General features: G+C 35.9%; 1 long non-coding RNA gene across 5 annotated transcripts; it reads left to right on the plus strand.

Moving 5' to 3' along the window:
* The first annotated feature begins 5,350 nt into the window (after positions 1-5,350).
* LOC125172794 (uncharacterized) lies at positions 5,351-55,971 on the plus strand. 5 transcript variants are annotated; one of them, XR_007154841.1, is made up of 8 exons: positions 5,351-5,560; positions 17,390-17,476; positions 22,956-23,007; positions 27,845-27,938; positions 31,247-31,353; positions 34,041-34,135; positions 41,354-41,473; positions 55,102-55,971. It is a non-coding gene; the product is annotated as an uncharacterized LOC125172794 (long non-coding RNA). The 5 variants fall into 5 exon arrangements; XR_007154839.1 differs by lacking the exon at positions 22,956-23,007 and having other exon boundaries at positions 27,811-27,938; XR_007154837.1 differs by lacking the exon at positions 22,956-23,007 and having other exon boundaries at positions 31,136-31,353.
* The last annotated feature ends 16,118 nt before the right edge of the window (positions 55,972-72,089 follow it).

A 72,089-nucleotide genomic window follows, 5' to 3' on the forward strand; every position in this document is an offset into this window, starting at 1 on the left:
ATGAAAATAAACATACATACAAGTTTTCATCTGTGAGGAAATAATTCCAATCTAGTATGTGCTTATGATGAGATGTAAGTGTGATGTTACCCTTCGGGTAGTAGATGTGGGATGATATTTTAAGCGAAAGATATCTAGAATGACTCTTCAGCCACCCTGGTAATGGAAACCTGCCTGCATTCCCTGGCCACATAATGAATTACCTACTTTATATTGAATAAACTTTTGTTGAATGGATGAATCAAGGAATGGGACTCATTCATTAAAAACTCTGTTATTATCAGCCCCTAGTACATTACTCTAGTTAGTTTCTTTTTAAATTATCAAGTTTAGGGGCGCTTGGGTGGCTCAGTTAGTTAAGTGTCCGACTTTGACTCAGGTGATGATCTCACAGTAGTGGGATTGAGCCCAGAGTTGGGCTGTGTGCTGATCGCCTGGAGCCTGCTTGGGATTCTCTCTCTGTCTTCCTCTCTCTCCGCCCCTCCCCCATTCACACTTTTTCTTTCTCACTCAAAATAAATAAATAATCTTTAAAAAATTATGTTTAGGTGACATTTCAATATTATTTCTTATAAAACTCAAGAAAGTAGATTCTTAGTGATTTTTAATCAACAGAAATTAAAATCTTAATAAATTTTTATTAAAATACCAATATAACTATGTTAATTTCTTAATGGGAGAGTATACACTGCTATTATAACTTAAAACCACAATAACTGCCTGGTGAAAAACATTTCTCCAAAATGTTCAGGGACGCTGTACAGTAGTAAACAATGTGAATGGGCCAGACAAGAATTACATAGAAGGCAGGAAAGGATTAGAATACCAAAATGAAACAATGTTTACTTCTAAATTGTGAGTGATGTAGAGGAAATTGAAAAAGGAGTAGGCTACTGGATGACTTTTTAACATCCTGTTAACACTAAGTTCCTGCATTTCTTTTGAAAGAAATTAATTGGGAATATCAGTGAACTCTCACTTAGAACAAATAGGGTGTTAAAGCTAAAGAGAACATGGTAAGGAAGTGCAAGTTTTTGGTCTTAAAATATGTCAGGTACATTGTAATAAAGATGCATGACTATAAGCATTTATCAAATGGCATAATCAAGATAATTATCATTAAACATGTGTATAATAACTTCTTAGAGACACTAAAAATTAATTTAATTTAATTATTGTAGAGAACTCTGGGGAAGATGAAGCAAATGGATTTTTTTTATTTCTAGATATCTCCTTTTATTTATTAGTATCCCCTCTCATTTCTTCTTAACATAAGCTAGAAAGGAAAATTATATAAAGATATGATATTCTTGAATTATATTAAATCATAAATAATAAGTAAAAGAAGACAGAACACATTAGATTAATTTTTAGTCTTTTTATAAAGCCAAGATAATTATTCTGGTGGTCATTGAACTAGCCCCATCTCTCTATCATCTATGCATCTACATATGTATCTGTCTATCTATTGGTAATCCATTGTGCTTTAATCATGATCTAAGAACTTTGAAATATATATATATACACACACACTTACATATACATCTATATCTCTGTATATATATACATATACATATATATCTTGTATAAAATGATATGTAAAATCAGATATAATTATATATATATACATATATGTGTGTGTGTGTGTGTGTATATATATATACATATATATATATATATATATACATATATATATAATCATAATCACTCTGATAAAGTCCTACCTAACTATTGTTCCAAATAAGAATAAGTCTCAGGACAATCAAGTTGTGCCATTGAATGAATGTGGCATACATGTCCAAGGTAGCCTAAAACCTTCTGCTAGGAAACAAAAAGAATATCAGTGTTGAGGATATCCAATTTACAGGAGATAGTGACAGAAGTTAGGCTTCAAAAATAATGTAATAATCTATGAACAAATGCAGCAACCTTATCAGAGGTCCAGTGTACAAGGCAACACACTGGGTGACCTGTCTCCATTTTACCCCCAAAAGTATTACTCCACTTCCTGCAAAGGAAAAGAATGGATTGCAGACCAAGTGTTTGAACTTCTTTGGCCCAATGATGTAGTTAGGGAGACAGAACCATTTTACATTTTATCTTTGATCATGGTAGACTTTCTCTTGCCCTCAAGGTCTTACTTTCCACTTCCAAATACCTCCAAGGAATTTGTACACAGTATCCTAATTAATAGAAATTCTGCAAAAATTGTTGAGATAATATACCTTATCCCTCACTACACCCGCATCACTATTTACTGAATTTCTAAACATGAAGGTGAATATGGCTAGACTGGGCACCCTCGCATGGTTTCTCATTGCCAGCTCACCCCAGCTCTGCCAAGATGGTGGGTTTGCCAAGGCACTTATTTCTTAATCACAAGAAATCTGAAGCACAATCTGAAGAAGTGATATTTCCTCTTACAATTATGAGAACTTCTATCACTAGTGGTAATAGGCATGTTGTAAACTATCACTTTTAATTTAACTGTCCAGCCAACAATTTAATTCAACTTCCTATACAGCATAGACAGAAGACACCATGGGTGACAATGTCATTTATACTTACTTGCCCTGGGAAATGTTATCTATGGACAATTCTGTGAAAATGTGTCATCTTTGACACTGTCCTGTATCAACTAACTCACCCTTTCAAAACTGGAGTGCAGATATTTCTGAGTTCATTTATCAGATCTCTGAAGAGATGACACAATATTATTTTTTTCTCATATATAAACCTGTCCCTACTCCTATTTTTCTTTCAAGAGAGTTCTGAAATTATCATGGAGTATTTTTATTTTATTGTTTATATTTCTAAATTGTCACCAGAGCCTTACTTATGATATTCATAAATTGTTGCTTCTTCTTAGTGAAAGAGGGTGAGTTTTCCAGAAGTAATACCTACCTTGATGGAATATATTACATATTAAAAGTTATTAAAGTAAGGGCACCTGGGTGGCTCAGTTGGTTAAGTGTCTGACTTCGGCTCAGGTCATGATCTCACCGTTTTTGAGTTTGAGCCCCACGTCAGTCTCTGTGCTGACAGCTCAGAGCCTGGAGCCTGCTTCAGATTCAGTCTCTCTCTCTCTCTCTCTCTCTCTCTCTCTCTCTCTGTCCCTCCCCTGTTCACACTGTCTCTCTCTCTCTCTTAAAAATAAACATTTAAGAATTATTCAAGTAATTTTTAATTAGCACAAAACAATTTGCTTTTCCTTTAAGTTGTTTTCTTAGAAAAGTTTGCATCTTGCTTTTATAGTAGTAAGCTATATAGTTTTTTTAAATAAACAAACTTTTCTCCCTTTTTTCCTTTGTCCTTGTTATGAAACGCATTCTGTGCCTATCCAGCTGTGCTGGCTGTGTGTCAGTAATGTGAATCACTGCCTGATGTTCTCTGTACACGAACAGGAACTAACGCAAAGAAAAATAAAAGTTATTGCTTTTGGATTTTGTTTACAGCCAAATATTAGGGATGGAAGGCAACCGTGTGATTTTCGATGAGGTTTAACTATAACTGTTTTTTTTTCAATTTGTCAACGACATTGATAGTTTTGGTTAGTTGTAGAAGATCAAAGAGATGGAATTGGGACAAGAAAAGAAATGGTCTTCAGAGACATCTCTTGATTATATTTTAGCTAGGAAATCCCTTGACAATAGTATCAAACATTTTTATTAAAATGTCATGAAATCAAAACATTACTGATAAGGTGTTAACTAAATTTGGGTTTTTCAAATCCATAAAATCTTGCAATAACCAGTCCACTGGTAACATAAGAGTATATCTCTTTCTGTCCTTCAATCTCTTTTTATGAATTGATTAGAATCACAGTATTTGAGACCTGGGGAGAAGGTTATAAATTATGCAGTGAAATACTTGAGAAATATTACTGCTTATTTTTACAGATAAGACAATCAAATTCCAGTAACCTTAAGGGATATACTCAGACTCATACAGACAAATTTTGTCAGGATCAAGGTTAGCATTTAATTTCCTGACCAAGTCTACTCTGATTTCCAGTATACCCCTTCCATTACTTGCCTGTCCTCTGCTCTAATATCAACAAAGAAAATAACTCAGTGGTGTTTACTGAACCCTACAATGTCTCTGACAATTAAATGAAACTGTCATTTGACCCATGTCATCAACTGGCACTTGGATTGAGATGGGTTAAACACCTGGGTTAGGGGCGCCTGGGTGGCGCAGTCGGTTAAGCGTCCGACTTCAGCCAGGTCACGATCTCGCGGTCCGGGAGTTCGAGCCCCGCGTCAGGCTCTGGGCTGATGGCTCAGAGCCTGGAGCCTGTTTCCGATTCTGTGTCTCCCTCTCTCTCTGCCCCTCCCCCGTTCATGCTCTGTCTCTCTCTGTCCCAAAAATAAATAAACGTTGAAAAAAAAAAAAAATTTAAACACCTGGGTTAAACCATACGCTGGGACTCACAAGGTTCTAATTAAAGAGCAATTGTACTTCTCACTGCCAATCAGAAAAGAAGCAGATCTACAAACATATTCTCATGCCTCATGGATGAGAAAGCTTTAATAAAGCCAGTTGGCTAAAACAGTACTTTTTTTTCCTCCCTCTCTCTCTCTCCCTAAGGAGGGGAAGGGTGAGAAAGAGTCCAAGGGCAAAAGTGAATCTGTGGATGAAGATATGCCACGTAGCTCTCATGAAAAAAAAAAACAGTTCATATCTTTCAGGAACAAAAAGGCCTAAATCCCACATTCCAGAAGTTAAAAAAAATTGAGTTATCTCTGCAATGATCTCCAAACTATAAGTCAGGCTTATTCAGTTCACTTTTATTACTTTATTAACTTCTTCCTTTAAAAAAAGGGGGAAAGGGAGCTTGTAATTCTGCCTTTTATAATGTGGCCATGTGAAGAATGGGGGCGTGGGTACACTATGGGGAGTATGTAGTTATGTAATTATTTACATGATGCATACTTTGTGTGTCAATAAGTTAAACTCAATATAGAGTTCTTCTTTGAGAACTCTGCATTTCTGCAAGTGGCAAGAACCAAAAAGCTTGTTACAAGCCCCGTTCTCCTCATCCTGTTATGAATAGTTAAAAGTCTGTCCTTTATCTTGTGGGCCCAGACGGTTAAGTATTGTATAAATATTGTTGACCGAGTAACTACTGTTATTTTTGTCTCTGACTCTTTGCAGGGCCCAAATGCTAACTCCATTTACCGAAACCTCCTTGGTTAAGGGTTCTGGAAAGTTTCAAGAACATAAAATAAGAAAACAGTGATAAGCTGCCTTAGAAATGCAATTTTACAAAGTTGTCAAGTAAACCTATTAGAGCCAGGAAAATGTTGTTAAGTATGGTAAAAATCTCCATCTTAGGGAGAAAAGGACAGTGAGCATTGCTGCCTTCCCTCCTGTTCTCCTTTACCCACAGGTTTCCTCCCCCAACTTAAGAGTATGCATTAGGAAACAGAGGAGGACAGTTTTCATGGGAGAAATGGGAAGAAGGAAGACTAGAAGAATGTGTGCACATACGGGGATAGGAGAAAGAATTTTGGAGCCCAGAGTAGCTTCTATTGATTGTAGCTCTTTGACCTGGATGGTAAGTATTGCCTTTTGGTCTGGAGATCATTTTGGCTTAGAAATGATGGGAGATGAAGTTGGCACGCAGAGATTGGAGCAGATAGATCATTGCCAAGGACTTATTTTCAATCGTGGCTCAAAGGCAAAAGATTAATGAGCCTGTAGATAATTCGTGTATTTGTTAGCTTAGTTTAGAAAATTCAAGTGCTCAAAACTCTCAATCCAATATGAAGCTTGAGTTTCCCTGGTGTCATGTTTTAACACTTTCTTCCAATCGGGAGAAATGACTCTTCCAAGTGACTCACTTTTATTTCAGATGGTTTGCTTGCTACTGTCCTTTCCCAGAGAACAGGATTACCATTCCTTAGAAATATTATTTGGAGGGTATATTTCTCCTGGGTAGAAAGTGAGACAGAGATTTTGCAATAGAGAAATGCAGCATCATGTGAAAGGAGGAGGAAAAAATGTTTAAGAAATCTCAGCGTTGCCTGTGTAATTCCTTACATCTTATGTAGTGACAAAACTCGTTTCTGAGAAAGCTTTTAAGTGGGCATTTCAGTTCTAGGAAGTGAAGCATCTATAGGGAGAAGTTAAGAAAATACATAAATTCCCCGTGTAGTGAAGTAACTGGTGTTAATCTTAGAGAGAAGACTGTCTGTTTGTTTTGTTTATTTGTTTGTTTGATTTGTTGCATGTGGGTTTATTCTGTATGTTGTTGGTTAGTAGGATGGGAAGGAAAAATGGTAAGCAGTGAGCCTCTTTCAATTCAGACAAACAGGTCGGTGCTTAAGGAGAGTGACAGACACAAAAGAGAGTTATTTTATGCAAATGGATGAAAAACTTAAGAAACATGATATCTATGTTCTGTGTTGTGATTCTCCTCCATCATCTTCAAGTTTTCCATATAGTCTCATGCACACACTAGCCGTGTGTTAATGGAGTCTTACAGAGTGATTTATGTCCACACTTGGGACTAGCTGGTGCAGGGAAAGAATGGTGCCCACCATGAACAGTGAGCAATGAGGTAGTGGTGATTAAAGCAAGCCAGGAGTTCAGAAGGGGAGATAGGAGTGACCAAGAAAAAAGATATGCGTTCTGTCATCTTCAGAATTATGGCAGATGGCTCTGGGCTCAATACAGTTACATTAGGTGAAAAAGGATTTGGAGACTTTTGGATTACCTAAAGAAAAAAAAACACCTGTTATCAAATTACTTCAGAATGTTGAGAAACCAAAATTAGAACTTCCAAATATCTGTAAATTATGTCTATAAATAACATTCTTCCAGTGGTTTAAAAAGCAACTCATTGCAATCAGAGAGTATCTGGAGGCTGAAAGAAAGAGGGTGACCGAAAAAGAGAAGAAAGGCTGTTGCCTACTTGGGGTAGCCTTGGTACAGATCCTGCTGCTGCTCAAGGGAAGTGGAAGGTCTGGTTTATGTCAGCCTCTATTCTGGGCATGTGTGTAGTCATCTAAGGGTGAAAGGTCTGTACTGTCCTCAAGAGCATAATTACAGGATGAAACATTTTTGAAATTCATTTCCACATCTTTTCACAGTTAGTGGACAAACATACTTGGAGACAGGGGAAAGATTGGAAATATGAATCTTTGACCTTTAGGAAAGAGCAACAATCAGCAAGTAGACTTTACAAAGTTTTATCTGTTAAGAACAAAGAATAAAATATTATGTTATTTCTCTATATCTAGTTTAAATGAGTAATTTTTAAAAAATATTTATTTTTGAGAGAGGGAGAGAGAGAAGAGCGCACGCAGGGGAGAGGGAGACACAGAATCCGAGGCAGGCTCCACGCTCTGAGCTGTCAGCACAGAGCCTGACAAGGGCTCAAACTCACAAACCACAAGATCATGACCTGAGCTGAAGTCAGATGCTTAACCGTCTGAGTCACCCAGGTGCCCCTAAATGAGTAATTACTTTAATACAATTTCATATAAGTTATTTGAATAGGCTACACATTCCTTGAAGGTGGTCATATATTTATTTTCCTGGCATTCTACAGTGCCTTATGTCTAATGGACCCTCAAGTTTATTAAGTGAAATAATTCAAGAAGAAATGTTAATACTTTAAATACTCAGAATCTTTAAAATATTATAAAATATTCAAAAATATTTTTGGATTACTGTAATTTGATTAGTACAAATAGTATAAATTCTTAGGTATATATTTACATTTAATGTATTAAATAACAGGTTTCAGTAACATACACGCCTAAGAACTATCTTTAAAAGATTAGAAAATAAATTTTTCTCTTCTTTATTCTGCACTAAAATCTACCATATAAAAAAAAGTTCCAAATTCTTTGGGGGACAGAATTATGAGTCTTCTGAAGTATATACAACATTGCTATCTTTAGTAACCTCTAGGGTTATTCTAAGGTGTCAAAGAATATTTTTACATCAGACTTTTATTCTCTGATGATTTTAATCCCAACAAAAGTGAAGCTCTCCAGAATTAGAGCCTGAGTTCACGGGGTCCCGTTTTCATGTTGGCTTTTTTGGTCAGAACCTGAAGGAGAGCACATCATATCACAGAACTATATATTTCATTGTCCATAACAGTGTATGCCTGAAGGCTACTCTTTGTACACCAGGATACTTCACGGGTAAAATGAGGCTCTCAGTCCTCTTTTATTGTAGTTACTTGGTCAGATTGCAAGTTTGACTGAGACAGATATTACATTGTTAGGAAAAAGAGTACCTTTTGCTTTCAGTTACAGATTTCCCTAAAAACCCAGTTTCCCCACTTAGCTCTATTTGCATCTATAGATGATCTTTGGATGTTCTTAGCTAGAACTGTGGGCCACAAAAACTAAAAAAAAATCATGTGAGATGCTGACTTTTGGACTGAATGCAGAACATTATTATGTGACACAAAGATCACAGTAATAGTGGGGTGCCTGGGTGGCTCAATCAGTTAAGCGTCTGACTTCAACTCAGGTCATGCTCTCACAGCTCGTGAGTTCGAGCCACTTGTCAGACTCTGTGCTGGAGTCTGTTTCAGATTCTGTGTCTCCCTCTCTCTCTGCCCCTTCCCTGCTTGCTTTCTGTCTATCTCTCGCTCTCTCTCAAAAATAAATAAACATTTAAAAAATTTTTTAAATGACAGTAGTAAGATCAAATTGGAATTCTTTTTTTTTTTTAATTTTTTTTAACGTTTATTTATTTTTGAGACAGGGAGAGACAGAGCATGAACGGGGGAGGGTCAGAGAGAGGGAGACACAGAATCCAAAGCAGGCCCCAGGCTCCGAGCTGTCAGTACAGAGCCTGATGCGGGGCTAGAACTCACGGACCACGAGATCATGACCTGAGCCCAAGTCGGCCGCTCAACCGACTGAGCCACCCAGGTGCCCCAAATTGGAATTCTTTATACCAGTGGTTGCATTTCATCCGTAGTTGCTAAAACATAACTGTAATTCATATATATTTTAAAATTTTTCTATCATATCATATATATTATATATCATACCATATATATTATATATTTTATATATAGTATATAAAATACATATTTTTTCAAATATTATGTGAGTGAATAAGAAAGATGATGTTCACCAGAAGATTGATCTGTGGATGGGAAGTATCATTTTGAGAAGTATAAAGTATAATGGATAGAGAAAAATACTTTAAATAGGTCTGGATTATAGTATTATATACTTAAATAACTATAATTTAATTACATATTATGTATTTATATAACATACATATTTATAAACACATACACCACCAAAATAACTAAATAATGCTTCTGACACCAGTGTCTCATGATAAGGAAAAATTAAACAGAATCTTATAAGCAATCTGCTATAGATGCTTTAAGAAAATCATTTTGATATTTGGTGAGTCACATTTTGTTAATGAAAAAGTTTTTTGACAGAAAATGAAATATTACCCATGATAAGATTTACAAATTATTGAGTAGTAGAAAATGTATTTTTTTTCATTCATCTCAGAATGAGACGGAATTTAGTTTGAATTGAAGTCAATATAATTTGGAGTATAAAACTGAAGAAAGTTGTTAAACATTGAGGAGTATAATAAGAACACACTATAACGTAACTTTGCTCTGATAGGGGTGCTTGGCAGACTCAGTCAGTAGAGCATGCAATTCTTGATCTGAAGTGTTGTGTTTAGCTCTGCATTGGGTGTGAATGTTGCTTAAAAATAAAATCTTTAAAACAGAACAGAACAAAACAAAATCTGCTCTGGTAAAGCAAATTGATTATGGAGGTAAGCATTGGGGAGTAATTTAAAGGAGAGATGGGGATGGTGCCTGGGTGGCTCAGTCCATTAAGTGTCTGACTCTTGATTTCAGGTCAGGTCATGATTTCACAGTTGGTGGGATTAAGCCAGGCATCAGGCTCTGTGCTGACAGCATGGAGCCTGCTTGGGATTTTTTTCTCCCTCTCTCTGCCCCTACCCTGGTCACACAATTTCTTTCTCTCTCAAAATAAAGAAATAAACATTTAAAGAAATGAAGGAGAGTTGGGAATGGCAAAGAGTGTCTGATGGGGAAGGGAAGAACAGAATTCCTGGAGGAAGGTTGTATAATCAGATCTAGGACTGAGTGTTGCTGAATTATATAGACTTTATCTGCAATCCACAAGGCATATTATTCCTTGCCACTGTTAGAGTGGCTATAAAAGCATCTGGAATATTCATTTTCATTATGTCTACTGATTTAAGAACAAAGATTTTAATGGACTCCCTTCTTACTATTTCCAAAGTTTGGCCCCAAACTCAAATTCCTTGTATTTATGCTACATGCTAAAAGTCGAGATAGGAAAACAAATATATTCTATACAAATCCAGGAAATGATGAGGTGCAGTACAGCCATCATTTTACTTTCCACAAAAAAACAAAAAAATGAAAAATATTTTGGATATTAATTTAATAAATTCAAGGGTCATTCTGGGACTAAGGTGTAACTCTCCAACTTTTGTGTGCTAGTGTAAACTGAAAAGCTTTGTTGCTAGTTAAAAAAAATTAGGCAGGAGAATATAGGTAGAATGAGTGGAGCTGGGGGTGGTACCAAAGGGATGAGAGAATCCAAGGAAAGCTTTTTGTTGCTGAAATGTATAAAGATAACAGCTTCAGGGTTTGTTGTTATTGTTGTTGTTGTTTTAAAGAGGGTGAAAGGAGATGAACCTCAACTCCTGTTCCTCTTCCCCAAGATTTCTGGGTTCTAGGAATCTATCTTATTTTCATGGTGCTTTTTCAATTTTCCTGTTCCCTTGATGCTAGCCTAGGTCTTGGCCCATGTTTCTTGTATTACGCTGTTATTAGGCAATATACTGTGGCCTCAGGTTTTGGCCTCTCAGCTGCTGCAGGAATGCAGGAAGCAAAGAAGTATGTGGAACAAACTAGGTAGGAAAGCAAAAGCTTAGAACTCAGATCAAACTGAGTTTGAATTTCTTTTCACTCATTTAATCATGTTACAAGGGCAAATTAATTCATATGCCTGAGCTTCCTTTTATATTTTGGCTGGTAAATGAGAAAAGCTATATAAAACACTTAGCATAGAGTCTGGCATATAACGAGGGCTCATCAGTTGTTGTGGGAGGCAACATATGAATAAAATTATCGCTGCTATTACATTATTATAATTATTATTTGGATATTACTCGATCTAATCTTTCATCCAATTAAGCAATCTCCTCTACAACTTAACTTCTAGATGACTATCCAATCCTTTTATTTTTTATTTTTGAAAATTTACAGTACAATTTATCCATACAACTTACACTCTTTGATTCTGCCCACTATTGCTCAAAGGATATTCATACCTGTCCATATATATCCATATCATTCCATATGTATTCATGTATATCCATATCCATATACGGATATATATTCATCATTTATCTTAAAATGCATACACATTCACATTTATTTAGCACTGTGAGTGTGCTGGGGAATGAGCTGGATTCTAGGGTTATAAGAAATGAGATAGACATGACGGCTTGCAAAATAGCAGTCAGAAAAACATCTGTAAGTATTATAAACCCTAGGACAGGGTATAACAGAAAGACAAATACCGTATGATTCCACATATAGGAGGTATCTAAAATAGTCAAACTCACAGTAGAGGATACAATAGTAGTTGCCAGGGCTTTGGGGGGTGTGGGAAGTGAGGAGTTGCTGTTCAGTGGGTGTGAAGTTTTAGTCATTCTAAATGAATAAGTTCCAGAGATCTACTGTACAATAGAGTGCCTATACTTAACAATATGGTATTGTGCACTGTAAAATTTGTTAAGAGGGTAAATCTCATGATAAGTGTTCTTACCACAGAAAAATAAAAATAAATAACATTTCCCCTTAAAAAAATAAACATAAGAGAGCTCACTTAACCCAAAGTAGTTCTTAAAGCACATTGATGATTAAATTGCATCTTGAGGGGCTCCTGGGTGGCTCAGTCGGTTAAGCGTCCGACTTCGGCTCAGGTCACGATCTCACGGTCCGTGAGTTCCAGCTCCGCGTCGTGCTCTGGGCTGATGGCTCAGAGCCTGGAGCCTGCTTCCGATTCTGTGTCTCCCTCTCTCTCTGCCCCTCCCCCGTTCATGCTCTGTCTCTGTCTCAAAAATAAATAAATGTTAAAAAATTTTTTTTAAATTGCATCTTGAAAGATAATAAGGATTACTCCAAGGATACTGAGTCAAGTGTGAAGATTGGAACAGGGTGAGGAGAAATCCAGGCAGAGGATCCACTAGTGGGTAAGGACATGAGGAACTGAGACACCCTGGTGTGACAAGATAGTTTGTTTCAGTTTGTGTCTCCAGGGTGAGAGGAACAGAGAGAGTGGGCACAGATGAGGCCAGGAGATTAACAGCAGTCTTACCCCAGGGGAATGTATGTCATGCTGATGAATTTGTACACTTTTGCCTAAAGCAATAGACAGCCACAGACTGATTTTAAGATGGAAAGTGTCGTGTTAAAATTTCAAAATATCCTTTTGTGCTGGTGTGAAAGAAATTGGAAAGTGGGTGCTATTAAAGGCAGGGAAACATCTAATCACTTAAAAGTTTGCTGCAGTGATTCTGGCAACATCTCAGTTCTTCAGATAATGATTTCTGCTGTTTTCAATATGACCACCAATGCAACATGAGCTTTCATGATTTTTTAAGCAATGAAATCACGCTTTTCACTTATAGGGATGCAGTTGTCAACTAAAACCCCAAGTATGTTTCATATAATCAGCTAATTGAAGACTCAGTATTCTCTACGATAGCAACTGAGTTCAATATACAGCAATATTATCTCTTAATTTTAGCCCATTGTTCCACCATAAAGATCTATTTTTCTTTAATTCCCGCTAGAGTTTAGGGTGCTTAAAATTTCCAGAATGACATCATCGTAATATGCCCTTTTAAATCACTATCATGCTACTGTTACTTTAGCATTTATTAATCTTTTACAGAGAAGGAAATTGAGTGAAGAGGCTGTTATCATGCAAATTAATGTAGCTAAATGTGGCAGAAAAAGACTGGAATTCAGATCCTCTGACCCAGGTCCTAGATGTCATCAACTACATAATAGCTATTACTCAGTGTGCATTCCTGCCCAGATAAATTATGTAACACAAATAGCCAGTTTTCACATTGCAAGCCAAAAGGAATTGGGTTTTGAAAGTACATGAATATACACTATGGAGATTTAAAATCTCACACATTTTCCCATGGAAATATTTTTTTGATTGTAAAATGCAATGAACCTATCTTTCTGATTCAATGGGAAAATAATTAGGTTCATTAGTAAATTTGAATAGGGTCAAATTTGTCAGAAAAGAAGAAATTTAAGACCAAAAACTAGTAAGGAAAGAGCATTAGAAATGCAATACTGACCAAATTCAGTCTAAGAGGGCTCTTACTGCATTATCTATTCATAATAAAACATGTTCTAGACCTGATACATGTAGAGAACACATGAATTTGAATTTTAATATCCAATGGACATAGGTTTTTTGAAAATGTTTATGTAATTATTTTGAGAGAAAGAGAGAAAGGAGCAGGGAAGGGGCAAGAGAGAGAGGGAGGGAGAGAATCCCAGCCGGGTCCCACTGAGCACAGAGCTCTGACACTGAACTCCATCTCATGACTGTAAGATCATGACCTGAGCCAAAATCAAGAATCAGAGCCTTAAACCACTGAGCCACCCAGGTGCCCCTGACTACAGGTTTTTAAATTATATTACCCATGCTTATAAGCATATTTGAAAAAAAAGTTCTGAAAAAAAAAAGAATTGACATCTTTTACAGATTTCTAGCATTTACAATGTGGCGAGCTGTAAAATGAGACGTGTCAACTTAATGGGTGACGAAATTGATGTGTGGCTAGTTTTCATCTGGATGAGTAGCATCTAATGGTTCTCATTAGAAGTATAATAGCAGCAACAAAGGGAGGGTTATAAGGTTGTTATTTTTCTCCTAGCTCCCCATTCTTACTACTCTCATAACCACATGTGCCCATTCTCCCAACAAAATAAAAAATATTATATTGGGACTTTAAGGACCATCAGACCAATTGGCAAAACATCTCCTGGCATGACCATTAGTCTTACCCACAGGGAGACCAACTGCATGCAGCAATGTAGGGCATTGGCAATATTTTTGAAATAATTTGATTTTTGATATTTCAAAAATTGTGAAGTAGCTTTCAGGGCAAAAATCAGAACATTTTGTAATTTACAATTACTTTATAATTTAAGCTTGTTTTCCTTTTTGATTTTAAACCAAAGCAAGAAACCATAATCTTTTCAGTGCTTAGAGCTGAAAAAAAACAAAACAAAACAAAACAAAAACAAAAACAAAAAAACCCACTTTGGCTCTCTTTCTTTTCCCTGTGATGCTATTTAAATTACAAAAATAACTAAATTCTATTGCCATTTAAAATTACAAAGGGGTAATTCCAAAATTATTTTCATAACCTGTTAAGAATAATGCTTATAAGCTGAACTAAATATTCTTTCTGTGTTGTGATTTTATGACCACCTATGAAGAAAACTTGTCTTTTTCCTTTGTTTAATCCTGATTGACCTAATTATGACTTAATAGAGGTGCTTTTTGTCTTTGACTTAGCCCTTTATTCATTTTTGTAGGTGGATTGACTAAAATGGGCAGATTAACTTCTCCTTGGAAACAGCAGCATTTACTATCTATCTGCAGACCTCTGTGATAATAAAGTCAAATTCTCAAGATTGATATTATTGATTCCATGGAGGTACACACCATATAAACCTCCATTTCTTGCATTTGGTTCTGTGTTCCAGTAGTGTGGATTATTGAATTAAAATCAGAATTTAGTATAAAAAAATATTTTTCTTGCATATAGTGGCATCTTACAGGCAAAGCTCTTGTCAGACTAGAAAATTCATAAATAGATGTTAAAATGATGGTTACATATGTAACTGTGTTCCTAGATCAATATGATTTCCTAAGGATTCAAAGCAATATCTGAGAGATGAAAAGAACAGAACCCAAGTCATAACAACATTTAAGGGCAGGGTTGCAAAGTTGTTCCACAGATTGTAGTTCATATGTATTCAGATGCAGCTATATTTGGAACACCAGTGCATCTACTGCTATTTTAATAACTCAATCCTCAACTTCCAGCTACTGAGTTATAACATCCAAAAAGAAATATCAGAAATAGTGTTTCACCTTTAAAAGATCATTAAATAGATCTTCTAAATCTCAAATGAATCCCAAAACCTTGTTAATGTACATTTAAATTATTCTTCCACTTTGATGTTTCTGCTTTTTTTAAGAAAATCATATTGTGCTAGAAAATTTATTTGGAAATGATAACATATGGAGAAAGCATCTAAATAAAAATTCTTGGGAAGATTAACTTTTTGGAATACCAATGTTATCTCAGAACTTAGCTGTAAAACTACACTTTCAGCTTATAGAAGAAATATAAAAATATTCAATATTATAGATTAGTAACAAATATGTAGACTTCACATGCTACTCTTTATAACATATTTATCAAACTAAATGCTCCATATTTCTGTTCAACCAAACTGAGTTCTAGGAGGTTGAGTGAAAGAAATCAAATGTATTCTGTGAGATGTATTCTCTCACAGAATGAGCTGCCAAAAGGTAGGAGCCAGAGATGGAAATCAGCAGTGGACATTTTTCCGACACTGATAAATCAAATTTAATTTTACCGTCCATATATATGGGATACGTTTTCTTTTAGGAACACTTCAATTGTGAATCTTTTTACCATAGCTCGGAATTAAGTTCTTCCACATTGCTGTCAAGTGTTTTTCATCTTGGTAAGGAAATGAACATTTGTTCTACAGTTTAAAAATGGCCCACTGCTTTTTTAAAACTTAGAAAAAATATTTCCATAGTCTTTACCCCGTTCAAGATTTCCCCATGCTCTACCCACAACTTATGCTCTCAGTCATCTTGCTCCTAAAAAGTAGAGTCAAAAGTAAATGTCCTCTGATATTTATGTAAATCTCATAACTTTTCATCTCTTCACCTAATGATGGTCACTCTGATCTTTCCCTGAATTTCAAGAGCACAGCATCCATCCAAGAACAGAAGATACACATTCTTTTCAAGTGTCCTTGGGCATTTTCCATGACATACCATATGATAAGCCATAAAACAGCCTCAGTAAATGCATTTAAAAGGATTGAAATCATACAAAATATGTTCTCTAATCACAATGGAATAAAACTAGAAATCAATACCAAAAGGAAACTTTGAAAATTCACAAATATGTGAAAAGTAAAAAAAACAAAAAACAAAAAACAAAACACAATCCTAAAAGAACAATAGGGCAAAGAAGAAATTGAGAGAAAATTACAACATACTTTGAGATGAATGAAAATGAAGACAGAACATACTAAAACTATGGAACAGAGCTCTGCATTACTTAGAGGGAATTTTATAGCTGTGAAGCCCTATATTAAATGTATATATAGCGTTCTATTGCTACTGTAAAAAATTAATGCAAACTTAGTGGATTAAATCAACACAAATTATTTTACAGTTCTGCAGGTTGGAAGTCTTATTAAGCTAAAATCAAGGTGTCTGTGGACTATGTTCCTTTCTGAATTCTCTGTAGGAGAGAATTTCTTTTTCTTTTCCAGCCACAGAAGGAACCACATTCCATGGCTCATGACCCTCTTTCTTCATCTTTAAAACCAGCAAGCTGGATCTAGCCCTTTTCACATCTCATCACTCTGACCTCCTCTTCTGCCCCCATCTTCCATTTTTAAGGACTTTTGTGGTTTTATTAGGCTCACTCCACAATCCAGGATAATTTCTCTATTTAAGGTAACTCATTGGCAACCTTAATTTAATCTGCAACTTTAATTCCTCTTTGCTGTGTTACCTGACATATTTACAGGTGTCAGGGTTTGCATGTGGACATCTTTGGGGGCAGAATAATGGTCGCCCAAGGAATATACCTTGAAAACATCATAATAATTGAAGGAAGCCAATCACAAAGAATAATATGGTGTATGTTTCCATTTCTATGAAATATCCAGAATAGAAAATTCTATAGAAACAGAAAGTATATTTAGGCAGTTGCCTAAGCTGGGTGGGAGGTAGAGGAGTGGGGGTAGGGGATATTGGAAGAGTGACTGCTAATGGGTAAGAAGTTTCTTTTTGGAGTGATGAAAATACTCTAAAATTGATTGTAGTGATAGTTACACAACTCTGAATATACAAATATATAAAAGCCACTGATTTGTACAGTATAAATAGATGAACTGTTTATTATTTTTGTATATCAATAAAAATTATATTTGTGTATAAATAACTAATAAAATTACATCTAAAAGTATACATACATATCTTATTTTCCTTAGTTTAAAAAGGAATGAAGAGCAATTACAGTACCAGAGTCACCTGATAACCCACAGAGATGTAAAGTTTCCGTGAGGGTACAGTAGTATGTAAGTACATGTTTTTATTTTTTTATTTTTTATTTTTTATATTGAGATTAACACATTTTCTAAGTTACTTATTTATTTTGGAAGAGAGAGTGGTGGAGGGGCAGAGAGAGAGGGAGAGAGAATCCCCAGCAGGCTCTGCACTGTCAGCACAGAGCCTGACTTGGGGCTCAGTCCCACAAACCATGAAATCATAACCTGAGCTGAAACCAAGAATTGGTCGCTTAACTGACTGAGGCACCCAGGTGCTACAAGAAAAACATATTTTTAATATTTTTATTAAATCCTTAAATTTAATTTTCTTAATCAGGATTTTGACATTAATACACTCAAGGTATAATCAAAGTTTTTATAGTATGCCCTTATTATCCTATTGATTTCTACAGGGTCTGAGTGATATTTCCTGTTTCATTCCTGAAATGGTTAATTTGTGTCTTTTCTCATTCCTTTTCAGCCTTGCTGAATTTTATTAATATTTTTGAAGAATAGGCCTTTAATTTCACTGATTTTTCCTTCTTTTTTTGTTTTTAATTGCATTGATATCTACTCTTTTTCTTTTTAAGTAATCTCTATGCCCAAGTGGGGCTTGAACCCACGACCCTAAGATCTAGAGTTGCATACTTTTCCAACTGACCCAGACAGGTGCCACAATGTATACTTTTATTTTTTATTAATTCTTTCTTTCTATTTTCTTTGGGCTTATATTGCTCTTCATTTTCTGGATTCTTGAGGATGGATGATTGTGACTTTACCTCTTTTCCACTATCTTTTTAGTGTTATAATTTTTTCTCTCAGCACTGCTTTAACTGTGTCCCAAAATTTTTGGTGTCTCATATTTTCATTTTCATTCTTTTTGATGTATTTCCTGACTTCCCTGGAGACTTCCTCTTTGAGCTAAGAATTATTCAATGGTGTATTGCTTAGTTTCCAAGTGTTCTAGGATTTTCCTATTCTCTTTTTATTAATACATTCTATCTGGATTAATTGTGGTTGAGGATACTCCATGTAATTTTGTTTTTAGAAAATGTGTTGAGGTTTGTTTCATAGCCCAGGATATGATTCATCTTGGTATATGTTCCACAAGTACTTGAAAAAAATGTGTATTCTGTTGTTGTTGAATGAAGTGTTCTATAAATTTTGATTAGAGCCTGTTTGTTAATGACATTGCATTAAACTATATCCTTCTTGATTCTCCAATTGCTTTATCAATTGTGAGAGGGATGTTGAAGCCTCCAACTCTAATAGTTATGGGTTTGTCTATTTCTCCTTTCACTTCTTTCAGTTTTGCTTTACTCTTTTGCTGTTCTATTGTATAGGATCATTACATCTTTTGGGTGTAAAAGATCCTTTTATTATGTAATGTCCCTCTATCTCTGTTTTCTTTACTCTAAATTCTACTTTATGTACTATTAGGATAGTCACTCTTATTTTCTCTTATGTTTGCTTGATAGACCCTTTTCCAGAGTTTTTCTTCAAACTGACTTTATTGTTTTATTTGAAATGAGTATCTTGTAGGAAACATATATTTGGATTATATTTCCTTTTGATCTTCCCTGCCAATCTCTGTCATTTAATTGGTTCAATAAGACACTTTATATTTAATATAACAATACTTAAGAGTCTGTCTATTACTTTAGTTTTCTGCATATTCTGATATTTATTTCTCTTTTTCCTGCCTTCCTATGTTCTACTTGAAATTATTTAGAACTCTATTTTGATTCATATTGTTTTTTAGCATGTCTTTTCACATAGCTTTTTAGTGGTTACTTCATTACATTTTGTATCCATAAAATCACAGTTTACTGGTATTGTCATTTTAGCAGTTAGAATAAAAAAGAATAGAATAGAATAGAATAGAATAGAATAGAATAGAATAGAATAGAAACCTTATGTTACTTTACACACCTCTGTTTATAATATGATTATCTTAAACATTTCCTCTACATACATTTAGACCCACATTAGACAGTGTTATAATTTTGGTTTCTGTTGTCAAATATAATTTAGAAAACTCAAGAGAAGTGGGAAAGTTTATTGTACTTAATCATATTTTACTTTTAAGAATCAAATAGTTCTTTGCAAGAGAAAGCAGTGTTTTGCTCCAAAATCCCAGGGAGTTGTGCTATGACACTGCTTCTGTCTTTTTTTATCATTAAGTTTATAATTTTAATTCTAGTTAACAAACAATGTTATGTTAGTTTCAGGTGTACAACACAGTGATTCAACAGTTCCATATATTACTCAGTGCTCATCATGAAAAGTGCACACTTAATCCCCTTCACCTATTTCATCCATCCCCACACCCACCTCTCCTCTGGTAACTATCTGTTTGTTCTCTATACTTAAGAGTCTGGTTTTTGTTTTGTGTATTTTCCCCCCTTTATTTGTTTGTTTTGTTTCTTAAAAACCACCTATGAGTAAAATTATATGATATTTGTCTTTCTCTGACTGACCTATTTCACTTAGCATTATACTCTCTAGATTCATCCATGTTGTTGCAAATGGCAAAATTTTATTCTTTTTGTGGCTGAACAATATTCCACTGTATATATACACCACATCTTCTTTATTTATTCATCTGTTGATGGACACTTGGGCTGCTTTCATAATTTGGCTATTATAAATAATGCTGCAATAAACTTAGGGATGCATGTATCCTTTAAATTAGCATTCTCATATTCTTTGGGGAAATACCCAGTAGTGTGATTACTGGATCATATGATAGTCCTATTTTTAATTTTTTGAGGAAGCTTCATATAGGTTAATGGAACAGAATAGAAAGCCTAGAAATGAACCCACAATTATATGGCCAATTAATCTTCGCCAAAGGAGGTAAGAATATGCAATGGGAAAAAGTCTTTTCAACAAATGATGTTGGAAAAACAGCACAGGTACATGCAAAAGAATGAAATTGGACCACTTTCTTCCATAATATGCAAAAGTAAACTCAAAATGGATTAAGGGTCTGACTAAGAGTGAGACCAGAAACCATAAAAATCCTAGAAGAGAGCATGACAAGAATTACTCTGACATCAAGTGTAACAACATATTTCTAGATACATCTCCTGAGGTTAGGGAAACAAAAGCAAAATAAACTATTGAGACTACATCAAAATAAAAAGCTTCTGCACAGCAAAGGAAACAGTCAACAAAACTAAAAGACGACCTACTGGATGGGAGAAGATATTTGCAAATGACATATCTGGTAGAGGGTTAGTATCCAAAATATATAAAGATTGTCAGTTTTTTAAAAATTATATTGGATGCTTTTGTACTAATGTGCGGTTAGATGAAAGCCAATGTTTCTCTTTCACCAAACAGCTTCCTCCTCTTTAGCCTCTGCTTTCCCTTCTTTGTTCCTATAGAAAGGAGAAAATATCTAAATGCATATTCAGGGATTGACAGAGACATGGAGCATCCCCAGCAAAGTTGATCATTTGGTAGGGCAAGCAAGCTAATAGTTTTTTGTCCCACCAAACTGTTATTATTAAAGACATAATGATGAATGCAGGATTGATGAATGTAAAGAGGGTTCTATTTAGTTAGTTTTAATTTCTTGTCAAGATTCTACCTTCTTTGGGAGATATCATTTCAATGTATATTTTAGCAGTTATAAGGAAACACTTTAGCTAATTAGCAGCCACTACAATTTGGCCCTGTTCGTGTCATGTTTTGGTAGCCCCTAGTAGAGGGGTGGCCTGAGTGCCCTGCTCTCTGTCCCCTTAATCTGGCTATGGAAACATAGAAAGCAGCAAGAACATGATGCCCATCTCTTCCCCCTCCCCCTTTACCTGTTACCTCTTTCCTGCTTTTTCTCCTATGACATTATTCCACCTTACTTTCCACCCTTAAAGCTCTCCTTGATGCTTCACCCCCTTTTCTCTGTTGCATTCCTTTTTCTTTTCTTTTTTCTCTTCTGAGATAAAAAATAAAGACAGTACGATTACAGTAATGCCTCTTCTCTCTCTTACTCCAATGCATCTTTAGCGTTACAAAGCCATCTTCCCCACTTTTCACATGATCATTTAACTTCCCAAGTTAAAATCATTCTGTAACTCTGCATTTCTTAAAAACACCGTCCAAAATCTTACTGTTGTGTACCAGGCTCTGCATGTATTGAAATAATATGGTTGTGCGCCTATATTCCTGACTAAACTGAGAGTCTCACAGGACAGAAACTGAGTGGGGAGGGTGTATGTGTGCACGTATTTATGTGCTTATGTTCCCCTGTGTTCTCAGCATTTAATTTAGTGCCAAGTACCAAGAAGATTTATAATAAATGATTGTTGAGTAAAGCAATTTATAGCAGTTGTGTCTCATTTTTAGCAATATGTTCTCTGGTCTGTGAAGATGGAAAGCTCTTAGTTCACTAGCATGCTGAAGTTTAACAAAGAATAAAATAGGCCTCTCTTTGGCCTCTGCCCCAAAGTAATACTTACAAAATTTATACCACTGGAGAAAAAGATCTGTCTTTGTTGTATAATTATGAGAACTAATTCTAATGGCAAAAATGTTCTTAAAAGCAAGAAACAAAGCCAGCAGTCTTGCAGAGTTGTGTAGACATAGATGCTCAAGTGGGTGGATTTTGATTCATTTTAAATTGAGGGTCAGCTGGGGTGCCTGGGAGGCTCAGTAGGTTAAGTGTCTAACTCTTGGTTTTAGCTCAGGTCATTAAGTCACGGTTCATGGGATCGAGCCCCACGTCAGGCTCTATGCTGACAGCGTGATGCCTGCTTGGGATACTCTCCCTCTGTTTCTGCCCTTCCCCTGCTTGTTCTCTCTCTCTCTCTTTCTCTCTCTCTGTCTCAAAATAAATAAACATTTTAAAATAAATAAATAAAGTGAGGGTCAGCTGCTTGTTTGTGTCTCATTAGGTCTTTTCACCTAGAAAAGGCTTTATACATAATAAAATCCATATTTTGTTGTTTTAAATCATTTTACAATATTGTTAAACAAGACTTAATATGCTTATGTTGAGGGTATTTTTCACATAATGTATGGTGAATATTTTCTAAAATTCTCTTATATTTTAAGCTTCACAAATTTTACACTAGTGAGCATTCACAACCTTGGCACGTGACGTTTTCTTTTTTGCAAACATGTAAAACTTGTTTGGGAGGAGAAATTGAGAGGCAACCACCACACCAAGTCTGAGTCTCCACTCATGCATAGGTTCTACAGGCCACCACGAAATTCTGTGTACCTAGTGCTTACTCTCAGTTGTGTAAAAGGATGTTAGATGGTCAAAGATAAATATTGATCAATATGTGTGGTTGTTCCATTCACAAACAAGAGGGAGAAGGCAGGATTTAATGTTAAATTAATTATGTCAAGGGAAACTTTTGCATGCTGACAGAAAAGAGCATATGAAATTCAAGGAACAATTATAAGTTATTTTTGTGACTTCAACGTACACTAGCAAAAATCTAGGAAGCACATCTGTAAACTATCTGTTCGTGATTCTTTCCCTTCTCTTCTTCAGTTCACAGTTCAAAGTCTTCCTCTGCCAAACCCTATCAAGTAATGGAGAACAGGTTTGTCTTAATTATGCGGTTTGATAAAGGAACCCTTGTTTGAAGCCAATTTTTGCCCTCGAATAATTAATGTTATGATAATTATTGTTTCTATATTTCTCTTGTAAAACCACACCGAGTATTATTCTGGGTACATTTATATCAGAAAGTCTTCTAAAAGTTGGTGGAAATACAAAGAATAATACATGAAGATTAGAAAGGTTCTGTTAAAAATATGGTATTGATTTATTCAAACAGATGAAAAGAACTAAATCTTTTCAGTGAGGCCAACCGATGAGTAAGAGGGAAGAGGGCTAAAAGAATTTGAAGGGTGTGAACAAAAGACATGGACAACAAATGTTTAGCATTATGCAAATATTCACTGGGTAAAACAGCAACAGCAGAGTAAATTCTGGTTCTAATAAAATGATAGTTAGACCAAAACAATTGTCATTGGATGGAAAACTCATCGCTTGGATTATTTAAACTTAGCAAATAAGAAATGTCAAATGTTTGAGCAGCTAATAGGCTATATAAAAAGGTCATATATGGAGATTTAACAAATTATGCAAATCAAACCATAATTTTTCAAACATCACCTTTCACCACCTCATGAACTTCTGACGCAAAAATGCTGAAAATTGCATTATATCTGGTTTTATATTTCATTCAGGCTAGACTGTTCAGGGTTATTCACCCTGAGATCCAGCCCAAAAGCAGTGGATTGAAAAGCGTCTACACCATACGTGAAGGAGTTTCATTGATTACACTTACAGCACCTGCCAGGGAGACAAGGGTCTGTCGGAATTCTCTCCAGGGCTGAAGGCATCAGCAGGGAATATTTTTGCACTTTCCCTGTACCTTTTTAGCACCACTGGCTCCACCCTTGCACTCTCCTGTTGCCGGGATCCTGCCCTCATGGTCAGGCCAAAGGCACAGGAAAAGAACATGTTCAACATCCCTAATCATTAGGAGATGCAAATCAGAACCACAATGAGATACCACCTCACACCAGTCACAATGGTTATTATCAAAAAGATAGGAAATAACAAGTATTGTCAAGGCTGTGGAGAAAAGAGAAACCCTGTGCACTGTTGCTGGGAATGTAGACTCGTATACCTGCTATGGAAAACAGTATGGAATTTTCTCATGAAACTAAAAATAGAGCTGCCATATGATTCATCAATTCCACTTTGGGTATTTATCCGAAGGAAACAGAACCACTCATTTGAAAAGATGTATGTGTCCCTATGTTCATTGCAGCATTATTCACAATAGCCAAATATAGAAACAACCAAAGTGTCCACTGATGAATGAATGGCTAAAGAAGATGTGGTGTGTATATACACAATGGAACACTACCCAGATGGAAAAAATAATGAACTCTTGCTGTCTGTGACAACATGGATGAAACCTGAAGGTATCATGCTAGGTGCAAGAAGTCAGACAGAGAAAGACAAATACCTTATAATTTCACTTGTATGTTGAATCTAAAAAAACACAGCAAACATACAAAAAAAAGATCCCATCGATGCAGAGAACAGATTTGGTGGTTGCCAGCAGGAAAGGGATTGGGAGTGGGCTAAATGGGATATGGGGGTCAAGAGATACAAACTTCCAGTCATAAAGTAAATAAGTCACAGGGCTGTAACAGTACAGCACGGTGATAGAGCCAACAATACTGCACTGCATATCATGTAAGTTTATATGGTGATACTAGGACACTAGACTTACTATGGTGGCCATTTTGCAGTGTAGACAAATCATTATGTTGCACACATGCAATTCATATTATGTGTCAGTTATATCTCAATAAAAACAATTCAGATATTTTAAAGATCATCTCAATTGCAGAGCACTGAATATTCAGTTCTGAGGTGAATATTCTTTCCTGAAAATCAGGAAAGAGGAAAATACGGCACACTGACATATCAGTTCAGCGATTTTAGTTTAATATTTAATGAGTGTGTTGTGAGAAGGGCACAGTGCTGAGCAGAGAGGGGGTTGTAATGAAAACAAAGTAGCCCTTGCTAAATAGTTTACCAAAAAGCAGTCATAAAACATATTCACAAAACTATGATGAAGTGATTAAAGCAGTGTGTGTGACAGAAATACCAGTTCTCAGTAGGGATGGTATTTAGTTCATAGCTGAGGCTGAATATTTCAAACATATGGAAATACAAATGGAAGGAGAGGCATTCTAGATGGAGAGAATGGGGTCAAATATTCACAGATCATGAGCAGTTTCACAATAGTTCATGGGACAGTATGGCTACAACCCAGCCGGTGCTAAAGCTAGATCATGGTCAGATTGTGGGACACTCGGTGAGCATAGAAGTGTGGGTTTTATTCCGTAGGAAAGCCAATGGAGTTTCTTAATAGGAGGGTGACACATGAAGTAAATGCTTTGGAACCATTAATTTCTCAGAAACACACAGGAACAGTTAAACTGGGTAAAAATGTAGGCATGAAGGTCACTTCATAATCTTAAACTGCATAATCTTGAAATAATCAGAAACTGAAGTATGGGACTGGCAGCAGAAATGGAAAAGAAAGAAGGAAAGAAGGAACTCTTTGAGTGTACTACAATATAGTCCTAAAATTTTACGCTGGCGATGCGTTTTAGTACTAGTTTGCTTAAATTGGGGATATACCAGTAAATTTCACTACTTTAAATTAGTGATAATATTTGGAAGTAAAATATATTCACGCATAATGTTACACAAATGTCTTAGATGTAATCTTTTTAAAATTTTTTTTTAATGTTTTATTTACTTTTGAGACAGAGACAGAGCATATGAGCAGGGGAGGGGCAGAGAGAGAGGGAGACACAGAATCTGAAGCAGGCTCCAGGCTCTGAGCTGTCGGCACAGAGCCCGACGCAGGGCTCGAACTCACAAACCACGAGATCATGACCTGAGCCGAAGTCAGCCGCTTAACCGACTGGCCACTCAGGCACCCCAGATATAATCATTTTTAACAGTTCAATAGATGGTAGTTTAGCAAAAGAACTTTACATTTAATAATGTATTTTTAAATTGCCGTTAAAAATCAATACTTAATTAAATTAGAATGTGAGGGAAGGAGTTAAAGGTCTAGAGTAAGTAGGAGTAAATAATTTCATCATCATGAATCAGTGAAGATAAAATCAACAAGTTGTTATTGACGACTTACTTCATACTGCTTTTTGAGGATAAATAATATACTTGTAAAGAAACAATCTAGTTTTTAAAAATGGTTTCTAAGAAACCAAAGCTTTCATAAATGAATAAAAATTGATAATAAATGCAACAATTTACATTCTATCACTGGAAGGGAAATTTAAAGCCTCAGCTACAGAGAAACTCTGAAAAATAAGTGATGTTAGACAAGTTAATATTATTTTTTTATTTAAACCTTTCTCAGTGGAACTATCCCCAAATAAATACTGTGTTTTACTATTTTCTTAAATCATTATGCTGTGCTATGTGCATATAGCTTGAGATTTCGTTGCGTGTAGTGTGGAGCATTGGAGTAACTTGATTTTGCTGGATGGTGGCACTGACGTTTTCTCTTGTAGTCTTTATTTTTCCCACTGCTTTCTCCTTCTCATTTCTGCTTGTGCTGTTCTCCCACTTATAACCATCATATGACACTACTAGCCAAATAGATAGAGATTTTCTTTCAATCTTTTGCATTGGGCAGAGTAGGCGCTTTATTTCCTCTTCATTTTGTTCATTGTTGCTGAGTACTAAGGAACTCCTTCCTTGGCCACCAGATACTTTCTTCCTGGCATATTCCCTCCCATTACACTTGGGAGTCCTATTATGTGAAATGAGTAAAACCATGATGGGCCCCACTGGGGATATTCATGAGAACTAGAAAATAAGTTTCTTTGGAAATGTTAACAGTACCATTGAACTTCCTTCTAACAGAAGTTATATGCCATTTTTAAAATTTATTCTTTAATAATGTCAAGGGAATAAACTTTTCTTTTCCCTGTTATTAGTCATATTACTATTTTTTAACATTTTGTCAACAAAATTTTTTTCACACTTCCTTCTTGGAAATTAGATGATGACAGAACTGGGCCTAGATGCTAAGTCACTTCGCATTCAATCTGGTTCTTTTTATTTAACTGAGAGCCACTCTTCCTTTTCTGTGTCTGCTTCAGTGAAGAAAGGAGCAGATCATCTGTAAATGCCCCATCCATTCTTTATTTCTAGGAGTTATAATGAAGTTTTGGGACCCAACTGTCAATCACTTTGAAAGTATGGTTACATGAGTTAATGGTGAGCATGATACCATGAGTTTTGCTTTAGATAAATTATTTAGCTTCCTATGGAGATCAAAATGGCAACTTTATTTTTATTACTCCCTGATAAATGGTGCATTTAGTCTGAACACAAGGTTTCAGAATGATATAACTGTTAAAAAAATATCAAGGATTAATGTGATCCTCATATAATTTTAAATGACTTTTTTTTCTCATTCAGCTGTTGAATAAAACAAGGAGAAAAATAAGTAACAAATAAAATCTTGGTTCTATAAAGCATGAACTAATTGGAAGTTAGTTGAATAACATTACATTTGTATTAGTTCATTCAACTGAATAACTCCTCAGATATATTTTCTGAATAAAGTTTAAATCTCAAAAAATGAATAAGGTAATTTGTACTTTAAGTTTCTTTATAAAATATTTCAAATTTTAATTCCTATGGGATTTTTGAGGGAATCAAAATTTTCCCCTTTTCTTTTAGTTTTTAATCCAAATATACACAGGTAATTACTATTGCACCACACAAGGTAAATAAATTTCAGTGCAGTGTCCTCTCCATTCCTCAGCAACCACAGTGATCTCTTCGTCGTCACTCAACAGGGTTAACACAACCTCGAGGCATCATCTGAGCTTATATCATTCATGAGACAAGAAGAATATACCCGCGTGGCATCAGAAGTGGTCCATATTGATGGTCAGTATAATCATACTCAACCGAGTAAACTCTGCACAGAACCTGTTGGTAATAATAATCCCAATCATTTGCATTAATCGACTTTAATCCTCACGGCAATTCTTTAAGGGGGGGTGCTCTTACCTTCTACAGAGGAGGAAACTGAGGTCTGAAAGGTTAGTCACATGTCCAGCGTGACACAGTTCACATGTGATAGAACTGAGTTTTATCCCCTGCCTGCAAGTTCCACAGTTCATGCTCTTAACCACCATGTGGTACTCACTTCACTCTCATGTCACATAGAAGGGATACTCACTGGAGCACAGTCAGAAAAAAAGAGCTTTATACTTCCATATGTTATTAAAATGTATCTTTTAGAGACCCATTACATAGCTCACATCAAAACTGTTTTTAGGCAATTTCACTCTACTGTAACTTTATTTCAACTTTATTTCAAGTGTGGAATTTTAAGAAAAAGGCAATTTTGTGTTTGCGTCTTTATCTCCAATATGTTTTGGCACTTATAACACAGTATGATCCTAAATTCCTTTAAGAATAAAATAGAATTGTTTTTTTCAAGCATACTCATCCGTTCTCATTTTATTACTGTTCTGTACTTCAAACACACTTCCAGTTACCATTAAATCCCACAATTTCCACCCATAACATCTGGATAAATGCATATAGATTCTATGCCAAAGAGCCATAGTGCATGAAAAAAAATACTCTTGGCATTCATTAAGCTTTTCCATTTCTTTAAAATTAGGCTTTACTCCTCTGGTAAGCAGAGATGAAAGCATGTAATTAGCTAATTTTTTTCCTACTCAGTGTGATATTTGCTATTTATTTTCTATGCCAATTCCTCCCCCCAACACGTCTGTTGCTTCTCTTTGGGATTGAGAATCTTCTCATCCTAATGATACTTAAGGACTCATTATTTTCCTTTATTGTGTGTAAAGAAGCATACGTTCCATTTTCCTCCATGCTTTACTGATATTCTGTTTTTTAAAGGATTTAACATGAGTACTTGGATAGGATATGTTTGAAAGTTCCATGTTTTTGCAAAGTATACTATTTTGTGATATGTTTTATATTTTGTTGCCTAGTTGAAAACTCCCTGTCCACATGATCAAGGAGAACATATAAATATTGTGTCCCATAGATGTACTTGCCAGTATAACTTGCCTGAGAAATAAAACTAAATGTTTGACAAGTTAGAAATTTTTATCACTTGAGAAAATTCTTTCTGAGGGTTACAATAACCTTGGATGTCAGAATTATTCACAGACTTCTAAATGATGCAGAATTGTGGAGCTCTTTAGTAAAACTGGAAGGGACAGAATTATATTTGTCATTAAACTTCATGAAAATTTTGTAACATAGATTTATTGGCTTTCAACCCTCTTTCCCCCAGCACTTTATTAGCAAAAATATAGGGAGAGTACCAAATAGAAGTTTCACCTTGCTTACGAAACCTTATTTTCGTAACAAACCTGTACCTGAATTTTAATGACAGATACTATTGGAAAGCAGTGTTTATTTCTGCATTGTGAACTATGAGTATTAAGGCTTTTAGCTATTAATTGTTAACTTCTATGTTATCAAAAGCATAGCTTACTTTGTATTAGGCTTTGGCGGGGGGTGGGTAGGGGAGATCATCACTGTGATTTAATTAAATCTATCTGTGTTTAAAAGCAGATTGGGGTGCCTGGGTGGCTCAGTTGGTTAAGCGTCTGACTTCAGTTCAGATCATGATCTCACAGTTTGTAAGTTCAATCCCTGCATCCGGCTCTCTGCTGTCAGCACAGACTCTGCTTTGGATCCTCTGTCCCCCCCACCCCCGCCCCTCCACTACTTCCATTCTCTCTCTGTCCCTCAAAAATAAATAAGCCTTTAAAAAAGTAAATAAAAGCAGAATCAGACCTATAAATACAGAGAAGAAACTGATGGTTGCCAGAGGGGAGGAGGGTGGAGAGATGGGTAAAATGGGTGAAGGGGGGTGTGGGCCATATAGTCTTCCAGTTATGGAATAAATAATCCACAGGAATAAAAAGCACAGTGTAAGGGATATAGTCAATGATACCATATTAGCGTTGTATAGTGGCAGATGGTAGCTACACTTGTGAGAACAGCATAACATATAGAGAAGTTGAATCACTGTGTTGTACACCTGAAACTAATGTAACAGTGTCAACTGTAATCAAAATAAATTTTTAAAAAAAATTTAATGAGCAAATCTATGTGTTTGGAGAGGGGTAAAATTTATGCTTCAAGGAGACAGGGATTTTCTTATATCTCCATTCCCCCACCTTAGCATTTTCCTTATAATTCTTTTCATAAGCAGTAGAAAAGCGATTAACTTTATTTTAATAATTGTAAATTGACTTTAACAGTACTGATGATGAGTGACAGGGGATGATAATTATAATTCAATTCACTTGTTGACTGAATTCTTTCCGACATTAGTTTGTGTGAAATAATAAATGCTTGATTTTCAGCATGTAGCTTTGGATAACAACACAGCAAACAAAATATCTGGATTTCAGGTTTGAGACATAATTAAACCATGAGCTGATTAGTCAGTCAATAAAGCAGTTAAAAATATGAAAGAAAATTAATTTTATATTACTTTTATTTATACTATTTCCAGTGTTCCTTATTCCATTGTATAGTAGGTTCAAGTTTTTATCATATACATTTTGCCTGAAGGATTTCTTTTAACATTTTTGTTGTGGAGGTTTATTATAAACTCTTGTTTTTTTTTTAACCTGAAAAAACCTATTTCTTTTTTATATTTAAGAGTTATTTATGCTAGAGTATTCTAGGTTGACGTTTTTTCCCCCTTTAGACATTTTTTTAAAATTTTTTTTTCAACGTTTATTTATTTTTGGGACAGAGAGAGACAGAGCATGGACGGGTGAGGGGCAGAAAGAGAGGGAGACACAGAATCGGAAACAGGCTCCAGGCTCTGAGCCATCAGCCCAGAGCCCAACACGGGGCTCGAACTCACAGACCGCGAGATCGTGACCTGGCTGAAGTCGGACGCTTAACCGACTGCGCCACCCAGGCGCCCCCCCCCCTTTAGACATTTTAAAAGATGTCACTTGATGATCTTCTGGCTTCAATAACTCCTGATGTAAATTCTTGAAAAGTCTGGTGTAATTTATATGCATATATTTATATATATGATATGTTCTTTTCTTCTGACTCTCTTTAAGATTTTCTTTTTATCTTTGGTTTTCAGTTATTTTCTTTTCTTTTCTTTTCTTTTCTTTTCTTTTCTTTTCTTTTCTTTTCTTTCCTTTTCTTTTCTTTTCTTTTCTAAGTAGGCTCCGCACCCAATATGGAGCCCAATGAAGGGCTTGAACCCACAACCCAGAGATCAAGACCTGAGCTGAGATCACCAATTGGATGCTTAATGGACTGAGCCACCCAGGTACCCCTGGTTTTCAGAACTTTGAATATGTTTGTCCAGGTGTTTTATTTGTTTTATTCCACTTGGTGTTCTGTGAATTTTTTGATCTGTGGTTTCATGTCTTTCAGTATTTTTGGAAAATTCTCACTCGTTAACTTACAATACTTTCTTTCCATGCTTTTTCTCTTTTGTGATTCCTATTATAGCAATATTAAACTGATATTGTCCCAAGTTCTTTCAAGGTTTTTTATTCTTTTTTAAAATTCATTATAATTTAGCATGGTTAATTTCTATTGAACTATTTTCATGTTTACTCATTCTTCTGTTTTCGGCTCTCTTAAGTCTATTAATAAGCCTGTCAAAAATATTTTTCTTATCTCAGTTACTGTGTTTCTTACATCAAGCATCTCCCTTTGATTTTTTTATAGAGTTCATCCTAATAAAACTTAAAAGCTGTTCTCATAATTTTTTTTCTCTCTTATACAATACATGCATGTTTTCCACTTTTTTAACAAGAGTTTTTAAGTACATTAATCATAGTTAATTTAAATTTTCTGTTTGATAGTTCCAACATCTGGGTCCTATATGAACATAGGTCCATTAGTTGCTTCCAGTGTATCTTAACAGTATATTGTTTTTCTTCTTTATTGCTCTGCAACTTTTGTTGAATGCTGGCCTTTGTGTGTAAGACAGTACAAAATGAGATCAGTATTGTTGATGTCTGAAAATAGACAGGTCTCTTTTTATGCTAGGTTCTTAATGTGGCAGTGTGAGTTAATTTAGGGTGATTTGGGGTTTTGTTGTTACGATTTCACCACTGTTCCACCTTTAGGTTTAGACTTTCTATATATTGACTCATCAGAGGTCTCTCCATGTTCTTGCCCTTCTCTCAACAGTACACTGATTCTGGTTATCACACATCTTTTGACAACCTGGTGATGGGGTTGGTGGTGGTGAAAGGGTTCTTTCTTGTCCTGCTTTAGTGTCAGTCTTAGGGAACCACTCTGCTCTGGTATGTTGGGGTTTTCTTAGTGACCCTACCACTCCACCAGTTGCAGAGAACCTCTAAAATTCTGACTTTGTCTTGGTTTCAAAGGCCTTTTTTCTGTCTTTCTTTCTCTAAGCTGCAATAGATTTCCACATGTTCCTGACAGTTACTGGGTTTTCTGCCCCTCCCTCAGTAGGATAAGACTTCTGTCCAAGTGGAGAAAGGCCATAATAATCTAAGTGGGGCTTTGTGTCTTTTGCATAACTGTTGCCACTTTCTTCACCAACACCTGATCAAACAGGAGGCAATCTCTAATATTCCCACCTGACCCAAGTCTTTCTCCCAAGCAGCCAGGGATGGGAGTGGACAAAAGTTTGAGATTAAGTACAATCTTCCCTTATGTCTATAACTCCAAGGATTCTATACTATTGTTACACTATCCAACAGCAGCATGTAGAAGTTTGTTAAAATATTTAACAGTGTTCTAACCAGTACTTACATCTTGTGTCTCTTTGGAGACACCTGTATTTCCCTAGACTTGAGACTTCTTGATTTTCCTGTACCTCAGTATTTTGATGGATTCAAGAAAATTTATGAATTGGTAAATTATCCAACTTGTCACTGTTGGCATGGGAGCTATGCTCTTTTAAGCTTTCTACATCCCAATACAAAACCAAAGCCCTTCTCGATTGATTTTGAATATATGACTTCTAGGATTAAATAAAGTATATGAGCTACACTGACAATTTATTAATAGTAACCCATAAACTTAAATTATAAAATTGCTTTGATGCATTATTAATCAACATAAATTTTCCTTATCTTGAACATCCTTAGAGTCGCTAAATAAAAAGTGGAAAAATTAATGATGCAGAAAATATTGGATTACTGAGCAAATAATTGGACCATTTCACATGTGGCATTCACTTTTTGTCTCATTAACTCAGTATATGAATGATGAAATCATTGCTTGATTTTTTTTTTAATGGCAAAATTTGAGGTTGAAGAAACACATAAATGCCTTTTCAAGGTCCTAGTTTTTTTTGAGATTATAATAAAAAGTGGTGTGTTTAATGCATGCTAATGATTTGAAATAATTATCCAATAGCAACAAACTTGCTTTAAATCAATTTTAATCCATTTTGAATCACATAGGATGTTTTAAATTCATAAGTTGTTATAATAAATTACAAGTTAGTTCTTTAGTCAGATACTAAAGTAATTTCAACTATTTTCTGGCTGAGCCACAAATGATTCAAATAACTTGTGATTACAAAATATAGACATTATTCATTTATTTTATTTTAGAGAGAACACCCTCATGTGAGTTGGAGAGAAGGGCAGAGGGAGAGAGAGAGAGAATCCTAAGCAGATTCCATACGCAGTGCAGGACCCAATGCCAACCTCAATCCCATGACCCTGGAATCATGACTTGAGCTGAAATCAAGAGTGGGCACTCAACTGGGTGAGCCACCCAGACACCCTGACATTATTATTTAAAATATAATGTGATTTCCAGCATTTAAACATGTAAGCTTTGCACAACTGTTTCACAGTTTCATTGTAATTTCAATCTAAAGTATATTGGAAAAACAGGAAATAAGACTGGGAAGAAATGATTCTCTCTTTAAAAAGTTTACAAGGTGATAGAAACTGAGTAGAAACAGATTTTGGATTAAGAAGTATAAACATCTTTACACTTTGACAGTTTTTTCAACAGATATTCATATATGTCTTCTATGTCCAGACAGCGTGCTGGGCACAGGCAGAGACAAATGTCAAGGACACCGACACAGTCCTAAGAGATCAAGAAGTGTAAGTATGAATTCATAACAAAGATGGTTGGCCAAACACCAGAAACAAAGCCAAAAGCTAAACAGACACATATGAAAGAAAACAAAGTCTACTTTATTCATATTTAAAAGCCCCTAAAAATCAGCAAGAAAAGCTGAACAATGTAATTAAAAATGTGCAAGGTGACATAAATATTATACCTAAAAGGAAAAAAAATCATTTGTTAAACTTGCAAAAACATATGTAACCTCACTTGTAATAAGAGAAAATAAAAATTAAGCTATAAGTTGTTATTTTTCACCTGTCACAGTGGTAAAATTTAAAAAAAATTGTTACAAGGAGGAAGAAAAAACAAGCCCCTCGATATATTTTTGCTGGGAGAGTAAACTGATATAAGTGTTTGGATATCATTTTGTCAATATCAATCAAAGAATAAAATATATATAACTACTTCCAACAATTCATTTTACTCTTCAAGTGTCCAGGGTTATATGAATATGAATATATACTGGAGCATGTTTACTGATAATAACCAAGATATGTGGAAACGTATCAAATATCCATTAGTAAGGAACATTCATTGCATTATGTATATGCAAAGTAAAATAAGAATACATCACTTAATGTATCAAATATGTGACTTGGGAGGTCGGCGGCAAGATGGCGGCTTAGGAGGACGCTGGGCTCACCGCACGTCCTGCTGATCACTTAGATTCCATCTACATCTGCCTAAATAACCCAGAAAACCGCCAGAGGATTAGCAGAACGGAGTCGCCGGAGCCAAACGCAGACGAGAGGCCCACGGAAGAGGGTAGGAAGGGCGGCGAGGCGGTGCGCGCTCCACGGACTGGCGGGAGGGAGCCGGGGCGGAGGGGCGGCTCGCCGGCCAAGCACAGCCACCGAGTCTGGCTTGCAAAAGTGGAGGGGCCTGACGGACTGTGTTCCCACAACAAGCGCGACTTAGCGTCTGGGAGGTCATAAGTTAACAGCTCTGCTCGGAAAGCGGGAAGGCTGGAGGACAAAGGGAGGGAGAGCTGCTGAGCCCCCTGACAACAGAGCTCAGTTTGGTGGGGAACAAAGGCGCTCGCCAGCGCCATCTCCCCCGCCCATCCCCCAGCCGAAATCCCAAAGAGAACCTGTTCCTGCCGGGGAACTTGCTCGCTCCACGCAAACACCCAACTCTGCGCTTCGGCGGAGCCAAACCTCCGGCAGCAGATCTGACTCCCTCCCGCTGCCACAGGGCCCCTCCTGAAGTGGATCACCTAAGGAGAAGCGATCTAAGCCTGCCCCTCCTGCCCCCGAGCACCTTGCCTACCCACCCCAGCTAATACGCCAGATCCCCAGCATCACAAGCCTGGCACGGTGCAAGTAGCCCAGACGAGCCACACCACCCCACAGTGAATCCCGCCCCTAGGAGAGGGGAAGAGAAGGCACACACCAGTCTGACCGTGGCCCCAGTGGTGGGCTGGGGACAGACATCAGGTCTGACTGCGGCCCCGCCCACCAACTCCAGTTATACACTACAGCACAGGGGAAGTGCCCTGCAGGTCCGCACCACTCCAGGGACTATCCAAAATGACCAAGCGGAAGAACTCCCCTCAGAAGAATCTCCAGGAAATAACAACAGCTAATGAGCTGATCAAAAAGGATTTAAATAATATAACAGAAAGTGAATTTAGAATAATAGTCATAAAATTAATCGCTGGGCTTGAAAACAGTATACAGGACAGCAGAGAATCTCTTGCTACAGAGATCAAGGGACTAAGGAACAGTCACGAGGAGCTGAAAAACGCTTTAAACGAAATGCATAACAAAATGGAAACCACCACAGCTCGGCTTGAAGAGGCAGAGGAGAGAATAGGTGAACTAGAAGATAAAGTTATGGAAAAAGAGGAAGCTGAGAAAAAGAGAGATAAAAAAATCCAGGAGTATGAGGGGAAAATTAGAGAATTAAGTGATACACTAAAAAGAAATAATATACGCATAATTGGTATCCCAGAGGAGGAAGAGAGAGGGAAAGGTGCTGAAGGGGTACTTGAAGAAATCATAGCTGAGAACTTCCCTGAACTGGGGAAGGAAAAAGGCATTGAAATCCAAGAGGCACAGAGAACTCCCTTCAGACGTAACTTGAATCGATCTTCTGCACGACATATCATAGTGAAACTGGCAAAATACAAGGATAAAGAGAAAATTCTGAAAGCAGCAAGGGGTAAACGTGCCCTCACATATAAAGGGAGACCTATAAGACTCGTGACTGATCTCTCTTTTGAAACTTGGCAGGCCAGAAAGAATTGGCACGAGATTTTCAGGGTGCTAGACAGAAAAAATATGCAGCCGAGAATCCTTTATGCAGCAAGTCTGTCATTTAGAATAGAAGGAGAGATAAAGGTCTTCCCAAACAAACAAAAACTGAAGGAATTTGTCACCACTAAACCAGCCCTACAAGAGATCCTAAGGGGGACCCTGTGAGACAAAGCCCCAGAGACATCACTATAAGCATAAAACATACAGACATCACAATGACTCTAAACCCGTATCTTTCTATAATAACACTGAATGTAAATGGATTAAATGCGCCAACCAAAAGACATAGGGTATCAGAATGGATAAAAAAACAAGACCCATCTATTTGCTGTCTACAAGAGACTCATTTTAGACCTGAGGACACCTTTAGATTGAGAGTGAGGGGATGGAGAACTATTTATCATGCGACTGGAAGCCAAAAGAAAGCTGGAGTAGCCATACTTATATCAGACAAACTAGACTTTAAATTAAAGGCTGTAACAAGAGATGAAGAAGGACATTATATAATAGTTACAGGGTCTATCCATCAGGAAGAGCTAACAATTATAAATGTCTATGCACCGAATACCGGAGCCCCCAAATATATAAAACAATTACTCATAAACATAAGCAACCTTATTGATAAGAATGTGGTAATTGCAGGGGACTTTAATACACCACTTACAGAAATGGATAGATCATCTAGACACACGGTCAATAAAGAAACAAGGGCCCTGAATGAGACATTGGATCAGATGGACTTGACAGATATATTTAGAACTCTGCATCCCAAAGCAACAGAATATACTTTCTTCTCGAGTGCACATGGAACATTCTCCAAGATAGATCATATACTGGGTCACAAAACAGCCCTTCGTAAGTTTACAAGAATTGAAATTATACCATGCTTACTTTCAGACCACAATGCTATGAAGCTTGAAATCAACCACAGAAAAAAGTCTGGAAAACCTCCAAAAGCATGGAGGTTAAAGAACACCCTACTAACGAATGAGTGGGTCAACCAGGCAATTAGAGAAGAAATTAAAAAATATATGGAAACAAATGAAAATGAAAATACAACAATCCAAACGCTTTGGGACGCAGCAAAGGCAGTCCTGAGAGGAAAATACATTGCAATCCAGGCCTATCTCAAGAAACAAGAAAAATCCCAAATACGAAATCTAACAGCACACCTAAAGGAACTAGAAGCAGAACAGCAAAGGCAGCCTAAGCCCAGCAGAAGAAGAGAAATAATAAAGATCAGGGCAGAAATAAACAATATAGAAACTAAAAAAACTGTAGAGCAGATCAACGAAACCAAGAGTTGGTTTTTTGAAAAAATAAACAAAATTGACAAACCTCTAGCCAGGCTTCTCAAAAAGAAAAGGGAGATGACCCAAATAGATAAAATCATGAATGAAAATGGAATTATTACAACCAATCCCTCAGAGATACAAACAATTATCAGGGAATACTATGAAAAATTATATGCCAACAAACTGGACAACCTGGAAGAAATGGACAAATTCCTGAACAACCACACTCTTCCAAAACTCAATCAGGAGGAAATAGAAAGCTTGAACAGACCCATAACCAGCGAAGAAATTGAATCGGTTATCAAAAATCTCCCAACAAATAAGAGTCCAGGACCAGATGGCTTCCCAGGGGAGTTCTACCAGACGTTTAAAGCAGAGATAATACCTATCCTTCTCAAGCTATTCCAAGAAATAGAAAGGGAAGGAAAACTTCCAGACTCATTCTATGAAGCCAGTATTACTTTGATTCCTAAACCAGACAGAAACCCAGTAAAAAAAGAGAACTACAGGCCAATATCCCTGATGAATATGGATGCAAAAATTCTCAATAAGGTACTAGCAAATCGAATTCAACGGCATATAAAAAGAATTATTCACCATGATCAAGTGGGATTCATTCCTGGGATGCAGGGCTGGTTCAACATTCGCAAATCAATCAACGTGATACATCACATTAACAAAAAAAAAGAGAAGAACCATATGATCCTGTCAATCGATGCAGAAAAGGCCTTCGACAAAATCCAGCACCCTTTCTTAATAAAAACCCTTGAGAAAGTCGGGATAGAAGGAACATACTTAAAGATCATAAAAGCCATTTATGAAAAGCCCACAGCTAACATCATCCTCAATGGGGAAAAACTGAGAGCTTTTTCCCTGAGATCAGGAACACGACAAGGATGCCCACTCTCACCGCTGCTGTTTAACATAGTGCTGGAAGTTCTAGCATCAGCAATCAGACAACAAAAGGAAATCAAAGGCATCAAAATTGGCAAAGATGAAGTCAAGCTTTCGCTTTTTGCAGATGACATGATATTATACATGGAAAATCCGATAGACTCCACCAAAAGTCTGCTAGAACTGATACAGGAATTCAGCAAAGTTGCAGGATACAAAATCAATGTACAGAAATCAGTTGCATTCTTATACACTAACAATGAAGCAACAGAAAGACAAATAAAGAAACTGATCCCATTCACAATTGCACCAAGAAGCATAAAATACCTAGGAATAAATCTAACCAAAGATGTAAAGGATCTGTATGCTGAAAATTATAGAAAGCTTATGAAGGAAATTGAAGAAGATTTAAAGAAATGGAAAGACATTCCCTGCTCATGGATTGGAAAAATAAATATTGTCAAAATGTCAATACTACCCAAAGCTATCTACACATTCAATGCAATCCCAATCAAAATTGCACCAGCATTCTTCTCGAAACTAGAACAAGCAATCCTAAAATTCATATGGAACCACAAAAGGCCCCGAATAGCCAAAGGAATTTTGAAGAAGAAGACCAAAGCAGGAGGCATCCCAATCCCAGACTTTAGCCTCTACTACAAAGCTGTCATCATCAAGACAGCATGGTATTGGCACCAAAACAGACACATAGACCAATGGAATAGAATAGAAACCCCAGAACTAGACCCACAAACGTATGGCCAACTCATCTTTGACAAAGCAGGAAAGAACATCCAATGGAAAAAAGACAGCCTCTTTAACAAATGGTGCTGGGAGAACTGGACAGCAACATGCAGAAGGTTGAAACTAGACCACTTTCTCACACCATTCACAAAAATAAACTCAAAATGGATAAAGGACCTAAATGTGAGACAGGAAACCATCAAAACCTTAGAGGAGAAAGCAGGAAAAGACCTCTCTGACCTCAGCCGTAGCAATCTCTTACTGGACACATCCCCAAAGGCAAGGGAATTAAAAGCAAAAGTGAATTACTGGGACCTTATGAAGATAAAAAGCTTCTGCACAGCCAAGGAAACAACCAACAAAACTAAAAGGCAACCAACGGAATGGGAAAAGATATTCGCAAATGACATATCGGACAAAGGGCTAGTATCCAAAATCTATAAAGAGCTCACCAAACTCCACACCCGAAAAACAAATAACCCAGTGAAGAAATGGGCAGAAAACATGAATAGACACTTCTCTAAAGAAGACATCCGGATGGCCAACAGGCACATGAAAAGATGTTCAGCGTCGCTCCTTATCAGGGAAATACAAATCAAAACCACACTCAGGTATCACCTCACGCCAGTCAGAGTGGCCAAAATGAACAAATCCGGAGACTATAGATGCTGGAGAGGATGTGGAGAAACGGGAACCCTCTTGCACTGTTGGTGGGAATGCAAATTGGTGCAGCCGCTCTGGAAAGCAGTGTGGAGGTTCCTCAGAAAATTAAAAATAGACCTACCCTATGACCCAGCAATAGCACTGCTAGGAATTTATCCAAGGGATACAGGAGCACTGATGCATAGGGCCACGTGTACCCCAATGTTCATAGCAGCACTCTCAACAATAGCCAAATTATGGAAAGAGCCTAAATGTCCATCAACTGATGAATGGATAAAGAAATTGTGGTTTATATACACAATGGAATAAATACGTGGCAATGAGAAAAAATGAAATATGGCCTTTCGTAGCAACGTGGATGGAACTGGAGAGTGTGATGCTAAGTGAAATAAGCCATACAGAGAAAGACAGATACCATATGATTTCACTCTTATGTGGATCCTGAGAAACTTCACAGGAACCCATGGGGGAGGGGAAGGAAAAAAAAAAAAAAAAGAGGTTAGAATGGGAGAGAGCCAAAGCATAAGAGACTTAAAAACTGAGAACAAACTGAGGGTTGATGGGGGGTGGGAGGGAGGAGAGGGTGGGTGATGGGTATTGAGGAGGGCACCTTTTGGGATGAGCACTGGGTGTTGTATGGAAACCAATTTGTCAATAAATTTCATAAAAAAAAAAAAAAAAAAAAAGACAAATATGTCATTGTACATTCATATAGGAGAATACTATGCTGCCAGGAAAGCAAATATTGTTTTTATGGGAACTATCATGGAATTATCTCTAAGATATTGTTAAGTGGGATATGTAAATTGTAGAACATTATAGAGAATATGCTGCAAGCTTTATAACAATAAAAATATATGTCAGTGTGCTTTTATGTGTTTAAGATAACTTATGTTTGTATTTGCATGAAACACTTTTGAAGGATCCAAAACAAAACTAAATTAATTGTTATCTCCAGAAGGAATCTGGGGATTTGAGGAAATATTGAGAAAAACTTTATTTTACCTCATGTAATCTGTCTCCCTTATCAAATACATGTTATACATAAAATTATAACAAAAGATGTTTCAGTAACACAGGTAGGAGTGCCCTAGTTTTGGTAGTAAACTCAGATGCAATTAAGAAACAAAACCAATGGGTGCCATTTGGATATGAGTAGTTAGAAAAAAATATATCTAAGATGCTATATGTTTTTGGCTTAGTATCTGCCTGGCCTCGTGATCAAAGTCTATCAAATTCTGTCACATTTGCAAATATTTATTTTACTTTTATCCATTACCCATTTCTAAAGTTTCATTGACATACATGACTTTAGTTGTTTATCTTTATTTGCACTTAGAGAAATGCATCATATTTACAATGATCAAATATAAATGAGAAGTCTGTGTGCCTATCTGACAGTGAATGGCATTATCCATTGGTCCAGAGAGGAACAGCAGGACCAGGCACTCCTCTTCAGGTATGTTAGTAGTTGGTAGATCTCAGGTACATTAGTGGATCTCAGTCTGGGCTGTGAATGAGAGTGGGGGTCCTCAGTGCAGATTCCTGGGCATATATCTATTTACATCTATTAGAATTTCTTTTGTTCATGAATTACTTTTTAAAATATTCCTATTGTTAACATATTGTAATCAGCAAAATATTTTTATAGGTAAAATTTTTATAAATATTGAATACGTAACTTATACATTAGCATCTGTTATAACTTATGACCTACATCCAATCTGCTATATATCCTGCACAAAATATAGTGACAGAACCAGTGATAGATGTTTCTATTCCTTACCGCTCGGGCATGTCTGTCTGAATCCACTTCTTCCATTTGGCAAAGATTTTTTTTTTTTTAAGTTCCAACATTAACTATTTTTAATTCATTAGTTTGGCACACTATGATAATAAGTAATATGGAACATATTCTATACCTTAAGGACTAGCCATAAAATTACAGACAGAGTACATTTCTAAAACAGTCCCTTCAGTGGGTCTGAGCCAACTGTGATTCACCTGAGCAAGGATTACCCACAGAAAGCTGTGCTTTCATTTTCTTCTCAACCCTCTTTTTCAGTATCATGCTTTACCAACCAGGAAGATATAAATAAAAGAGCACATCCCTATCTTTTTCTCATTCAACTAACATTTTCCTGAAAAAAAGTGTTTAATAACAAAGTTTCAAGTTTATTTTCTAAAGTTTGAAAAAAAAGTTTGCTCTTTAAGGAAAGCCAGCGGTAAATCTTTTAAATTATAATGCCTAGGGTTTTTTTTTCTTTCTAAAATTTTAAGTTGTTACATAATGGATTCTTTCTGAATGGGGTATGACAAAGTATCATGATGTGAATTATTCGTCTCTTTCATGTTGGCTAATATTGTAAATCTGCAACATCTTATTATATAAGTTACAGTGAACAAAGAGTTGGTAGAATTTCCTAAACATAGGGAAAGTAAAGTAAGTATTTCAAAATGTTTTTTGAAATTTATGAAACTTTCTTTTTAGGAATTTAGCTAATTTTAGGACATAATCTGGCAGTTCTTTAATCATTAAATATAGGATTACCATATGACCAGTAATTCTACTCCTAGTTATGTACCCAAGAAAGATGAAAACACATGTCCACACACACACAAAAAGCCTGTTCACCAGTGTTCATAGCAGCATCATTTATAAAAGCTAAAAGGTAGAAACAACACAACCACTATCAACTAAAAATTAAAAAGACAAAATGCAGTATATCCGTACAATGGGAGTATTTGTCCACAAAAAGGAACACAATAGTGATACATGATAAAACATGGATCAACCTTGAACACATGTTGCTAACTGAAAGAGGTCAATCACAAAAGACCAAATATCATAGGATTCCATTCATATGAAAGTCCAGAATAGTGAAATCTACACCGGTTGCCTAGGGCTGGGGGATGAGGGAGTAACAGCTAATGGGTACAAGGTTTCTTTTGAAGTCAGGAAAGTGTTCTGAAATCGACTGACAGTGGTGGTAATGATTACACATATCAGTGAATATACTAAAAAAAAAACAACCCTTGAATTATATATTGTAAATGAGTGAATTGTACGGCATGTAAATTATATCTCAATAAAGCTATTTTTTTAATTAAAAACAAATAAAGAAAAGAGGAATCTGAAACTGGGCCCATCAAGACTGGTATCACTCGCTATTCCAGGTTGTCATTAGGATCAAAATCTTCTAATCATCCACCCCTTCCATGTGGTTTTGATCACTATGATCTAGATATGACTCCTTCACCTCTATCTCATGACCACATTCCAGTATGAAAAAGAAGCAAATAATATATAGCACCTGTAACAGGAGAGCAAAAACTTACTCAGAAACCCTCATTGTTTTGCCTTTAGGGAAAGAATTAAGGCCGTCTTTAGCAGCAAGAGAGGTGGGGAATTTGGTATCTTTGCCTGGATACCTTTCCACATCAAATAAAACCTGCAGAAGTGTATGTTAGGAAGGCAGTTTTCAGAACATGTCACAAATTTGTATTAATAAGAGATATTTGGGGAGGAGCCAAGATGGCAGAACAGCACAGTTTTTTGCGTCTCGCGTCCATGAAATACAGCCAGACCAACACTAAACCATCCTACACACCTAGAAAACTTATTGGAGGATTAACACAACAATCAGCACAACCTGAACCACAGAATTCAGCAGGTACATGGTGTGGAGAAGTGAATTTGGGGAGCAAGAAGCCGCTGAGGGTAGGGAACAGCTTTTGCGGGCAGAGAAAGGACGGAGACTGGGGAGGGGGGGAGAATACGGGAATAGCACACCTCCCCAAGAGCAGCTGGAGAGAAAGTGGAAAATTGGAAACAGCCGCAGGGCCTAAACTAAAAAGGGAGAAAGGAGAAAGGAGAGGGTTTAAATTCCATTAAGACTATAAACAAGGGGAGCGCAAAGGCTGCAACTCTGCAGCTTGATACCTGGCGATGCTCTGATGGGAAGGGCGAATCCCCAGGAACAGAGTGGGGTCCAGGAGGTTCTCAGGCCACATGGGAAAAAGCGGTTCCACTGCTGGAAGGACATTCGGTAGAGACTGTTGAAGCCACCTAGTCCCAGCAGACCCCAGAAAATGGCCACATTCGCTGGTGCTGGAGCAAGGTTGTTGAGGGTGAAGCCTGGTGCCAGATGTGTGTTGTGATTTTCCATAATCCCTGAAACGCTGCTGCTACACTGTCTCACGAACTTTTTCTGGGGCGGGCTGGCAGCTGGCCGCAGTCTAGGGGCACCGGCAGCAGCAGGGTCCAGCAAGCGTTCCTGGGTGCAGCCGACATTTGGCCGTTGCTCATTCGTCCATTGCTAGGTGAGACCCTCCAGCAGAGGGGCGGAATGGGTCAAAGCCGCAACCCTTCAGAAGTAAGGGGCCGGGGAAAACAGTCCCATCTGAGGCAAAACTTGGGACAGAGGTACTGCCTGGGGCCTGGTCACAGAGAGTGAAAAAGCAGGGAATGGACAAAAGCTGAAGACAAAGGACGGGTGCGCGATTGCTGATCTGGGAGAACAGACTGGGTGGCAGGGTAGCGCCATTTTTCACCGCTCCCGCGCATATGCATGCGCACCTACGAGCGCCGCAACAATCTACCCCAGTAGGCCAGCAGCGCCATCTAGTGGAAAGCAGTGCTATTACACTGAGCCCCGCCCAACTGGGCCAACTTCGCTCTTCAAGAACACAAGTCTCACCGCCGGCTTAGTTTATGGACTATAAAGTGCTACATAGACTGACTTCTAGGGGTAAACGAAGTAATTTCAGTTCTACTTCAATCTGTTAGCAGGTTCATCTATTCAATTTTCTTTTTCTTTTTTCTTTTTCTCTTTTACATTTCTTTTCTTTTTCTTGAATACAGAAAGAGAAAAAATTCATTTTTATTTTCAATTTTTATTAAAAATATTTTCCTTTAATTTTTCTTACTATATTTTTTAATTTGTGTAAATTTTTTCAAAATATTTTTACTTCCATCATTTTATTTTAGTCTACTTCAGTGTATTCACCTTTTCAAATTTTCAAACAATTTCCTTTTTATTTATTTTTCTTTCTTTTTCTTTTTTCTTTTGCTTTTTTCTTTTTCTTGAATGAAGAAAGAGAAAAACTTCATTTTTACTTTCAATTTCTATTAAAATATTTTGTTTAATTTTTTACTATATTTTTTGCTTTTATGTAAATTTTTTCAAGTTATATTTTACTTCATTTTATTTTAGTCTAGTACAGTGTATTCACTTTTTCAAATTTTCAAATGATTTCCTTTTTTTCTTTCCTTTTTTATCTTTTTTCTCTTTTTGTTTCTTTTCTTTTTTCTTGAATACAGAAAAAGAAAAAAATCATATTTATTTTTAATTTTTATTAAAAATATTTTTCTTTCATTTTTCTACTATAGTCTTTACTTTTGTGTATATTTTTCAAATTCTTTTTTACCCCCATCATCTCATTTTAGTCTACTTCAGTGTATTCATTTTTTCAAATTCTCAAACTATTTCCTTTCTTTCTTTCCCCCCCTTTATTCTCTGATCTGTCAAACCACTTTCAACACCCAGACCAAACACACCTAGGATCTAGCATCATTTATTCAATTTGTGTGTGTGTGTTATTTTTTAATTTTAACATTTTTTTAATTTAATTTTTTATTTCAATTTTTCTACCTCATTAATACCTTTTCTCCCTTCAATATGACAAAACGAAGGAATTCACCCCAAAAGAAAGAGCATGAAGAAAGGACAGCCAACACAGGATTTAACCAACACAGATACAAGCAAGATGTCTGAACCAGAATTTACAATCACGATAATAAGAATACTAGCTGGAGTCGAAAATAGATTAGAATCCCTTTCTTCAGAGATAAAAGAAGTAAAAAATAGAATGAAATTAAAAATGCTATGACTGAGCTACATTCATGGATGTATGCTGTGGCGGCAGGGATGGATGAGGCAGAACAGAGAATCAGCTATATACAGGACAAACTTATAGAGAATAATGAAGCAGAAAAAAAGAGGGAGATTAAGGCAAAAGAGCACGATTTAAGGATGAGAGAAATCAGTGACTCATTAAAAAGGAACAACATCAGAATCATAGGGGTCCCACAAGAAGAAGAGAGAGAAATAGGCGTAGAAAGGTTATGTGAGAAAATCATAGCAGAAAACTTTCCTACCTTGGGGAAAGACACAAACATCAAAATCCAGAAAGCACAGAGGACCCCCATTAGATTCAACAAAAACCGACCATCAACAAGGCATATCATAGTCAAATTCACAAAATACTCAGGCAAGGAGAGAATCATGAAAGCAGCAAGGGAAAAAAAATTCCCTAACCTACAAAGGAAGAGAGATCAGGTTTGCCCCAGACCTATCCACAGAAACTTGACAGGCCAGAAAGGAGTGGCAGTATATATTCAGTGTGCTGAATCAGAAAAATATGCAGCCAAGAATTCTTCATCCAGCAAGGCTGTCATTCAAAATAGAAGGAGAGATAAAAAGTTTCCCAGACAAACAAAAATTAAAGGAGTTTGTAACCACTAAACCAGCCCTGCAAGAAATTTTAAGGGGGACTCTCTGAGGGGAGAAAAGATGAAAATATATATATAGAGAGAGAGATATATACTTCAATATATTTTAAAAAGCAACACAGATTAGAAAGGACCAGAGAATACCACCAGAAACTCCAACACTACAAGCATCATAAGGACAACAAATTCATCTCTTTCAGTACTCACTCTAAACGTCAATGGACCCAATGCTCCAATCAAAAGACATAGGGTAAGAGAATGGATAAGAAAACAAGATCCATCTATTTGCTGTTTAAAGAGACCCACTTTAGACCTAAAGACACCTTCAGATTGAAAATAAGGGGATAGAGACCCATCTATCATGCTAATGGTCAACAAAAGAAAGCCAGAGTAGCCATACTTATATCAGACAATCTAGACTTTAAAATAAAGACTGTATCAAGAGATGCAGAAGGGCATTATATCATAATCAAGGGGTCTATCCACCAAGAAGACCTAACAATTGTAAACATTTATGCACCAAATGTGAAAACACCCAAATATATAAATCAATTAATCACAAACATAAAGAAACTCATCGATAGTAATACCATAATAGTAGGAGACTTCAACACCCCACTCACAGCAATGGACAGATCATCTAATCAAAAAACCAACAAGGAAACAATGGCTTTGAATGACACACTGGACCAGATGGACTTAACAGATATATTCAGAACATTTCATCCTAAAGCAGAATATACATTCTTTTTCAGTGCACATGGAACGTTCTCCAGTATAGACCATATACTGGGACACAAATCAGCCCTAAGTAAGTACAAAAAGATCGAGATCATACCGTGCATATTTTCAGACCACAACGCTGAAATCAACCACAAGAAAAAATTTGGAAAGGTAACAAATACTTGGACACTGAAGAACATCCTACTAAAGAATGAATGGGCTAACCAAGCAGTTAAAGAGGAAAATAAAAAGTATGTGGAAGTCATGAAAATTATAACACCACAACCCAAAACCTCTGGGACACAGCAAAGGCGGTCATAAGAGGAAAGTATATAGCAATCCAGGCCTTCCTAAAGAAGGAAGAAAGATCTCAGATACACAACCTAACTTTATGCCTTAAGGAGCTGGAAAAATAACAACAAATAAAACTGCAGAAGACAGGAAATAATAAAGATTAGAGCAGAAATTAATGCTATCGAAACCAAAAAAACAGTAGAACAGATCATAGAAACCAGAAGCTGGTTCTTTGAAAGAATTAACAAAATTGACAAACCACTAGCAAGTTTGATCAAAAAGAAAAAGGAAAGGACCCAAATAAATAAAATCAAGAATGAAAGAGAAGAGATCACAACCAACACAACAGAAACAAAAACAATAATAAGAGAATATTATGAGCAATTATATGTCAATAAAATGGGTAATCTGGAAGAAATGGACAAATTCCTAGAAACATATACACTACCAAAACTGAAACAGGAAGAAATAGAAAATTTGAACAGACCCATAACCAGTAAGGAATTCGAATTAGTAATCAAAAATCTCCCAAAAAACAAGAGTCCAGGGCCAGACGGCTTTTCAGGGGAATTCTATCAAACATTTAAGGAAGAGTTAACATGTATTCTTTTGAAACTGTTCCAAAAAAATAGAAATGGAAGGAAAACATCCAAACTCTTTCTTTGAAGCCAGCATTACCTTGATTCCAAAACCAGACAGAGACCACACTAAAAAGGAGAACTATAGACCAATTTCCCTGATGAACATGGATGCAAAAATCCTCAACAAGGTATTAGCCAACCGGATCCAACAATACATTAAAAAAATTATTCACTACCACCAAGTGGGATTTATACCTGGGATGCAGGGCTGGTTCAACATCTGCAAAACAATTAACATGATTCATCACATCAATAAAAGAAAGGACAAGGACCATATGATCCTCTCAATAGATGCAGAGAAAGCATTTGACAAAATACAGCAGCCTTTCTTGATAAAAACCCTCAAGAAAGTAGGGATAGAAGGAGCATACCTTGCGATCATATAACCCATATACGAATGACCCAATGCTAATATCATCCTCAATGGGGAAAACTGAGAGCTTTCCCCCCTAAGGTCAGAAACAAGACAGGGATGTCCATTCTCACCACTGTTATTCAACATAGTATTGGAAGTCTTAGCCTCTGCAATCAGACAACACAAAGAAATAAAAGGCATCCAAATCAGCCAGGAGGAGGTCAAACTTTCAGTCTTTGCAGATGACATGATACTCTATATGGAAAACCCTAAAGATTCCACCAAAAAACTGCTAGAATTGATTCATGAATTCAGCAAAGATGCAGGATATAAAACCAATGCACAGAAATTGGTTGCATTCCTATACACCAACAATGAAGTGACAGAAATCAAGGAACTGATCCCATTTACAGTTGCACAAAAAACATAAAATACCTAGGAATATATCTAACCAAAGATGTGAAAAATCTATACACTGAAAACTATAGAAAGCTTATGAGAGAAATTGAAGAAGACACAAAAAAAATGGAAAAAAGATTCCATGCTCCTGGATAGGAAGAACAAATATTGTTAAAATGTCGATACTACCCAAGCAATCTGCATATTCAATACAATCCCTATCAAAATAACACCAGCATTCCTCACAGAGCTAGAACAAATAATCCTAAAATTTGTATGGAACCAGAAAAAATCCCAAATAGCCAAAGCGATCTTGAAAAACAAAACCAAAGCAGGAGGCATCACAATCCCAGACTTCAAGCTATACTACAAAGCTGTAATCATCAAGACAGTATGGTACAGGCACAAGAGCAGACACTCAGATCAATGGAACAGAATAGAGAACCCAGAAATGGACCCACAAACGTAGGGGCAACTAATCTTTGACAAAGCAGGAAAGAATATCCAATGGAATAAAGACAGTCTTTTCAGCAAGTGGTGCCGGGAAAACTGGACAGTGACAGTTTTCCCAGACTGGGAAACTGGACAGTTTTCCAGAATGAACCTGGACCACTTTCTTATACCATACCCAAAAATAAACTCAAAATGGATGAAAGACCTAAATGTAAGACAGGACGCCATCAAAATCCTCAAGGAGAAAGCAGGCAAAAACCTCTTTGACCTCAGCTGCAGCAACTTCTTACTCAACACGTCTCCAGAGGCAAGGGAAACAAAAGCAAAAATGAACTACTGGGACCTCATCAAAATAAAAAGCTTCTGCACAGCGAAGGAAACAATCAGCAAAACTAAAAGGCAAGCGACAGAACGGGAGAAGATATTTGCAAATGACATATCAGATAAAGGGTTAGTATCCAAAATCTATAAAGAACTTATCAATCTCAACACCAAAAAAACGAATAATCCAGTGAAGAAATGGGCAAAAGACATGAATAGACCCTTCTCCAAAGAAGACATCCAGATGACCAAAGAACACATGAAAAAATGCTCAACATCACTCATCATCAGGGAAATACAAATCAAAACCACAATGAGATATCACCTTACACCTGTCAGAATGGCTAACATTAACAACTCAGGCAACAACAGATGTTGGCAAGGATGCGAAGAAAGAGGATCTCTTTTGCATTGTTGGTGGGAATGCAAGCTGGTGCAGCTACTCTGCAACAGTATGGAGGTTCCTCAAAAAACTAAAAATAGAACTACCCTATGACCCAGCAATTGCACTACTAGGCATTTATCCACAGGATACAGGTGTGATGTTTCGAAGGGACACATGCACCCCCATGTTTATAGCAGCACTATCAGCAATAGCCAAAGTATGGAAAGAGCCCAAATGTCCATCTATGGATAAATGGATAAAGAAAATGTGGTGTATATATATATATATATATATATATATATATATATATATATATATAATGGAGTATTACTTGGAAGTCAAAAAGAATGAAATCTTGCCATTTGCAACTACATGTATGGAACTGGAGGGTATTATGCTAAGTGAAATTAGTCAGAGAAAGACAAAAGTCACATGAATTCACTCATATGAGGACTTTAAGAGACAAAACAGATGAACATAAGAGAAGGGAAACAAAAAATCTTTAAGCTAGAGAAGATATCAGTAGAAACCCTGAAAATTAAAAAGCAAAGAGAACAAAGACTGGGGAAAGAAAACCAAAATATCTAAGGACTGTGGGACAATTGCAAAAGGTGTAACATATACATAATGAGAATACCAAAGGAGAATAAAGAGAGAAGAGAAATATTTGAAAAAAATAATGACTGGGAATTTCCCCAAAATAATGTCAGAAACCAAACTACTGATGCAGAAAGCTTTGAGAACACCAAGCAAAATAAATGCCTCCACCCAAAAAACCTACACCCAGGCATATCATTTTCAAATTATAGAAAATCAAAGATAAGGAAAAAATCCTGAAAGAAACCAGAGGAAAAACACCACACCTATAGAGGAACAAAGATAACAATTACATTCAATTTCTCAGAAACCATACAAGCAAGATGGGAATGAGGTCAAATAATTAAAGTTTTGAGGAAAAAAAAAACACCACCCTAGAATTCTGTAACCTAGAAAACTATCCTATAAAGTGAAAGGGAAATAAAGTATTTCTCAGACAAACAAAAATTGGAGGAATTTATTGCCAGTAGATATGTCTTATAGAAAATGTTAAAAGCTATTTAGAGGAAACAAAAATATACACCAGAAACTCAGATTTGTGTAAACCAATGAAGAGCATCAAAGAAGGAATAAGTGAAGGAAAAATTTAAAAATTGTTCTTACTCTCATCTAACACATAACAGTTTGTTCAAAATAATAATAACCAACAATTTATTTGATTGCTATGCTTATATATATATATATATATATATATATATATACTATATATGTAAGTACTATATATACTTTTATATATACATATATACAATTACATATAAATGAAATTAATTAAAGTAATGAACCAAGTGATGGAAAGGAGGAATTAAGATTATTTTTGCTATTATAAAGTATTCATATTACCCATGAAATGATATAGTGTCATTTGAAAGTGGACTTGGATCAGCTGTAAGTGAATATGGCAAACTCTAGCAACCACTGGAAAAAGGTAAAAAAAAAAAAAGGAATAAAATCAATATGCCAAGAAAGGAGAGAATGTAGAATCATATAAAATGCTCAATTAAAACCACAAAAGGTAGAAAAAGATTGGAAGACAAAAACAAGAAGAAAGATCAAGAGCAACAAATAGACAACAGTAACAAATATGGTAGCTATTACTGCAACCATGTCAATAATCACTTGGAAGATGGATGGTCTAAATGCATCAGTCAAAAGACAGAGATTGTCAGAATGGATCAAAAAACATGACCCAGCTATCTGTGATCTATAAGAAATCCAGTTTAATTGTAAAGACACATATAGATTAAAAGCAAATGGATGGAGGAAAATTTACTATGCTGACACTAATCAAAAGAAAAGTCAATCTTTATACAAACAGAGGAGAATGGACATATAGTAGGATCTGATATCAGACACAGAGATAGGGTGAATGCCTGGTGAAGTAAAGAGGGTGAAGTAAAGTATAAAAAAGTGTTTAACCATAGCCTCCTCTTCATTACGTTAGGAGAATTACATGATATATGTGTCTCGTACCTGCTAACGGTCATTAATTGTTAACTATTGCTTTTATTTTTTTGATTATTATTACATCTTGAGGTCTTCCCATGGGTCATACTATGAAGGACAAATAAGAGTTCTGCCAGGATCAAGATTGTGTTCTCCCAATATTGTCCAGAGTCCATTTCAGTCTTCTTTACTTGTCAGTCTCTCTCTGACTATCTGATTGCTTAGCTTCGTGCTAGAAATTTAGAGGCTTCTCTGGCTTAACTCTCTACACTCCTGAATTCTGTTGGTTTTTGTCCCCTAACTATAGGCATATCTGATTCCACAGTCTTGACCTGCAGGAACCTGTAGGCTATTACCAATTATATTTATCCTGCCTCTTAAATGTGTATTGACATTTAGAAATCACATATTGCATTTTCATTAGTTGGAAACTGCCAATGTTGAGGTCATTGGCTCTCTTTCATTTTGCAGGTTAGTAACTTAACTAACTTCAATAAATTTTATATTCTTTTATAGACATGACCGCATAACCACAGAGAGCTTTGTAAATACCAGCCCTATTAAAATCCAGCAGGTATATTTTAGCACACTTAAATTTGGGTGAGGGCACTGGAAATAATTAGTTTTCCTCTCCGTGATGACACAATCCTCATTTACTACATGCACTCTGAGTAACATGTACCACCAATGGGAACAGTTCAAATTTTTAGTACACTTCTCTCAGAGGTGTATCAAAGCCAAAAATATTACTAACTAGTTCATGCCACACCCTAACACAACCAGTGGTAAATTCTCTTGTGCTTTGGGGAAATAGATTTATATTTTATAATAACAATAATGGGCATCAACTAGTCACTTTCCATATCCATAGCATGAGGTCTGAATTATTATTTTAATTTATTTTATTCTATGTTTATGTTTTTGAGTAATTGATTATTTTAAAGCATGTGGCCAATTATGTAAATTTCCTATTGTCCAGAAATAAATACCTAGAAAAGAAATGTGTGAGTTTATGCAGAACTGTGAAAATTAATCTCTGTGTTATCTTCTTTAAACACGTAAAAGCCTATAGTCTTATGGTCTCCATAAAGAATTCTCTGGATCCTATTTTTGTATATTTATTTTTTTGATATTTATTTATGTATTTTTGAGAGAGAGAAAAAGAGAGAGAGCATGTAGGAGAGGGGCAGAGAGAAAGAGGGAGACAGAGAATCCCAAGCAGGTTCTACACTCTCAGCGCAGAGCCTGATGTGGGGCTCAGTCTCATGAACCGTGAGATCATGACCTGGGGTGAAACCAAGAGTCGGATGCTTAACCAACTGAGCCACCCAGGTGCCTTATTTTTACATTTTTTAAATGATACGTAAATCCTTTATCAGTTACCTAGAATAAGATGTGAGCTGAATGGTGACTCTATCAGCAAGGAAAATAAAACTCTCCAAAGATCATTGCAGTTGTCCAATTAATAATGAACCAAATGAAGTCAACAAAATAAATAATAAGGAAATACAATAAATAGTTACACACACGTGGCCATGTCAAATCCTTAGAAATGGTCCTTATGGAATTGTAATTTTCTACTCGGGTTCTCTAGACAAATAGGAAAATCCTAGCAACTCATTCCTCTCTGACAGTAGATGATATACAGTAACTTATATTTGCAGGACTTGTTCTTAGCAATGGATAACAATTCCAGAATCCTTCCTTTTATCTGGTAGGTCACATCTGTGTGACGGGCATTTTTAAAAAATATATTGTAAATCACATGAGAATTGAATTCACAAATGTTGTGTTAGAGTGCTAGTACTATTGTATGAATTTGAGCCTGTTAGTTTTCATTCCTGTATCTTAAACTTTATTATTTGCTGAAGATGACATAAATAATACTGGTTTGATTGTTGAGAATTTGAATAAAATAGCGAATGCTGAGTCACTTGTAAGTTCTTAAATGATATGAAATTGTGGTTATACAGCATATTTCTACAATAGCCCTTGCAGTATGGGCTGTGGATTGTAAAGCACTCCTTATCTTTGTGTGTCTGAAAATGTCTTTTAGGAGTTTTTTTGCTATTTCACCCTATGTTCTGATACACTCTTAAAGCTCTTAAAGGTACAGTGGTGAAACTATGTATTTGGATAGAGCTTAATATAGGTTTTTCATATATGAGGATCAATAAACTCCACAGCAAACCTTAGGGGGAAAAATGTCTTCATTTTACTTACTTTTTTAGGTGATAGGTTAATTGAGTGTCAGATTCTGGGTTGATGGTTCTTTTGTTGATAATTGTTTTTTGTTGTGGGTTTTTCTTCTTTCTTTACCACCCATGTTTTGCTTCACAAAGAATTTACCCATTGATATTTATTTCTTTATCATCTATACCTTGCTTTGTGCTTTCAGTGATCACTTTCAGCCTGAAGTTACATGTCTTCAACTCTGCAAAAATGTCTCAACCATTTTCTTTTCAAACGTTTCTTTTCCTCCTTTTCCCCTACTATTTTCCTCTGGAACTCCTCTCAGAGCTATATTGACACATCTAAACCTACCCTCCATTTCTTGGACTGTTGTCAAATATTTAACGTCTTTATCTCTTAATCCTGCATTCCCGGGAGTTCCTCAGGACTACTCTGCAGTCATTCAGTAGTGTGGTGACTTTCAGTGGTTCTATATTTCCTTTTCAGGGCACCCAATTGCTTCTTGTGTCAGTTCTACCTATTTTTATAATCTTCATTCTCTGTACATTGCTGTTATTCATCTTTTTAAGAATCATAAATATATTTCTTATAAAACTGTTTTAGATTGTTTTATTATTAATTGATTTGGAGTGAACTTTTAAAAATGTTGATTTCATTTGCTATCCATTTTAGCATTAGTTTTCTTCACATATTTTGGAATTTTGATTCATATAATAATATGTAACAGGAAGGTTTATGTCACTCATTCTTTGTCGTTATTTCCATGCAGATCCCCGGGTCTCACCAATCGGAACCAGGTCTTGTATTTGCAGTTCAAATGTTACATTATGTTAAAAAGTGACAAAACTGGGGCACCTGGGTGGCTCAGTCGGTTAAGCGTCCGACTCTTGGTTTCAGCTGGGATCATGATCTTGAGGTTTGTGACTTCCAGCCCTTCATTGCACTCTGTGCCAACTGTGCAGATCCTGAACAGTTCTCTCTCTCTGCCCCTCGCTTGCTTGTGTGCTCTCTCAAAATAAATAAGCAAACTTTAAAAAAGTGTCAAAATTATTATGTTAGTGATTGATATGAAAAAGTTGCTTTTAGGTAGCATCCCTTACTTTATTTAGGAAAGTACATTTTGGGAGCTGGATCTTATGACAGATTGGATTATTGTTCTCTGCTCATAACTGCTTCCTGTTGTGGAATTATACAGAAGCACATTTTGCCATGTGACAACAGTACCTCCCACTAGAGTAAATGAAGAATGTTTATCAAAGTAAATAAATGTGGTGACTACCAGGTGAATACATATTTTATTCATCATTATATTTGGTAAAACAACAACAACAACAAAAGACAAAAAAATTATCCCACTTAAGACAGGTAATATGTACACAAATTTCAGAGATATTGTATTTTGAAATGAGAGATTTCTTTATTGTTACAGAAGTTAAAAAAAATTAAATATTTTCAAATAATACACAATCAAATTGGCATATAGATTCTTGCCAGATTTGTTTCTTCCCAGAGGGTCCATGTATAACTACTTAGTGATTACTATCTCCAACATAAATTGCAGACTTTGAGATACTTAAGAGATTAATCATCTCAACAAAGTTCCAATATTTTTAAAGCAAGAACTTTAAAAAAAATTAAATCTTAGCATTCCATATATACAACAGATAAAGATTGCTGTGATTACAATTTGGAGGGATTTTATTTAATTTTATTTTAAAGTACATACATAAAAATAGTTAAAATCTTTGTTCATGGAAAATATTATTCTGCAATTTCATTTTTTTCATAATATTTTTATAAGGCTTTTCATCAGGATTAAGTTCATAAAACTAATTGGGAAGTATTCTAATTTTTCATTTTTTACATTGAATATTTCCATTTTTCTTTTCAGTCTAGGTATGGGTTTATAAATTTTATTGAAGTTTTCAATAATTTAACTTTTTTATTATTTTTCTTATTATTTGCTATTTTTCTATTTCTTATCTTTATAATTTCATTTCTTATTTTTTAATAATTTTTTTCTTGTACTTTAAATTTGACTTTCTGTTTTGTTTCTAGCTTTTTGATGTGAAGAATTTGATACTTAATATTAGACGTCTTTTCTCTATTCATAATTTTAGCACTGATATTTTCATATGTTGAATATGTTCACTATTATAACAGCATTTCCTAATAAACTGGAAAATATCTTTTTGAAGATATACCTTGTATGTTTTAATTTAAAATTTGAAGAATTTTATGTAATATATAATTCAGCTTTCCTTGATGCATTGTAGAATAAACATTACTATCACAATAAATTATAGAATTAATGTTATTCCTATTTGGGTTATATTTTAAAAATCAAAAACCATGCCCAAATTAATATTTGTACCTTTATGTATCATTATTCCTAAGGTCTAAGTCTGCAGGATATGATCACAAAGTCCTAACTTTGATATAAAAGAATGCTTTGGATATCCTGATAATACTGCTAAGTATTCCTTTGAAATATAGTAAAAATAAATCCAGATCAAGAATTAAAATTATTCTTAAAAGTTATGTTACCTCTTTTGTTGTTCAATATGTTTACATTCCATCTCCTTCCCTGCCTCAACCCACTTCACCTACTGCAGTCCTATGAATCCACTGTTTCTGAATCAAAGAACATAGTGTTGGCCAAGAAGGAAAGTATTTTCTCATAATGTAATTCAGAAGTTTAGAAGCTTCCATATGTCCTGAAATATTGCAAAGGACAAGAGTAAAAATGAGTTTTCAGTTTAGACAATTCAACTGAGATCAAATTAACAAGTAATATTTTAAAAATAATAATTAAAATTGTTTTTCTCCCATGGCAGCAGGTTTATATTGCTCTGCTCAAGTTATAAAATAAGTGATTTGGACAGAGAGAAGATCACTTGCCTCAGATGACACCTTTTTTAGTTAATTCTTGAGCAAATTCACCATTGTCAAGCTTATACAAGTTTTAAAATAAGATTTTGAACAATCATTATTATACAAGACGATATTTAGCATTTTTTCATCCAGTAACATTTCAGATCCATTTATATTCTTCCTTGAATAATGGGCTGCATGTTGTTAACATAATGACATTCTATTTTGTTTCATTGGCAAGAAGCCCTATCTGACTTCAAACTTACACAAATAGACAGAGAGCCTTTTTATTATTTACTGTAAGAGAATTCGGAAAATATGTTATAAAATTAACAACCACATAAAAAACAATAACTTCATTGATTATATTCTTAGAAACAAAAGAATATTTTATAATTAAGAATATTAAGAATTTAAGTTCAAAAGGGTAACCATTTTTTTAATCCTGTGCTGTCCAGCTGCTTATAATTTCCATGGATTTATGTTAATCATGAAAATAAAGAATGTGTCAAGAATGTATTATGTTTTCTGTGAAGCTACTTAAAAGATTTTTTTATTTCTGTAAGACTGTTTCATTTACTAGGAACTAGAGAAGTATGGAAAAGGACAAAAATTAAGATATAAAAACAAACACTGTATTTTTCATTAATGATAAATATATATGTCAACATTCCATATTCATAAAATTATAATTAATGTTTAATGAATGCCTACCAGGTGCCGGATACTGTACTAAGACCTCTGTATGCCTTACCACTTTCAATGTAGGCCACATAGCAACACAAGGTGTACTCTCTGTGGGCACTGAGTATTGAAGAAGTTAGGTAATTTGCACAGTTTACCCAATGGTGAATAAGGATTCACTGCACCCAGATCTGTCTGGGGAACCCGAACTGTTAATCATGTCACCTGTCATTGCTAACTCTCTTGAGTTTCATATGCCGAAAAGTAAGAATTTAGAGCTGAGTCAAGTCACCTTTACCAATTAGGAAACACAGAATCAGAATCATGCACATTATTAGTTTTGATCACCTTTTCCTATGCTGTGTACTTATTTTTTATGTTTTTATGTTGTGTACGTTAAATTTCTTTTTAATGTTTACTTATTTTTGAAAGAGGCAGAGAGAGCAAGAGGGGGAGGGGCAGACAGAGAGGGAGAGAGGATCTGAAGCAGTCTCCCTCTGACAGCAGAGAGCCACATGTGGAGTGCAAATCCATTAACCACGAGATCGTGACCTGAGAGGAGGTCAGACACTTAACCCACCCAGCCACCCAGGCACCCCTGCTGCGTACTTTTAAGCATTTGTCGCTAACACAGTATATACAAAATATTATACCTATAAGCATTTTGAGAAGCTATTTTCCCTTTCTTTTATCTTCGCATCAACCACAGCACCTGGCAAAGAAAAACATTTTTCTGAACCAAACTATCGGAGTTTAAATTTTAAAAATATACTAGATGTTTCCACAGTTGTAAAAGTGGCTTAACACCATAAGAAAGTCACAATGAACTTTAAACTTTGGGAAAAATTCACTGAATTACATAAAATGTGAAATCACGTATACATTACATCAAGGGATTCCAAAGATATACAATTTATTTTGTATATATACCATGCTTCAGAACCTGGGTATAGCGCACATACAGCCCATCATTTTACTTCAAGTCTGAATATATGCAAGTGATATCCTCTTCTACTGAAAGACAAGTTAATAAGTATTCACTGAATGACTAAAGTGGTTCGATGTATCTGTTCTTAACATGTATAAAACAACCTGTGTAAAATTGTAATTTTCAAAGAGAGATACCTGTACCCTTCCTGTGGACTCTCAGTTAGACTATATGTCAGTTTCTGGAATAGGTCAGATTATCTATCACAGAACACTATATGGAATAAACTGAATACAGTTAAAAACAAAAGTGCTTAAGAACAGTCATACTGACTAGCAGAGCATGAGGACAAATCAGCTATGTTCTGCAGGTAACTCATTTCAATTTTGTCTACCTCAGTTTGTCACTTTGTGTATCAAGAAGGCTGGACAAGATGCACATAAAATTGTCTTCCTCTTACTCAATGCTTGCAAACATCCAACTGCATCATGGGTTGTTTTGCCTTGTATCTGACTCTGCCACCAAGTTTCTCCTCTACTCCCTGGGCACAGCAATATTTACATCAACAAGTGTAACATCCCTCATTGTACTAATTGGACTCCTAACTCTTGATACCTGAAATGAACACAACTGGATCATGGAAGACTGTACCAAAGAAGACAAAAATATAAACATATTAACTTAGAATTGGGATTTTGGATTTGAGTCGACCCAGGTGCTAAGCTTCAGGGTGGTGAAAAGACCTATTTGTAGGAAAAATCTTTTGGGAGCTATAATTTTATGAAATGAAAATTTCTAAATATATTAAACTATAGGGTTTTTAAAGTCATGCAGTAGATAAAGTTTAAAAATTTCCTAGGTAATATTTTACACATAATACTAAACAATACTGAAAGTTAAAATATGACACTAAGTTTTAGCAATTCACCAAAACCAAGTTACATAAACGAATCAGAGATTTTTTTATGGTCTGTAATTTGGAAACAACAACAACAAATATTTTCTATTTTGATTTATAAACAATTTATTCTCTAAATAACACTTTCCAAATTTTGGGAGTGTAAGCAGTATTCACATAGATGAATAGATGCTATTATGGTATCGAATACACTTTATTTGCTTACTCTCTTTTTTTAAATTTTTTTTTTTAATGTTTATTTATTTTTGAGACAGAGAGAGACAGAGCATGAATGGGGGAGGGTCAGAGAGAGAGGGAGACACAGAATCTGAAGCAGGCTCCAGGCTCTGAGCTGTCAGCACAGCCCTACGTGGGGCTCAAACTCACGGACCGTGAGATCATGACCTGAGCTGAAGTCGGACACTTAACCGACTGAGCCACCCAGGCGCCCCTATTTGCTTACTCCTTGATGCCAATCTACTCTTATCATCCTTTCAGAGATCTTTGCTAAATATATACTTGTAAATTTTATGGAATAAACTTGTTTTATACGTCCAGCTGAGTGTCCTCCTTCTGGCTCATGCCGGGAAACAGCGTGGCCACTCAGCTCAAAAAATGCTTGAGGCCCATATGTGGCTTGTCAACATCACGCTCCACCATGGGGCTTGGTAGCAAGAGGCTTGTGGCCCGTTACCTGCTGCCAGCAAATGCCTATGGCTGTGTGCAAGGATCCAGAATACTTTGGCTTGTTCTCTTGTGAAAGCAATATCAGAGTTGTCCGTCATCTCAGGCACCCACTCCTGAGAGCAAGAAGAAAGGAATTATTTTATTTTAGGTTTTACCTGAATACTGTGAGACTAAAGTATCCTAACTCATTTAGGAGTTGTTCTTATTGAACCAATCAAGCCTCACCTAACAGTCAGTGACCACACCCAGCATCGTCTCCTAATCTCCTGTGCGCTTATCCCCAAAATATTCTGTTTTGTCTCCTTCATCCAATAATTATTATTTCCCTATTCTCAGGTAGGTCTGTTCCATGTGTCCTCTTTAACTGTTATAGAATTATTTTTAAGAGAAAAAAATGGAGAAGTCATTAAACTGTATTGAGATATATGGCTGATTTTCATTTAAAAAAATGTAGAGTTAAATCCCTACCCTAAAATAAAAATCAATTGCAATTAAGTTAAAATTAAAGATCTAAACTATATATACGTGTATACACACACACACATACACACACACACACAAATATGTATATACATAAAATATTAACTGCAGAACTGAGGGATATAATCATAATTTTGAGATATATGATTGGAATTAATATCAGATAACATTCAAAATGCAAATTCCAAGAAATAAGGTGGGGTGCCTGCATAGCTCAGTCCACTGAGCATCGTACTTGATTTTGGCTCAGATCACGATCACAGGGTCATGGGATTGGGCCACACATGGCACTCCACACTGTGCTTGGAAGGTGTTAAGATTCTCTCTCTCCCCCTCTGCTTCTCTCCCCACTTGTGCTCTCTCTCTCTCTCAAAAAAAAAAAAAGGAGAAAAGAAAAAAATAGATATATTAGCTTGAATTTTAAAAAATACATGAAAATATATATTATAAAACAATTTAAAAGATCAGTGAAAAGGCTGTGTAAATATTTGTAATACATATAATAAAGGGCTAGAATGTAGAATGTATTTTCAAAGATCAAAATTTTACTTTTAAAGATAAAAAAACTCAATGTAATGGAGCCAAATTATGAATAGACAAATCACAAAATATAAAGTAATGATTAAAGTATGACTAATTATCATTTAGAAGATGCTCCATCTCCCTAATAATCAGGAAAATGTTTGTTGAAACAATTTAGAAGATAAAAATAAAAAAATAAAAAAATTATAATTTTTCATTCATATTGACAAAATTTAAAGAAAAAGACTGATAATGTCAACTGTTAGTACAGATGTCCAAGAAATGGCTTCTTTCCAATAATGTTAGAAGGAACAGAAATTGACTGGTTTTTAATACAAAAACTTGATTAAAAAAATACATGTTGAAGGGATGCCTGGGTGGCACAGTAGGTCAAGCCTCCGACTTAGGCTCAGGTCATGATCTCATACTTTGTGAGTTTGAGCCTGTGTCTGGCTCTGTGCTGACGGCTCAGAGCCTGGAGCGGAGCCTGCTTTTTCTGTGTTTGGATTCTCTGTCTCTGCTCCTTCCCTGCTCATGCTCTGTCTCCATCTCTCTCAAAAATAAATAAGCATTAAAAAATATTTTTAAATAAAAAAATGCTTTAAAAATATATGTTGAAAACATGAATTACCTACAATATAAATTGCTTGATTTGAGAGTCTAGCTCTTAAATTTCTTGACCATTATCTGCAGCTAGTATTGTTTTTACACACACAGAGTGGATTGAATTATTAACTCATTTATTCAATTATTTACCCACACTTCTGGACTGAATTATTACTCAAAAAACATATTTCCTTATTCCATTTAGATGGCAATGAAAATGTCGTTCTGGATAATATAGCATATTGATAGTTATCCTTGTGATTTTCTTCTTCCTAAAGCAAAATTGAAACATTTGAAATATATATGCTGATTGGCTTAGAAATCAACTCCAAAAGACAAAGATCTAGTTTAAACCACTCCTGAAATAACTGTTAAAGTAGTCTCAGTTATAATGTATTCTTCTTTTCCTAACTAGTCTCCTTCAATTTGTATGACTAAATACCAATATGTACTTTTATCACTCCCATGTTTATGTCAACAAATTTATTATATATTTAGTATGTGTTATATACATTGCTACAGATTTTGGAGAAAGAAAAAATAAACATCACAAGGTTTATCCTCAAAAAACTGGCTGGAGAAGCAGACGTATACTACCAACAGCAAGGATACGAGGGCAAAAGTGGTGGACATTGTAAGAGGTAAAGCAAAGTTCAGTGGAGAGAGGTAAGAAGAAAGCCTAAAGCCAAATCTGGTGGACTGAAAAAATTCCATCAAGGAGTCACCATCTAATGCACATTATGTAAGACTGATACTTAAATATTTATTGTCTATAAAATCGTATGATTTCTTTTTTTTTTTTTTTTACAAATGTGTCCCTTAAAATGATTCAAGTAACCAGATGTTTAAAAAGTATCTAGTAAATCCTTTTGTAAATCCCTAGAGGAGCTTCTGATTGAATGGAATTCTTTCGTGATCCCATGATGAGGTGAATAATTGTTTTCTGCTATTGTTTTCTAGAAATCCAGATTCCCAAATATTAGAGAATGAAATTAAGATGGGCACACGTACCTATACATTAATCAATTTGACATTGAGTGGTATTACTGAAGGTTTTGATGAGAAACTTAAAAACACACTTTTGAAAATTAAAGAAAACTTGTAAAAGTTATGACATTTCATACTTTGTGTATGCATTACAGCATCATAGTAACTATGAAAAATTAAAAGTTTACATAAAGGAGGAATTATTATTATTTTTAATGTATCTTCTTCATTATTTATTTATTTAAATGCATTTTTAAATTTTTATTTATTTATTTTGAGAAAGAGAGAGCACAAGTGGGGAGGAACAGAGAGAGAGGGAGAGAGATAGAGAGAGGGAGGGAGAGAGAGAGAATCCCAAGCAGGCTTTGCATTGTCAGCACAAAGCCTGATGCGGGGCTTGAACTCATGAAAAGGGAGATCCTGACCTGAGCTGAAATCAAGAGTTGGAAACTTAACTGACCAACCTACCCAGGCACGCCTTTTTTGTTATTAAATTTGTTGACAACTTTCCCTAGTTTGTTGCTAAATTTCCTTTTTTAAAAACTTTTTAAATATTTTAAGTTTTTTATTTTATTTTTTTATTTGAGAGAGATAGAGACCATGACAGAGGGGAAGGGGAAGAGAGAAGGAGAGAGAGAATCCCAAGCAGGCTGTGAAGTGGGGCTGTGAGGGCTCAAACCCACAAAACCCATGACCTGAGTAGAAACCAAGAGTCGGATGCTCAAACAACTGAGCCACCCAGGCATCCTTGCTAAATCTTTATAAATAAGTCACTGACACCTAAGAAAAACAAATTTTTCATTTAACTGCACACGTTCTGTGCCTTTCCCTCTCTCTGGCCCTTCAAAATGTCCCAGGTCCCTTAATGTCTTTCCTTTTTGTCATTTTCAACTACTGCCCTGCTGCTCTTCAAAATGTATATACACCACTCCACACCTGCCACGGACACTGTATGACCATGCTCACATGAGAAAATATTGAGTTTTATTTTCTGTTTTCTATTTTGAGCCTTGAAAAAAAGTCTGTGCTACAAGTTACCTGGTTGGGAAGGGACAGCATGATCTCCTAGCTGAGGGATGACAGAAGTATGACAGTATAGTGATAGAAAGTGTCACAGAAGAAGGATCAAAGGACAGGGACAATGGACTAGTATTCTGGCATCCATGAGAGGAAGGAAAATGGAGGACTGGAAGCTCTCTGTCTATAGAATGCTCCCTCTGCCTTTCTGCTCAGTGAACCTTTTACTTGTCCTTTAAATCTCAATACAATTGTTCCACCCTTTGCAAAGTCCTCCCGATTGTCTCAGAAGTGACTAAGCACTATTTACTCTATTTAATTTTACAATAATTTCTGATTGAATGGAATTCTTCAAGATGAGGATCTTCTCACGATCTTGTTGTTTTGTGTTATTAGCATTAAAAAATATGAGTTGGGGGCTCATGGGTGGCTCAGTCAGTTAAGCATCTGACTTCAGAGTTAGAGCCCCCCATCGGCCCTCTGTGCTGACAGCTCAGAGCCTGGAACCTGCTTCAGATTCTGTGTCTCCTTCTCTCTCTGCCCCTCCCCTGCTCACCCCTGACTCTCTCTCTCTCAAAAATAAATAAACATTAAAAAGAAATTCTTTTTAACAATATGATTTTCTTAGCAAGAGAATTCAGCCCTGCCCCTAAAAGAGAGAGTGCTTTCTTTTAAGCTTCTGGAGTTCTAGCCTGGATGCTCCTAAGTTGAAGAAATATTTCTCAAGGAAGACAGCAGTCAGGATACTTTCCAAAAATTTTATTTATTTAAATTCAAGTTAGTTGGGGCGCCTGGGTGGCGCAGTCGGTTAAGCGTCCGACTTCAGCCAGGTCACGATCTCACGGTCCGTGAGTTCGAGCCCCACGTCAGGCTCTGGGCTGATGGCTCGGAGCCTGGAGCCTGTTTCCAATTCTGTGTCTCCCTCTCTCTCTGCCCCACCCCCGTTCATGCTCTGTCTCTCTCTGTCCCAAAAATAAATAAATGTTGAAAAAAAAAATTTTTTTTAAATAATAATAAAAAATAAATAAATAAATTCAAGTTAGTTAACATACAATGGTTTCAGGCATAGAACCCAGTGATTCATCACTTACATATAACACCCAGTGCTCCTCCCAAGTGCCATCCTTAATGCCCATCCCCCATTCAACCCATCTCCCCACCCACCTCCCCTCCAGCAACCCTGTTTGTTTTCTGTATTTAAGAGTCTCTTATGGTTTGCCTCCCTATTTTTATCTTATTTTTCCTTCCCTTCCCCTATGTTCATCTGTTTTGTTTCTTAAATTCCACACATGAGTGAAATCATGTGATATTTGTCTTTTCTCTGATTATTTCGCTTAGCATAATACCCTCTAGTTCCATCCACATCACTGCAAATGGCAAGATTTCTTTCTTTTTGATCACTAATACTCTATTGCACATCACATCTTCTTTATCCATTCATCAGTTGATGGATGTTTGGGCCCTTTCCATACTTTGGCTATTGTTGATAGTGCAGCTATAAACATTAGGGTGTATGTGTCCCTTCATTCAGCATTTTTGTATCCTTTGGATAAATACCTTATAGTGCAATTGCTAGGTCGTACGGTAGTTCTAATTTTAATTTTTTGAGGAACCTCCATACTGTTTCCCAGAGTGGCTGCACCAGTTTGCATTCTCATCCGCAGTGCAAAAATGTTCCCTTTTCTCTGCATCTTCACCACCATCTGCTGTTTCCTGAGTTGTTAATTTTAGCCATTTTGATAGGTGTGGGGTGGTATCTCATTGTAGGTTTGATTTGTTTTTCTCTGATAATGAGTGGTGTTGAGCATCTTTAATGTGTCTCTTAGCCATATGGATGTCTTCTTTGGAGGAGTGCCTATTCATGTCCTCTGCCCATTTCTTCACTGGATTATTTGTGTTTTTTTTGGGGTGTTGAGTTTGATATCAGATAAGGAGTTAGTATCCAAAATCTATAAAGAACTTATCAAGCTACTTTTTAACTTTCACTGAGTGGAGTATGCAGGTGGAGGTCTAATACAAAATTGCCTGAGGCCATAAAAGATATTAGAGAGGAGGAAGATAGAGAATGGAGTGAGTAGACAAAAATAGAGAGATAATGAGCCCAGAAAATAAAACAGAACCCTCAGATTTTAAAGAAATGATTCCCGATATAGAAAAAGAAAATGTATTACCTACCAAAGTACTTCCAAAGTTGCAATTGCTTTGGTGATGATGATGAAAAGGTTGACACATGATAATGTATTGAGCCCAGCCTCTACGTAGTGGTGGGTAAAATACCAGCTTTCCATGTGGGCATTACAACTGTACTGGTTTATTTGTAAACTACCCCCCTGAATGTAAGCCAATTAAATTAAGCACATGTGCTTTTTCATCTTGATATTTCCAGCAACAGGGTATACATACTATTTGTGCAATAAATAGTGGTTGGATGGATAAAAAGGCACAGAATGAGAGACTGAGTGAGTTAGGCTGAGTTCTGGTACTAATGCAGCCATTAGACAAGCCAGTGATGACTCTAGTGTATCTGTCCTGTTGTCCCAGGATGACGAAATACCAGGACCAAGAAATAGCCTCTAGCAACTAAGTCTTCATTTCTTTTGCTTAGTAACAGAAAGAAAGAAGGAAGGAAAGAAGGAAAAAGAAAGAAAGAAGAAAGAAAGATCCCAGGCATTTTCCCTCTATTATCTGTCCCCTGGCATATTCCTTTAGGAAAATGAAGGGCATAAATTCCTATCATGCCTGTGCATAGGAAAAGCTCATATTCCTAGGACAAAAAAATAGAAAGTCTGTCTTTTGTGTGTGTTATGATTATGTTATGATCTGTTGTATCAGTATTCCAAAATCTAGAACTAACATGCAGAAGGTTTTTTGTGTTTTGCCATTCAAAACTCAGAATAAAAGTTACATATTATAGTAAGATTTTAAAAGTCAAGTTCAAGTTTTAAGTATAGTAAGCCTTGGAAATTTTTACTCTAAAATCACCCTAGGATATTAAAAATATATATATTCAATATCTATATTTCTGGGGTTTTTAAAATTTTTAAGTTTATTTATTTATTTTGAGAGAGAGTGAGCACAAGTGCAGGAGGAGCAAAGAGAAGGAGAGACAGAATCTAAGCAGGGTCCATGCCATCAGCGCACAGCCTGATGCAGGGCTTGAACTCACAAGCCAAGAGATCATGACCTGAGCTGAGATCAAGAGTCAGATGCTTAACTGACTGTGCCACCCGGGTGCCCCAATATCTATATTTTAAAGCATCACTGTGATTGGGCAAAACAGAGGGATATATATTTTTTTAAATACCAATACATAGATATTAAAAAATGAAAAAATTCTAATGAATAAAGAAGATTTATTATAATGTTTACTGCAGAGGTTAGGCTCTGAGAAGTTAAGATTTCCTTTTCATTTCTTAAGCATGGATCAACCATTATTAGCCTGTTAAAAGGAGGGAGATGGAGAAACTGTTCCTTGAATTTAATAGAAGAGAAAAATAGTCAATGTTTTAAAATGTTTAATTTTAACAGAGGAGAAAAATAGTCAGTGTTCTATGCATTAGAAAATGAGAATGAATTTTAATATGTATTGGTTAGAACAGATTAATTTATCTGTGTTTTTTAATACTATTCAGCAGATTAACATGCTTGCATATTTGAAATACCAGAGGAATGCATTTAACTACAGAGTGCAGATCAAAGAAAAATATTGTTTACATAGTGGGATATGAGATTACTTCTATAAGTGGAAAGCCTCAAGATATCTTTCAACTAACCCAATGTTAGCAGATTTCTTAAATTGTAATGCTTCAGGCCAGTATATACATGCTTTATACCAAATTATTCAAGTTCAGCCATAGCAGTCCTGATCAATAAGTCCTTTAGACTTATTACCTGCACATTCTGTTAACATTCATAGTCTGACATTTAAGAAATTAAGATATTTATTAGGTTTTCAGTTTTTATCGAATAATTCAAGAAGGTTCTAGTAGGTGGTTAGCAAAGAATTCCTGCAAAAATGGAATTCTTAAATGACTGCTTTTTCATCTTAGCCTCATACCCATCTACAATCATTCTTACTTAGAGGTAAATGACAGAATTTGTTAAATAGTACAGATTTACATCTCACAACAAGTAAAAGTTTTTTTAATGTAACTTTCCTACAATTTGTCAGATACCCTACATATAGCCTGAGAGTCCATGAGGATAAGTCACTGAGTAAATATTATGTCTATACATGTGTTTCTCATGAATACTGCCATGTTTCCCCCATGAGAACACAGGATGAGGATCTTCTCACGATGTACTGGGGGCCAGTGCAGCACCAGCCCTAATTTGTCAGTTCCATCTCTTTGCCACAGTTGCTCCCCCATATTAATAAGTCTTCAAATAAGAAGAGTCTTTCTAGTTTCCATTGCCTGGAAGGAGCCCAGATACATGATGTAGAATCCAAGTTAACCTTTGCAAAGATTGACTGCTTAAGATATGAAATCTTTAACCTAATAAACCACTTTAGGGGTGCCTGGGTGGCTCAGTTGGTTAAACTCAGACTCTTGATATTGGTGAAGGTCATGATCTCATGTTTAGTGAGGTGGAGCTCAGCATCGGGCCCCTTGATGACAGCATGGAGCCTGCTTGATATTCTCTCTCCCTTTCTCTCTGCCTCTCTCTCTCTCTCTCTTTCTCAAAATAAATAAATAAAATTTTAAAAATTAAAAAAAAACCACTTAGCTCACTCTTAACTGCTTGAAATGTTCCAGAACAAAGAACTGTTCACCTCAAAATTAAGGTATTAATTTTAGCAATAGGTTTTACATGACATTGTATAGGCCGCTAAATATAAAGCCAAGCACACTCTCAGGTATTTCTCTTTTTAAAACAATTTTTTAAAGTTTATTTATTTTGAGAGAGACAGAGGCAGTGCAAGTGTCAGAGGGGCAGAGAGAGAGAGAGGAAGACAGAGGATTCCAAGCAGGCTCCTTGCTGCCAGCACAGAACCCTATGTGGGGCTTGAACTCACAAAACCGTGAGATCATGACCGGAGCTGAAATCAAGAGTCAGATGTTTAACAGACTGAGCCACCCAGGCACCCCACAGGTATTTCTTATTTTGTTCCAGATGGAAGCTTATTTTGTATTTTGAGTTCTTTGTTAAAATTTTATGGTTTCTTTATTTTTTTAACCTCTGCATTAAACTGTCTACCTGGCACATAGTAGGAACTAAAATCATGATACATAAATTAAATCTGAACATGCTTTGTGCTGTTCTTTTGTGAAATCCTTGGAGAAAGCCACGCTTTCTTGAAGCATTAGTGCAGGTAACTTGAAAGGTTACAGTTGAAATAATGTTTTTAAAGAAAACATCCAGCCATTTAGCATGGGCCAAAATACTCTTTGTCAGTCAGATGGGACTCTCACTGGAATTCTCTGTCCACATGACTACACCAAAATCCAGGCTCATGGGGTGGACGACCAGCTAAGATTCGCCTTGCCTCAAAAGAAAAGAAAATATCTTTTACTTGCAGGACAAGTCATAACGTTTACTCCCATGAAGAACTAATTGCCTATGTAAGTAAGATGAGCATTGAAAATATTATCTTGATAGAAATGTTTCAGTAAAATATAATTTATATCTGCTGACCATGATGCAGGTTCTCAGCAGGAGTAGTTGCTACACAAAGTGCGCCAAACAGGAGTGAGGAGTTAAGTGGTCATGTCCACTTAGCCCCCCGTAAGGAAACAAATCACCCAAGGGACTGTTAACCCTCCCCACCCTATAAAGCGAGTGAAAATGTAATTGTATTTAGTAGATTCATTGCATAATTTATTGCAGATAAATTGAATATATACTGCAGAAAAAATTATATATATGTAGACTCCCCCAGCTTCCTTTATGATTTTATGTTACTGGAAAATACCACAGGGCAAAGAGGAGATGAAGTCAGAAAATGTATTAGTCACAGCTTCTCTCTCTCTCTCTCTCTCTCTCTCTCTCCTTTTTCTCTCCTTCCTTGCTTTAACCAATTTTTTTTTGTCACAGATGTTACTAATGATGCAGAAATGGCTGGAACCAATGTGGAAAATATTTCACAAAAGAAACACTCTCCTTTTAGTTTTATTGCCAGGTATAATTGATTCCATACAGTCTGGCCATCATTCTTGTTGATTCTGTTTCTTCTAGCAGAGAAATATATACTCTTGCATTGATATTTGATGTTTTAGCTCTTCTCACCAGTTAATATGACATCAACTCTTTGAAGGAGGGGGGAGGTAAAGAGTTTGGTTTACCTAAATGTTCAGAAACATAAAAATTACATTTAAAAAAGGATAATTTAAGTGATTTCGTTATTTTGCTTTATTTTTACATGTATTTATATTGTAAGTCATTTTTCAATGACCAAACATGATCTGACTTTTAAAGTATAGTTTAAAGTATAGCTTGATAATTAACAGGCTATTAAATGTTCAGATGGTCTTTTAAAAAATGTATACTTACAGGACATTTACATCAAAGTCCCCTTAAAACTAATATTTCACCTGATAAACTTTCCCTAAATACCTGACCTTTAGATTACAAAGTGTTTTACAACTAACTTGATACTTAAACAAAACTCTAGCAATTATGTCTACTCCCTGAATGTTCTCATGCAATAGGTTTTTTTTCCTCATGAGTCATACATCTGGGAATCTTACTGAAAATAAATTAATCAAACTTTCTAAACGGTTATTGTGACATTTTTATGGTGATGTGTGTTTTGATTAGGTTGAAACCAAGAAAGAAATTGTAAAAGATAAACTATCTGGTATACGTCCCTGTTTGTTTATTCACTGTGAATAAGATGTGCAGGGCAAGGCCACCATGCTTCCTACAGATACTTGAAAGACAGACTTAAGTGATCAAAGAGATTTTTTTCTTCTTTATATTATCTCATTCATAAATGATGTAGGTCATACTTGAAGAGATATTAAGAATATGGGATGGGATGATGTTCAAAGCATCCCTCCCACTCCCCAAAGTATCTTTATTTTTCTTCCCATTATTCCAGAATGTTTATTAAAAAAGAACTTCAAAACACATAGAAACATTGGCAGAAATGTCACATATCAACACGAATAGGATACTTCGTTTTAAATCAGCATCTTTTTAGACTGGTATGTTAAGGTCTGCTCATCTTTCACTGTTCCTGAGAAGTCAATGCAAAAGATAATTAAATACAAATTACATTTCTCTGTATCTGAGTAGAATACTTTTATTTTATTTCATCTTAATTTCTCTCCAGCAGTGGAACACCTCAAGACTGGGGACAAAAGACCTTGCCATTGGCCCAGAACATTACTGAATTTGTCCATAAATGAAGCACAAAAAAGAGTAGATAACACAGCAAATAGATTTTAAAATAATGCTGGCAATTTGGCAGAAACAAAAGATATAAAATGTATAGTTTTATGTTTTAGAAGCACCTAGTGAATGGATTGTGTTCAGAGTAACTCAGTGCTTCCTACTATTAGTTAAATGGAGATGGACATCTAGCATATATTGAAAGAGATTGTTGTAATAACACCTTCACTTTGAATCAATTTAAATGATGACTTTAAATGCAAAGTAACTATAAATGCTAGTAACTAAAAATTAAGAGAGTACGTTAGTGATGTACTCAATGAGTTTTAAGGCATAATACAGGTAAGTGTCTGATGTTCACCATAGCAAAGTTCAAAGTAAAGGCAGTTAAGCTACCATGTGCTCATGTGGTATGAACCTGAAAGACCCAAAGGAAGTCATATAGGTATAGATAATTATGTCTTAATTGCTTTATTTCAAAGTGGATTTACTTTCTCCCAGATAGACACTTATTCTCAATAGAGAAGAGTAATACTGTATTTTCTCTTTTTGTTTTCATTGCAAAACAAAGAGGAAAGCATGGTGACAAAAGCACTTCTGCTTCCATTGGGTTCGAGAATGGCTCCTCTGGAGCAAGTGTTAGTGACAAAGCTGGAAGTGAATTCTGAAGGCCACTGCCAATCATCTGTTAGGAGTTTGCTCTAGGGCTTAGCTAGAGGCTATCTATCCTCGCCAGAAG

The sequence above is a fragment of the Prionailurus viverrinus genome, chromosome C1 (assembly GCF_022837055.1).
Source record: "Prionailurus viverrinus isolate Anna chromosome C1, UM_Priviv_1.0, whole genome shotgun sequence".
Taxonomy (NCBI): domain Eukaryota; kingdom Metazoa; phylum Chordata; class Mammalia; order Carnivora; family Felidae; genus Prionailurus; species Prionailurus viverrinus.